Below are 64518 nucleotides of genomic sequence, written 5' to 3'. Positions count from 1 at the left end.
ATGAGAGGCAAAAAAGCAGAAAAAACATAATCTTCGTAAGCGGTTTCGGTGGTAAAGAAGATCGCAGCGACAAATAAAAGGAGAAGGAAAATTTAGACTTACGCAAGTAATAAAGAGGGGAATCGAGGAAGCTTTTAGAAGACGATTTCAATCAAAGCAACAAAAGGGGAAAAGTGAAAAAACAGAGGAAAATGATTGGATCACAGAGAGAGAAGAGAGAATGAAGTTATTCACATCTGCAGAGATTTTGAGGATTCATAAAGAGACCTTTAATCATTCAACCGAACAAGAAAATTAGGGAAAATTGCTGGAAAATGAGAGATCTAAGCAATGAGAGAGTAAATTCTCTGTAGATTTACTAGCAGTCTGAGCAGTGAAGAAGAACAGAGATTAAGTGCGAGTGTGAGAGGTAGTAGTTTTTGTTTTATTTTTTAATATATATATTGCTTTTAAAAAGTTAAATGAATATTAATTATTAATTGTAATTTCGATATTTCACTTAAATAAATCACTTTTTTAAAAGCTTTAAATACAAAATATTATTATTTTTTTGATACACATGAAAAAAACAGAAAACTAATATCTTAAATCCCCGCTCCATTCTTATTTGCTTTTAATGGTTCCTGCAAATCAGTTGAAGGCATCTGCAATATAGACAATTCATATCTTATCGTAAAGTCAGGTTTACCAATTCATCACACATTTTTTCTTTCGCGTTAAATATGTCGTACTTCTACCACAGTACCACCCATCCTTCTTTAAGGATGCTTATGCCTGCGTTGCAGACATGATTTTTATGAATAAGTCTCTTAACAGGGATTTTCTACATACAATGACTCAAACTCAAGATCTTACTTAAGCGATATCAAGTTGTTTACCACTTAAATCAATTTATGTTGATCATGTTTACTTTTAATTTAGATTAATGGTAACAAGTTTATTTTATCAAATTTTGTCAGTTTATTTTTTTCAATTTAAATAAAGAGTTACGATAGTTAAAATAATAATTGTCGATCGACGCTCTTTTATAAGATAAAGGGAAAAAAGATAATATAAAAAAATTGTTTTGGTCAGAAAAGTGTGAGGATGAGATACTTCATTCTTTAGTTGTGGTTGATAGGTATTTCTGTTGATTTTAATTAATGATGTCAAATATTAGGTCGTTATGACTACTCGTAGATTAATAGATTAAATAAATATAATTTTTAGATATTAAGTTTTTCTCTGATAGCTCACGTGAGTTTATCAAATGTCTTGTTTAGAAATTGTAATTGGCTCGGAGGCCATGATACTAATATTGTTAGATAATATTGATCCCTTGAAAACTCTGAGTAAGTAAAGAAGTCTATTCAAAGGTCTCAACTAATAGTGAATTGATTAATCTGGATCGAGTGTTGCAGTGTCAAAATTGTCCTAACTCTGTTTGTTCTATTTGCAATCGTCATGATTCAAATCTCTGACTTTGTTTATGAAATTTAGCACACCATCCCATTAGACTAACTGTAAAATTTAAATCTTTGACCTCAATTAAGGAATCTAAAACCTCATCCCATTAGACTAACTGCGAGATTCAAATCTATGACCTCGGTTAAAGAATCTAGTATCTCATCCTATTACATCAACTTATTGTTAGTATTTTTGTTTGCTCTTGAGTTTTGCTTGCTTAAATTTTTTTATTGTTTTCTCATATGATTTGTTATGTGTTTTCATAAATAATAGTGAAATTGAAATTTATTGATGGAATAACGAATAAATTTAAAATGTAGTGATTTTTCTGAATTTTCATTTTAATAATATATTAGAATATATAATATATAATTATTATTGATGAATTAATGAAATTGCCTTTTAGTAGTAGTTCTTGTTTTCATCTTATCTTTAATTATTGCGTGAGAGAGAAATTCGCGCGCAAGCTGTCGGGCTGATTGTTCCGTTGAAATGACTTTATTACCCTAAAATTATGTTGTGAGAAGGAAGGGTATAATTCCCATATCAGCCCTTCCACATGCTAAAATATGATATTTAACTCCTCAATTTTAATTGCATACTATTTGGTCTCTCCACTTCTATGATCGTAGTAATAGATTCAAATCGATAACACCGTTAGTTTCTTACATTTAAGTAATAACGTGAGTTTTTTCTTTTAATCTCGTCTTATAGTTAGGGTCAAATTAAAATTCATTTAATCATGTCTGTCAGCACGAACCAAGTGACCTCCGTAGTAAATGAATTATTGTTATTCCTTAAGGACTCGAGTTTGAGTGCCAAAGATGTCAGAGTTGTGAGTGTTCAATGTCAAAAGATTTAGAGTTATACAATAACAAATATTGCCTTATACCTATTGTAGATTAATAAAAAAAATCATATTATGTCAAATCAAGGAAAGTGGTCAAATTTTAAATTTTAATAACGAGGGGTAAAAACCACAATTAAACCTTTGAATGGATAGTTGATAAGGGAGCAGCATGGCAGTGGACCGAACGGATGGATACAACTACTAATATTTAATTTAATACACAGTTTACCCATGAAGTATTAAACTTTCCCACTTTGCCCCTTAACATTTTCCCCATTTTGTCCCTTACAATTTTTATTCGTTGCATATTTAACCTTGGACTTTAACGAACTTTAAAAAGTATTTAGGGTATTAATCTAATTCATAACCCTTGAAACCCTCGAAGTTGTTTAGAGTATTCATCGTAACTTCTAACCCTCGAAGCTCGTTAACTGTTTTGACTAAAATAATTGTGAGTCTTCTCTATAGTGAATTAAAAGATTAAGTTAAAAATGTATTAAACACAATAATTAGAATGATTTTTTCAAAATTTTATTATTTATTTCAATTAGATTAATAGATTGAGTCAAATTTTTAAGAATTTTTTCTAACAATTTTATTTAGTAAATATTTTATTATTTATTTTTTAATACATGTCACATCATGATCAAACAACGTCAGTAATATTAAATGATTTGAAAATTATTTGTGTTGATAAACGCACAAAATTAATAGTTTTGCTAGTCAAAACAAATTTCGAGAGCTATAATGAATATCTTAAATAAATTTGAGGTTTAAATTGATAAAAAAATTACATGAGTGAAATTGATAAATTTAATTTATTATAGAGGTGAAAGTGACCTTAAACCACGATTTTATAATAAATATTTTTTATATCTTTCCCTAACACGTGACATTATACTTTTCATTAAAGAAAGAAAGGGTGAAAACCCATCACATGTTACTTGGTTATTGATAAAATTATAATAGGTCATTGAATTTTAAAAAAGTTACAAACATGTCATTTAATTAATCGATTTGTTATAAACATGTCATTGTATTGTTATAAATAAACAAACATTAACTTTTTAATTACAATCACATCGCTCAATTTGTTAATTGTAAAAATCAAACCATTTAATCAATTAATTGTTACAATTATGTCATTCATTTGTTACTAGAAGATTTCTTACACAATTCAAGAAAGATTGAATTGTTTGTAATAGGGGTGAATAAAACTCAACTCGACTCAAACAAATTGATTTCGAGTTATTCGAGTCGAATTATTAAATTCAACTCGAATTATCAATTCGGTTCTCGAGTTCAAGTCGAGTTGAACCGCATTCATCTTTCTTTTTTTGATAATTTCCTTAATTTTTCAATTTATCTTTTATTTTAAGTCTATTTTTTTACCAAGTTTGAACCGCATTCTCATATTTCACTATAGAATACCTTGTAACTTTGTTTTTTTTTTACTACAAATGTACTTTCTTTTTTATTTATATCTTTAACATTGCATTTTACTCAATGTGGTATTATGATTGTGATTGTTTGCAAATTTTTCCTTCCCATCGATTCCATGATTTTTTTTATACACTCATCAATATTTTACTCTTAAAATAAAGAAAAATATAATATTGTGAATATATTTTATAATGTTATATTGTATTTGATATATTAAATAACATTATAATGTGAAAAGAATATGGAATATATATATATATATATCTTATATAGTCAGAGAAAGTTGAAAAATTAGAACCAATTCTGATCATAATACTATAAATAATTATAATAAAATGAACATAGAAACTAGAATAACTCGAGTAAAATTTCTTAAACTTGACTCGACTCGAAAAGATTTCGAGTTAAGTTCGAATTGTGAGATACGACTCATCAACTCGAATAATTCGAATTTTTTTTACTTGACTCGACTCGATCGAATGCTCACCCTTAATTGTAACGGTCAAATAATTTACTCCTAATAAATTCGAGTTGTGAAATATGAGTCGAATAACTTTTTGAAATTGATTACATATTCAAAGATGGCTTTCGGAGACTTTCCACCCACTAGAACCTCCTATTAACAAAGGGTGTGATTTACCGTAAAAGATGTTAAGATTTTTTTTTAAAAATGAAAAGGAAGATGAAAAATTCAACGCTGAGGAGTAAATGTAGAAAAATTGAATAAATGAACCGTGTTAAGGTCAATATGTCCTCACGTGAATAAATCGATTGTCCAACTTCTCCTAATTAAACATATAACACTAGCTTTGCCAGTTGGCGGGAAAATATATATATATAAACAAAAATTACTGAATTTATTAAATTTAATATTATATTATTTCCATTAAAAATGTTATTTATTTATTTTTTAAAATTCAAAATTTTATCAGGTAACTGAGTAATGTTCAAACATCTTTAATTCTTTAAATAATTAATTTTTATCCCCACACTTTTTTTCAGCATTTATTTTTTGCTATTTTTGTTATAGAAAAAATCAATATAATATATATATATACTTAATTATCTGTTTTTATTTTTAATATATATATATATATATATATATAAGTAAATGTAACAATATATAATATTTTACTAAAAAATTAAAATAAATTTTAGACAAATAAGAGACGACTAAGAGGAAATGAAGGCATACGTGGCCGCATGCATCAGCCGTTTGTGTGCTGAGATTCCGCACACCGATGTCTTGGATTTCCTAAAGGCAGAGTTGTTGTTTTCACGTGTTGGCAACTCTAACCCCTCAAACAATAGGTGAAAATAGATCGGCTTTGAGCCTATACATTTTATTAATGTTTATTTATTTACTTATTTTAAATAAAGATAAAGTACCCAAATGATCTTTCATTAGGTTTTTTTTACTATTATAAGTTACAAAATAGTTCTATAACTATATAATATTATTTTTTTGAGTCATCCGACTATCAAATTATCATATTTTATCATATCACAGTTTGATAGTTAACGTTCAGCTCAGACTACCGTTTGTAGCTTTGGATATTTGAGGGATTCAACAAAACAACAATCTATAATTTAATGATCATTTTATAACTTTTAATAGTCAAAATACTTAATCAAATAGTACCCTGTAGTCGGAGAACCATTCGTCTACTTTACCATATATATATATATATATAAAAGTTAAGATTCACTTATACTATATAAATTTCTTTTAGTTTTACACTGTTTCACGATAATTGAATTAAGGTAAATTAAAAGTTGAGATTAACTCATTATTTTTTTTCCAGTGTATATCTTATTATTTTTTACTATTAATTTCAGCATTCAACTTCTCTCAATCCAATGATCCTAAAAAGATATATATATATATATGTGTTACGATCCAATTACAGTCTGTAAAACTCTTTTGGTTTTAATATTTTTAAGACAATTTTTATAACGAGGCTCGTGACGTTATTTAGTTTTATATTCCACCCATTTTGAATACAAAATTCCCCTTTTCGAGAAAAAATTGCATATCTTCATTTTATTTTCTTAATTTGTTTCATTATCAAACAGTCATGGAGTTATGTAGAAGTCGGAGAGTCGCTGCCTCTCTTTAATTTTTTTTATTATTAACAATTACATATTAGATCTTTAAAATTTAATTTATTTTAATTTTGTCCTCATATTTTTTAAGTTAATTATATTTTACTCCCCTTAAACTAAAAATCTGACTTCGTCCTTGTTATCGAAATATATCGCATTGCAAAATTTTCAAGCTAAATCAAACGGGTCATAAACTCTAACATTGAACTCATTCATGTTTAGTGTTTTTCATTAAAAAAAATCAAAATTATTTTAATGTTTGTTCATTTTCATTATAGATATTCAAATTTATATTTTAGTATTTGAACTTAGTTTACAAGTTTAATTTGGTAATTTTGTCCTTTTTTTAAATTATGTATTTGAATCTGAATTCTAAAATATTTAATTTTAATTCTAAAAATAATTAAGTTCAAGAACTAATCTAAAACAATAAATTAAATCCATGTATTAATCTGCATCTAAATCCTTAATTCATTAAAAAAAATTGTATAATAGAATCTAAATTCAAATATCTAATTAAAAACTAAATTGAAAATACAAACCAAATTTATATACCAAAATATATAGTTACCCAATTATGATTTACAAGTACTCGAACGATCCTAGAGCCAAGGCCGAAGACTTCCATTAATGCTCCAATCGTTATTTACGTTAGGTACGAGCTGAGAGCGATCCCGATCCCCTAAATTTATGGGTTAATTACTTTTAGGTCCACATTAGTTTTGAAGTAAATCAAATTAGGGTAAGTTACATCAATCATCAATGTACTTTGCTCTCTCTCCTATTTCACTCACTCTACTTTAAATTCGTTTAATTTTCTAATACATTTGATATTTTTGGTCATTCAGTCATTTTCTCACTAACGACGTTATAAATTGGATGTTATATAGATGCAAAACAACGTCGTTTTGGTCAAATTTTCATTTTTCTAAAACGGTTTAGTTTTAACGATGGTAACTTTCTAACGACAGAGTGACAAAAAAACAAATGTATTAAGTTCAATGTGAAAATTGAACGATTTTAAAGTACAGTGAGTAAAATAGGAGAGAGTAAAATTTAGTGATGGATAATGCAATTTACCCATCAAATTATATTCGAACCCCTTCAATTTTCTTATTTGATTCATTTTATATCCCTAAAAGCTTTGTAATTAGTCAAATTAAATCAAGTCCATCAATTTTTATTTAAATATTCATTAATTTCCTATAAATTAAAAAAAATAATCGAATTAAATTATTATGTATTATTTTTAAATTTATAACCATATTTATAATTAAATTTAATATTTAATCTTAATTCCATCTCAAGATAAATTGCCTTTTGTGGAACAACTTTGTTTATATATGATTTATAAAATGAAATTCAATTAAATAGAGGATAATTATATTTAATTATTAATAGAGAAAGGTCGATGGAGAGAGATTCAAGCACATGTGAGTCTGCCCTGCTAGAGCTTGTCGTTTCCCTTATACACCACATGTGACTGACCACTTCACTGCCCCCAAATGGTTCCAATTTCTATTTTATATATAAATTTTTTTTATATTTTCCAAATTCATTAAAAAATATACTTAATTAGTAATCACAATTTAATCCGAATATGACGGGTTTTATCTGATTCGACTAGATAAAACCAAATTTTAATATGAAATCAGATCGAGTGAGATATTATAACCAATGAAGTCGGATTGGATTTAATATTAAGATGAAAAATACTCGATTCAAGCCTATTCAAGATTATAACCGAAAGGTACGTTCAAGATTAAAGTCGACGGCGCTTGCCCTCGACCACCTGCTTCTTCAACCGTTGGTTTTAGTCTTCGTGAGAGTGCTGGTGGGGTCGTTGTTGGTCGAGCTATCTCGGTTCCGCGCTCTCGTGTCTCTGGTATCGTCGAAGCTTTGGCCATCTCACATGGTGTTCGTTTGGCAGTGGAGATGGCCATCTCACTTAGGATTGAAAGGGTGTATACTTCTCGAATCGGATGAGACCTCCCAAAAGATAGAAAGATATATTTTTAAAAAATTATAAATAGATATAGGTATGAGCAAAATTTCACTCGACTAAAAAAAATCGATTTTTTCTCAATTTCGAGATATCTGAGTCGAGTTATTAGAGTTATTCGAGGCAACTTGAAATTATCAATTTGGTTTTCGAGTTCGAGTCGAGTTGAATTTAAAAATTTTGAGTCACTCAAAAAATAAAAAAAATTGGTTGAATATTTTGCTAAATTTATAATTTAGTTCATAATTTCCTTATTCTTTCAATCCCTCAATCATTTTTAACACCATTTTTTTACTAAATTTGAACCACATGCTCTTAAACTATTATAGAATATATATATATATATATACTTTCAATTCTCATTTTTGATAGCAAGTTTTCTATTTTTCAATTTAATCCCTCAACTTTTCATGATTTCTTCAATTCATCATTCATTTTAAGTTTATTTTTTAATCAAATTTGAACTACATGGTCCCATACAAAATACCTCTTATTCACACCAATTACATTATTTGTAAATTCTTTTTCACATCAATTCCTTGACTCCTTATACTCTCGTAAATACTTTATTCTCAAAATACATTTTTTAGAATATAATATTGTAGATATATTAAATAAAACTATAATGTAAAAATAATATGAATATATATATATATATTATAGTTAAAAAAGCCAAAAAAGTTTGAATCAATCTTCACCATAATACTATAAATAATTATAATAAAATTTGTCTAGAAACTTTTAATAACTCGACTCGACAAATTTTCAAGTTAAGTTTGAATCATAAAATTTAAATTGACTCGACTCGATCCAATCGAATGCTCACCCTAAATAGACATTACAACAATAATTTATATCTTTATATCTATATATATATATATATATATATATATATATATATATATATATATATATATATATATATATTCAAATCAAATTGAATTGAAATTTTTCCTCAATTATCTCCCTAAAAAATCCACCTATACTTCAAACTTATTTTAAAAAAATATAATTTAACTATATAAAATCATTTCGAGTTAAAACCCATCAAATTTAACTATTTTATTAACGAGACCCCAACATATTTTAAAAAAAATTAGCTTGAGGACTCGGGTTTGAGCATCATAGATGTCAAGGGTGTAAGTGCTCAATGTCGAAAATATTAAGAGTTATCTTTGAACAAATATTGTCTTGTACTTATCATAGATTAATAAAAAAATTAGTTATTTTGAGCATCACACTATTATTATTACTACTATTTATTTATTCGTTGATTATCGCGTATATGTGCGGGATGAGATTACCGTTATGGGGAGATTGTTTTTTCCGTTGACCGTTTTGGTTCTTCTTTAAGTTTTTCTCCTCTATGTTCAATGCTTGAAGCCGTTGATGTGATCAGTTTATATACGTCGTTGCTTCACTTGTTCATGTTTTTGTTTATCAGACTATCACTAGGTGATCATTGTTATATTTCATTTATGATAGTCACAGCTGTATTTGTTCAGTCTATAATTGATAAGACGTTATTGACACGCCTTTTGATAAATGAATATATTTTGGTTACTTCAAAAAATAAAAAGTGAAGCAGGCCGGCCCAGTTAAGAAGGCTTGGACCTAAGAGAAAATATTCCTTTCTTCTACAAAAACAATAAACAGTCTCGAAATTCCCATCATCATTCATCAATCCATCCTCCAAATTTCGCATTCTCAGAGAGAAGCAAGAAAGCTAGGGTTTGGGTTGGGAGAAATGGCAATGAGGAAAGTTTACAGCGAGATCAAAGGGATCAAAGTGAAGGAAGTCCCTAACTACGTGAAGCCGATGCTGTCCATGGATTACGTGAAGAAAGCTTTTCAAAAGGGTTTGGACAATTACAATTCCAAATACATTCAAACCGATTCAATCCAGCCTCTTTACCATGTCTGCTTCGGCGGGATGATCTTCTCTTACATCGTCGCTCTCCCCAATGAGCGCCGCCATCTCGAGCACAAGGAACATGGCAATCATTGATCCCCCATCCCATCCAGGTATTTCTGATATCCCCTCCCTTTTTTTTGGATTTTTAAGGTTTATTGATCTGGGTATTATTTTAAATGGATGATTGATGTCTATGTTTCACGTTTAGTTGTTGAAATGCTGGGAATCTTAGCTATGGATCTATGGGTTGTTTAATATTGGTTTGAATTTGTTGTTCATGCAATTAGATGCCGATTTGATTGACTCTTTGCTGAGTTTTATGTTGGGTAACGCTTATTGGATCAATGATTTTGATGTTGTTGTATCATACATGAATCTGTTTTGATGTTTGACTCTAATGATGTTTAAGTGATGATGAGTTCGTGGTTTTGATTGTTTCGTTTGTGCACTTGTTTGTATTTGGGAATTCATTGGTCAGAGAAAATTATACAAAAATTATTTCATGGACCACCACGTCATCCATGGTTCCGGGAATCAAATCCACCAATTTTAAAATAGCCAAAAGGGTAAATTTTTTTCACAAAGTAGGCCTAATTTATCAATTTCGCTACTATCTTATTTTCACATCAATTTAGTCTTTTAAATTACTTAATTACATTATTTTATACCCTACCCTTAATTTAAAACTCCTAATTTATAAGCCTTAAACCATAACCCCATAGCCCTAAACTTTAAATTCTATTTTAAGTTTATAATTTAGGATTTTAAGTTAGAATAGGGAATAGAATGATGTAATTAAATAACTTTGAGGACTAAATTGATGTAAAAATACGATAGGGTTGAAAATAATAAATTGAGTTTACTACAGGGGCAAATGTGACCTTTAAGCCTTTAAAATAACTTTCAAATAACTAGTCACTCCTTATTTACACGTAAGAAAGAGGTGAATGTTATTGGTTGAGACCACGAATAATGTGATAAGTCAGGTCTATCTAATAATATTTTAAAACTTAGGGGCAAAGGACAATTCGGTTCAATTCGAAAAAATAGATTACTTTTTAAATTTTGAATTATTCTAATTGTTCAATTCAACTCTGATGTTTGGTTTACATTTCGAGTTCAAGTCGAATTTTAATACGTGAAGTTTGAATAATAAAAACAAATAAAAAATATGTGAAGTTTGGTTTCCGATTTCCTTGTTTTCTCAATTCATGATTTGATTTAAGTCTATCTATGGTCAAATTTAAACCACATTATCTTCCACCATGGTAGAATACATGAGTTCACCATTTTTGTAATTTAGTCACTCGACTTTGTATTTTTTCTAATTTGGTCATTGGATTGTTTGCCTTTTGCAGGTCAAAGGGTTGGGGGTTTATGGCTTACTTAATGCATTGGGTTGTAATTTCTGAACACTTTTGGGGCAGGAAGATACTGTCTTTTATGAAATGTCTTTGCAGCATTATGCTGATAAAACAATACATTTGATTTTTCTTATGGTGATGTGTTGCTGATTTCTATTGATTAAATAAAATGATTATTGCTTGATAGTTTGACTATATCTTTTAAATTATTATTAAATAATATTTTATAGTTAGTAAAGGAATGAGATGCTACATAATTTAAACAATAACAAAAATTTAAATTATAACATTCTGAATATATCAAAACTATATAAATAAATTTTGGGTAAAGTATGCAAACGATCTCTTGATTATAAGGGATACTTTGTTGAACAAAATGATTATCAGATTATAAGATATTGTTTTGTTGAATTTTCAATTATTAAAAGTTACAAAATAGTCATTTGACTATTGATATGTTTTAATTTATCTCTAATCATATGTTTAATATATTTTTTTTTTTGTTAAAAATAATTGAGGGAATATTTGTGTACTTTACCCATAAATTTTTATAATATTTAATTCTAATTAATCGAATCATTGATCAATAAATTAAAAAGTAAATTGTGCATTTAGTACTTAAACTAACAAGTTTTGATCTATTTTAGTATCTAAACACTTAAAGTTTAATTTTTATTTCATTTGAGTGTTATGTTCAAAATTTAATGTTAAGTTTTGTTTTTTTTTTGAAATTTAGGTATTAAAATGAATCAAATTTGGAAGTTTAGGTATTAAAATAGATTAAAATTGATAGTTTAGGTACTAAATGCGTTAAAGTTTTAATGGCATGGTATTAAAATGAAACAAAAACTAAACATTAAGAATGATTTTGAAAAAAATTTAAATGTTTAGGTACTAAAAGGGATCAAAATTGATAATTTAGGTACTAAATGCATAATTTATCCTAAATTAAATATCCTTTAAGGGTAAATTACATAATCATTATTGAACTTATTCGTTCTCCTATTTTACACACTGTACTTTAAATTCATTTAATTTTCTTGCTTAACTTTTTTTTAAAGAAACACTAAACTTAATACATTTGTTTTTTTTATCACTCTTCCGTTAAATAGTTAACTACATTAAAACAATAGGAAAAAAATTACCAAAATGATGTCATTTTGCATATATATATAACATCTAGTCCTAACAAACTTGACCCTAACCCAATTATCCGAACTAATTTACCCGACCCAATACCCGATATTAACCCGAGCATGATAATCAAATTTGATCCGATATCCGAATATACCTCATCCAAAATTTAGTGAAACGAAATTAACTCAAGCCAAAATCATCATGAAGCGAAATTAACCTGAACCGAAATTAACCCGAATCGAAAGAAACCCGACCCGAAAGGAACCCGAATCGAATCTAACCCGACCCAAAAGCAACCCAAACAAATTGAAATTGATAAAAGTTATTAAACGATAAAAGATATTTTCAATATTGAATTAATTTAAATAAAATTGATAATTTATTAAAATATTATATTTATAATAAAATAATAGTAAGTTTAAGAGGAATATAAAAGTAAGAATATAATCGTAAGATTGAAAACAATAATAAATAAAATTTACTTATCTTACTTGTTATAAAAATATTAGATTTATAATAAAAATAATAGAAAACAAAGAAAATAATATTAGATTTATAATAAAAATAATAGAAAACAAATAAAATAATATTAGATTTATAATAAAAATAATATAAAGTTTCCTTATGTTACGACGAAAACTTAACAAATAAAGTTATGTATTAATTTTAAAATTTAATAAAAATATAAAATTTATAATTGAAAATAAATTTTTTAATAAAAGTTTATTTCTTTATCAAATAGTTCTCGTTATAAATTTTTCATACGAGATCAATATAAAATTTTGATAACAAATTCTAATACATATTATAGGATCGTATTTGCGTCAAATTATCGATTTATCATCTCTAAATGATGCTTTAATTCAAAATATTGAACAATTAATAATTAAAATTAAACCTAAATGATAAAATTAACAAATAAGAAGATATATTTTTACAACTATATATCAATTATTCCATATATACTTGATTTTGATTAAACTAGTAACCGATCCAATATTGACCCGACCCAAAATCTAACCGATCTGATATTAACCCGATCCAAAATCAACCGATTTGATATTGATCTGAACCGAAAAACAATCGGTCCAATAATCACCCGACCCAAAAATTGACCGACCTTATATTTGACCCGATTTGATTCACCGTATACTCGAACTAGATTCGATCTAATCTGAACAAAATTAAATCGAATTTAATATGGACTCGAAATTACCCGACCCAAAATAGATCCGAATGACCCGTTTGCCACTTATAATAACAGTTCATTTATAACGCCGTTAGTGAAAAGCGGTTGAGCAACTAAAAAGGCGTTAGTGAAAAACGGTTGAGCAACTAAAAATCTAATGTATTAAATTCATTGAAAAAATTGAACGGACTTAAGATATAATTTAGTGAAATAAGAGAGATTTAAGTTAAGTGATGATTAGTGTAATTTACCTATCTTTTAATTAAATAAAAGAAAAAGGTCATATCCGATTCATGGACCGAATAGAAGCATAGGTAAGAATTTTGGAAATTCCAGTTGATGATCTGCCCTGGAACATATTCACCAAGAGCAATGTAATGATCCTTTCAATTGCTCAGCTTTGCGATTTCCAGCTTGATTGTCTTTTTCACCTTGGACCCATCATCATCATCATCATCGGGCTAAACCCTAAATCTGTCGTCCTCATTCTTCGGTTATGATGGGACAAAACGTCGTCGGCTTAAACCTTGTTCGGAAAACCGTCGCCGGCAGCATCGCTAATGCTGAAATTGAAGGAGGAGATCAGCCGCCAGTGGTGGGCTATCGTATCGTAGTGGCAAAGTAATCTCCATTAGATCATCTAAGAGTTGAACCTTATATCACCGGTAATAGGCATCATCAGAGACACGCTTAGCTGCTTTTAAAACAGCTTCCATAACTTAAATACGACATGCAGATACAAGAAGATTTGCACCACTGATTAAACTACTAGTGCTACCCACCAACATAATACATTAATATTTAGGGTAAAGTATACCAATAGTATTTCCCAATTATAAGACGATGTTTTGATGGATCCCTCAATTATTAATGTTATAAAATAATCATTCGATTATAAGTATTAATATGTTAAGTTTCTCGACTATCTAAATTTATAAAATAGTCGTCCACCTATTCATTAAGTTTCAAACTCATATTTTTCTGTTGAAAAAAATTAACTGTAGTTTGAACCGAACGTTAACCTATTGGTTGTTATATGATAAAATCTGGTTTGAGAATCTCAAACAACTATTATATACTAGTCATTATGTTAACGTTTAACTCAGACGACAATTAAAATTTTAACAGAAAATGTCGAGTTTAAAACATAATAAATAGTTAATAACTATTATGTAACTTTTAATAGTTGAGAAACACAACAAAACAACATTTTATAATCAAATGATATTTTTTTATATGCTTTTGTGAAACACATACTATCATTATAAATTATTTTTAATAAAATTCATTTTTTTATGTTTTTATTATAAATTAGATTAATATATTTTATATATTATGATATTAAAATTATTGAATATGATTTGAATATATTTTTAATCTATATCATACTATAATGAATATTTATCTTTTCAAAATCACATTCTACAATAATACCAAACACTTCAATATTAAACTAATTTTTTAAAGAAATATTTTCAACACTTTTTCGCCTCACTTTTCAAAAACACTCATAAATAAGAATGGGCATGTGGGTTGGAACGAGTTTTTGGTCCACCCAATTTGAAAATTATACATCCTCCACTCGACCCGAGAAATATACACCTTTCACCTAACTCGAACCCGACCTATCTTTTTGAGATAAAATTCAAATCAACCCACCCGAAAAAATATATTTATTAAAAATATTACTTTTATTAAATAAAAATAAAGATTTAATTGAGAAATAATATATAGATTAATATTATTACAATTATCCATAATATGTAAGGTAAAAAAAAATTCTAGGTCGGATCAAACAATTTTTGCCTTAAACCCAAACTCAACCCTATTTTTCAAAAAAATCCAACTCAATCAAGTTGGATCAAAACCCCTCAAATTCGGAGCCCAATCCCATCCCTACTCATAAACCCAACCCTCAATTTAACATTATTTGATGACTCCCAATTTTATTTCATGTGTAATGCCACTTTCCATAGCATAATAATATTCAACATATTATATATTTATCCAAAGTTTAACATAATTATCTATTTGTATCATACTATATAATTATATTTTAAAACAAACAAATTAGAAGTTACAAAAACAGTTTAAAATAATTACTAGTATACCGTTAATAGAATTATTGTAATTTTACAATTATTATCTAATAAAATGCTAAATGTAAAAAAATAATGTTTCTCATCTTACTTTTGCATACAATACGCAAAGCAGCGAATTAGATTCGCTTTTGAAGTTATATTTTTATCAACATTTTACTTCGCAAATTTGTAGTAGAAATTTAATTAAACTTAGGAAAATAATTTCATAATATCGTGTTTTACTAATTAATTGTCACTTTACTATTCTTTAGATCGGTATTAACTTAAATTTCAAGAGAATCTCTTATACGACTATTTTTTTTTTGCACAAATAGTACTTTGAATCTCTCGATTATTAGAAACTACAAAGTGACCTTTCGACTACAGAATGTTACTTTATTAAATCCATTGACTATCAAAAGTTACAAAATGATCACCTGATTATTCATTATGTTCCAAACACGTCATTTTCCGTTACTGACGTTACTCTAAACTGAACGTTAACTTGTTGACTATGATATGATAAAATATGATCTTAGAATCTCGAACGACTATCACATTTCAATCATCATATTAACGTTCAGCTTAGAAAACCGATTTTTTTTAATGAAAAAAGACAAGTTTAGAACTTAATAAATAGTCAAGTGACCATTTTGTAACATTTGATAGTCAAGAGACTCAACAAAATAACACTATATAGTCGGAGAACCATTTTATAACTTTTAATAGTCAAAGAACTTAATAAACCAGAGACCATTTATGTACTTTACCCTTATTTTTTTTATTAGATTAATATTACGAGTAAACCCTAAACCACACAACCCGAATATAAAATTTAATTTTAAAACATTTTATATGAAAAAATGGTAATATTTTAAAAACTTTATTTTATATTAATCTTGATAAACAAATATAAATTACGTTAAACATCCCAATTGTGATTGGTTAAGACGATACCAAACCCAAAATTTATAAAATTAACTTTTGTTTCATTATGAACAATTTGGTAAAATATTTTATAAATTTTTTGTATTAGTATTATTTCAAAACCTTGAAAGTGTATTTATTTATGGCTTCTAAGTGAACAAACCCAAGTTCAAAGATGGTCAGAGCTAAATAAATGTGAGGAACATATTATGTAATTGTCATTAAAATAATATAAAAATTATGTAATAAGAATTATGTATTTTGCGTTATTATTATATATAATCAATGAATTAATCTAAAATTTGCTTAAATTATGGCATTATTATTAAAGTAAAGTACACCAGAAGTCCACTGAAATAACTCAAATGATTAGTTTGATCATCGAACTTTTGAAATTATAAAATAATCATTAAATTTATCAAATCATTACAAAATAATCACCACATGACATTATAATAAATGTAAAAAAATCAATAATTTTTTGAGTAAATTATGCATTTAGTACCCAAACTATCAATTTTGATCCGTTTTAGTACTTAAACTTTCAATTTTTCAAAACCATACCTAAAGTTTATTTTTTTTTTCATTTTAGTGCCCCATTCAAAATTTAAATTAACTTGTGAAAAAATTGAAAGTTTAAGTACTAAAACGGACCAAAATTGATAGTTTAGATACAAAAAACATCAAGTTTTTAATGGCTTGGTACTAAAATAAAACAACAACTAAAGTTTAGGTATGATTTTTAAAAATTTGAATGTTTATGTACTAAAACTGACCAAAACTTTTATCCTAAATTTTATAATCATTTTAAAATTTTTAGTTCAATGACAAAAACGATCGTTTGAGTATAGTTTAAGGACTTCTGGTCTACACTACCCTTATTATTATAAGATAATTAAAGTTAGAATTAGGCAAAAAGATTAAATATTTAATGTTTTAAGCTTGGATGTAAAACATTATATCAAATGTTTTGAACAAAGCATTAGTGTGAACCGATAATTTTACATATATATATATATATATATATATATATATATATTAAGTTTTCTGAAACTTAACCTGAGTCTAATAATACCCAACAGAGAAACACTCAGACAAATTCATACCAACAAAGAGACTGCCAAGTGTAATAAGGTAAAACGATGATTCTCTTAAAGCCTAAAAGTAGAGTAGCCACTTACACTAGAAGGTCCTCCGTATCCGCCATACGGTTGTTGAGACGAAAGGGAAGATGTGTTGCCCAACTGCGAAAATGAGGACCTATACCCCGTGTCTCTGTAGCCACTGCTGCTTGTGATCGGATCTTTGTGATTGCTCATGAATTCCTGCATTAAACAAAGAATCGACAATCTCAACATGTAAATAACATCCATTTCCGTAACTCGAACTTGAGTGTCATACACGAGTATGTAATGCATCTGAAAAGTTCTTAGATCATATATCCAAACCCATGTCCGGATATGCTAATGAAGCGTTGGAGCAATATAGAAATCCAAAGTGATCAAACCCATGGAGGAGAATACAAAGCAAGCATAGTTCCGTAATTTATATAAGCGAAAAATAATATTCATACGAGTGAAATTTCAAACACCAGAAAACTATAATTAAATTATAAGTAATTTCTTACTTGAATCAGTTGTTGAGCCAACTGAACCTGTATTGAGGTGCCTTTAATTTCGACGGTTATTTCATCAGATAGGCCACCACTTTCTTGCACAGTTATGACGGCTCCACTAGTGCGCCGAATGTATGCAATATTAACTCCTCCAATCCCAATGATGTCCTCAGCATAAGAAAAAGGAATTTGCATGGTTTGAGCAATCTGATTCCAGAAATGCAATAAGAGAAATGATCATACAAAAACCGATTATATACATATATATAAATATGCATATATTGTATGAAGAATGTGTTGCATATGTCAAGTCTAGGCAATCATAACAAAGTTTCTCTTCAAAAGCCTAATTTAAACTAAAAAGCATCATTGCAAAATGTCCAGGCTGAATTAAATGTATGCAATATGAGCATTGTAATAAAGAGATAATTTGCCAAATTCAAGCTCTTTGACCCAAGTAGCAGTGATGTAAACCAAGTAGGGCATCTAAAATCTAGCTCAAAATAATTTTCTTCTCACCTTTTCAAATTAACTAACAATTAACATAGAAATAATACCAAGGAAAATCACCATTGGGTTATATTTATTTGACATCTTACGTAAAGGTTGTCTTTATATATATATATATAAATACTTCACCGGATTTGGAATATTGAGTACTAGATTTTCCTCTCATTGGTCCTCTTCATTTCTCTCCCTTTTACTCCTATTTCTGTTCTGTCCTCTAATTTTCAATCTCATCTCCATATACCCCTTTCTCTTCCTTGTTCGGCATCATAATCTCTAATCACTCTAGCCCATTTGTGAAAAGAAATAAAAAACGAGTAATAATAATTCAGGTACAAACAAAAGCAAACCTGAGTAACTATAGGAACAGCAGACCGATGAAGCCCTGAACTAGAATGCACCATCGAAAGTGCAGGATCCTGCCCAAAGAAAGAAATTCCAGAAGATGGGATTCGTGACTCGAACTGTTTTTCATGTTCAAGGAACAGAGACTCTCTCCTAATAGGAAGATCAATTCCGATTCCACTTTGAGAAGCAGTAAGCAGAGATAACTTTTCAGGCCTTGACTCTGCTTGAAGGTCTTGAGTGCCTACTGAATTATGCTGCAAACATTGATGGCACCACTTAACATGAAACAGTTGCAGGGTACAAAACAGTTTGATAGAAAATTAGAAATCGAACTTACTGTCTTTTCAAAGAGAGGAAGAACAGTTTGATCAACTAAAAATTTCCTCAGGTGGCTTACAACAGCTTCAAGAGCTTTGAGAACCTTCAGGGCTTCCCCCTGCAACTCTGCAATCCTCTCATCTGCTGCCACATAAGATGCAGTTTCCTCTGCAGAAACAGTGACAGTTCACCATAAAGACATAATCCCAAAACCTATGATTTATAGGGCACTTCTAGAACAGAAAAGAAGATACAAAAGCTTGGGTTTATTGTACAATTTGTATAATTATGATTGCCTAAAATAATCAACGGACATTGATTGTATAATTATGATTGTCCATGAAGATTAATCTGTTAAAGGTCTCGTGGTGTCCCCCACCCTCGGGTTTCTTCAAAATTAATGTGGATGGGGTTGTGACAAGTGATTGGAATAGCAGTGGAATTGGTGGTATATTGAGAAATGAAGAGAGCAAGATTCTGGGTTCTTTTTCAGAACCTACGGGTCCAGGTCCTCCTATACTAGCTGAATTGAAGGCCATTCAAACTGGTTTAGCTTTGTTTGTGGAATCAGAACGGTGTGGTAAGGGTCGGTTAATCATAGAGACGGATTCGGAAATTGCAGTCAATTGGATTAAGACTCCCGAAGTATGTCCTACTGTGTTCTCACAGCTGGTTAAGGAATTTGTCAGTGTTGTATTGGTATATAGTGTTATTATAAGATCTGTAAAAAGGGTTGTAAATTGGGAGGCTGACGGTTTGGCTAAGTCCGGTATAGGGTAATTGTTTAGTAATTTTTTTGTTTGGATGGTGTGTTTGTGGGGTGGGTTGAGATTATGTAGGTGGGTGGTGTTTTGTAACAGTCTGTTGATGTATGAGGTGTAGTTTCTTTATGGAATAAAATTTTTAGGCACTCTTTTCCTCCTTCCAATGTCTGCTGAGGTACTTATGTACAACGACGGGTATGAAGGGGTTTTTTAATGAGGCCTAGTTTCTTATAAAAAAAATCAAGAATTAAGAAGCATACAATTTCTATCTTTTACCCTTGTAATGAACAGAGCCATGAAGAATTTAGCCACAACTTTATTTGATTTGAGGTTCATTTCATGCGTAGCATAGGAAAGGATAGAATTACACAATCACAAAATTATCCTATATGAATAGAGTTGTACAACCCTATGGAAGAGGTTGAAGGAATGCATAATCCCACAAGAATAGTTGCAGAAAATAGGATGAGAGCATTAAAGTTTCAAGATAAAGACGCTTCATTAATCAATTCAAAGTCCTATGCAACAATTGAAACCTAAATGCATAGACGAGCAAGAAGGGAACTCAACCTCTCATGAATTAAACAAATACTTCGAAATGTAGGAAACAATACCTCCTGACAATACCCTCACAGATGCACCAGTGCTCTCTTGTAATGACTTGATTAAGGAGCCTTGCTTTCCAATCAAACTGATTGCTTGAGTAGATGCTACCAGCAACCGGATCGAACAAAATGTAGCTCCAACTGCTTTAGCATCGGTATCATTGTCAGGAAATCCAGAGACACGTTTGAAAACTCTTATAGCAGCATCCATTGCAGGGGAAAGAGGTGCCTCTGGTTCTTCCTTTCCAGATATTAGCACCTACGATAAAAGCCAAAAAATTCATTGAACCAATAAAGGGTAACGAGAAAACTGTAATTTAACTCAATATCTTGTTATTGCGTTACACAAACATATCTACTAACAGCAATTTGCATATGTTCCATTTTTATCCATCAAAATCACAGGAGACAAAGTCTTTGCCGTTAGCTCAAAAGCCAAAACCTTGCCTAATATACAACAGTTGTATTTCTCTAGACAGTAAAAGTTACAAAAGAGTATCTAAATTTATAGAAATCTCACAATGGGAGCTCACCTTTTACTTTCAAAGCATTTTTCGGTTGAAAATAAATCTCTTGAAACAGAAGGTGCAAGATTTACATCGATATGGATTAATTAGAGTTCGGAGTTGTCTTATTTTACCCTTTACTCTTTCTTTCTTCCTTTCTTTCTTCTAAAGCATATATCAACTAACGAGAGCAAATCCCAGACCGAAAGAATTCACAGCCACAAAATTTATTAACAAGAAAAAGAAATATTTCCAGTTTAAGTTCCAAAGGTAAAAAATGAGAGAAGACAAGAGAGTTACAATGCGATCGGGCGTCCCAACAGCGCCATCAAGGACGCGGATACGGGCGCGGGTTTCCTCGCACATCTTCTTGATTAGCTCACCTTTCCGGCCAATTATGCTGCCGACTTTCGTAACCGGAACGATGAGCCGAAACACGCAGTGACCGGGCCATCCGGGCCACTTCTCAGCTGCTGGATTGTTGGCCGTGGTTTCTGATGGGTCGGATTCTGTAGCCGTCGTTGTCTGGGTCATTCCCGAACCGTTCTCCGACGCGTCGGCGATTTCCATGGCGGGAGTTACTCGCAAGAGAGCTGGTCAGCGCTTCGAATGGTTTCTGTTTCGACTCGCTTCGGGAGAAAATGAAAGCCGCTGATTAAATCAAACGAATACCGTGGATCAAATAGGTGGCGTTTATATGGATCGGATGGGACGGAGATAGTAACGGGTCGGGTTGAATTTTCGGCCACCCGAATTTGATTTAAAAGTTCAGGTCTTTTACTTGATTGGAGATTATAAGAGTTCTATTTGATCTAAAATACGATAAGATATTTTAAGTTAAAGTTTGTATTTGACCTGATTTATATATAATTTATTTTATTATATAAAATAATAATTTAATTAAAATAAAAAATGAAGTATTATTTATAACTATCTTAAAAATATATAAATATAATTATAATATTACGTTAGATTAAGTCAAAATTTATTAGCTCGATATGAAATGCTCATCCCTAGATAGGCATGGGATAGACCAGCTCATATTTTTTTATTTACATAAATGTTAAAAGTTACAAAATGATCATTCAACTATTCATATGTTTCAAATCTATCATTTTTCTATTAAAAATTTAATGGTCGACTTAGTTGAACATAAACATGTTGTCTAGGTTATGATAAATTTTGATCATAAAATTATTTGAATTGTATTTTATTGATCTACTATCCGTTTACATTATGTTATCGATACAGTTCTTGAAAATTATTTCATCGAACCAGTATTTGAAAGTAATAATGATGTTAGTAAACATCATTAAAATATAATTTTATCACATCTGAATCAATATATTAAATTCCAACTCAAACAATAACCATTTTTTAACGAAAAGTAATTAGTTTATAACATATGAATAGTCGATAGATCATTTTATAAATTTTAATAGTCAATAGACTTAACAAAACATCATCCTATAATGAGAGGACTATCTTATAACTTTTAATAATTAAAGGACTTAACAAAATTATATATTTCAATCGGGATCATTTGTATATTTTATCTTATATTTTAATATTTATCACTCAATTTTACTCGAGTTTTAATTTTTTTATAAGATTCGAATTTTGATTTAACTATTTAGAATTGGTACTCGACGTGACGTATAGACATACTACATTAGTTGTCATTAATAAAGATATCTAAATGTTTCAGTGATCATTAGTGTAATTTACGCTATATATAAATAGCGACGACCAGTGCACAGTGGTGTGTTCGTAGTTCATAAACGACAGCAAAACAAGGAAAGCAAAGATTCGATGCGATCTCCACCGACCAAATCAAATCCCGAATGGACAATTCTTCCATTACTAGAAAAACCCGTTTTGGATTAACCACCATTTTCTTCATCGTGTTGTTCTTCTTCAGCATTCTCCTTTTCACCAAACGCACTCTCGATCCCTCCGTTTCCGTTTACCAGCAATCCTTTGCAGTCACCACCGTTCCCGGCCCACCACCGCCTGAGCCACGGAACTTATCGACCCACCATGAGCTTCTTCTTTCAATTTCCCAAGCTGATAAGCTTGAACCTTCTTCGAATACCACCAGCATCGACGATTCACTCTCTGCTCCAGAGAAGCCGAACCCACCCGCAGATGACGGATCTAATCCAGAGAAGCCGAACCCGCCCGTAGATGACGGAGCTTCTTCAGAGAAGACGAACCCGCCCGCAGATGACGGAGCTGCTACAGAGAAGCCGAACCCACCCGCAGATGACGGAGCTACTTCAGAGAAGCCGAACCCGCCCGCAGATGACGGAGCTGCTACAGAGAAGACGAACCCGCCCGCAGATGACGGAGCTGCTCCAGAGAAGCCGAACCATCCGCCGAGTAGCCTAGTTGTTGACAATGGTGAAGAGAAGAAGAGGGAAACATGTGATCTTTACACTGGAACCTGGGTGAAAGATGAAGAGTACCCGGTTTACAAACCGAGTTCTTGTCCTTTCATTGATGACGCTTTTGATTGCCATGGTAATGGAAGGAAAGATACCGATTACTTGAAATGGCGTTGGAAGCCTGATGACTGCGATCTACCAAGGTATACGCTCTCTTCATTTCCGAATGCATGATTTTAACTTAGGCGGACAAACATATAAAATTTTAGGTGGCGAAAATATATAATCGCTAGAAAATATAAATAGAACATTTGAATTATATGAGAATTTTAAATTTTTAAGGTGCGACTGCCTCGTCAGCCTCCCTAGACATGCTAGTGAAATGGTTAATTGTTGCTTTTTGAGGACTTCAAATATGCTAAATGATAAGTATTGCAAATCTGAACACCAAATCTATTGGATATCACATCTTAAGAATGGTTGTATGATTCAAATGAGCTAATAGTACAATACTCATGCTAAATGAATGACTTGATTTACCTAGACTTGTTGATCTAGTGTCATTGAAAATTTAGTATATTAATTAATTACTACTTCTCATGTTTTTCATAGTTTTTTGCTGAAATTAACCTATGTAGAAAACTTTTCTTAAAATGCCATGCATTCAGTTGTATGCATAAATGATAAAAGTACTAGAATTATCATTGGTTGATACCGGCTCGTAGAGTTTGTAATTTGTAATACTCTCTTTTACACCACTTCAGTGATAATGGTACTTCAAGGATGAGTAACTATAGTTATCACAAGCACTAAGTTAGAACGTCATGCTTCACGAACTGTTTGCTTTATCCTAAACCCACCGAGGCCAACACTTCTTTGATGCTCAAAATTATTGCAAAAGGATTTCGGGAAAACATGAAATGCCCATGTTGGAATCTTACACATATTAGAGTCCCCATCTCGAGTCCCTGTAACTTATCAAGTGGAATTTCCTTGCTACCCTGCTTACGGAATAGGTGTAAATTTAACTTTAGGAAGTTTTAGGAGAAAGTGATCCGTCCAGCTATATTGATATAAGAGTGTGGAGAAGGACCATACTCCTGGCAGCATGCTCCACCAGTTGATGCATTTAAAATTTCCCCAGAATGACAGATATTGTTTACATGTTGGGGTTTAGACTGTCTACAGTTGTAAGTTTGTATCATGTAAGATCAGAAAAGAGAGCGTCTTTGGTTATTTTGGGCTCTAGAGATTCTGGTAGTCACAAGAAAACAAAGGAAGAATCACTTGCAGAAAAAACAAAGGGAATGGCTTTCTTTTAAGTCCCTTCCATTTATTGTTCGTGTTGAATCGTAGAATTGATGAGAATTTGAGTATTTTAAAGCTCTAAATCACTTGTTAATAGATGACAATTTGAGTTATTGAAGCTTGGACCTAAAGAAGAGGTGTATCTTTTCTCATTCCGTGCATTTATCGTTGGTAATATTAACCTTGGACTTTCTATCATTTTTCAAATTCAAAGCACTCTCCTAGTGTTCATTCAAGAACCTAAGAATGTAATTAATACTTTCATCGTTCGGATTTTAAAAACTTGTAGTTTATCTTTGAAGCTATAAATATTGTGTATTGATGATATCCTATTTCAATGAATTTCCATTGTCTGTTTTGACTGTGTTTCCCTTTCACTTAACTCTAATGCTGATTAATGTCTGTTTCTGCTCTATTTAACCTTTTTCTGCATTTACTTTCTAATTGCAAGATCTTATTTATGTATCTATTTACGAATCAAACTCAGGTTTAATGCTACCGACTTCTTGGAGAGACTAAGAGGTAAAAAGGTGATGCTGGTTGGAGACTCAATGAACCGCAATCAGTTTGAGTCATTCTTATGCCTTCTCCACGAAGGCCTTACCAATAAGAGCAAAATGTACGAGGCCCGTGGCAACAAAGTATCTAAAGGAAGAGGGTACTTTTCATTCAAAATCGAGGTAACAAAATGCTTGTTATATATATTTCTTCATTACTTAAGTTGAATACATTCTTTTAAATGCTACATTTTTCCTTTATACTTTTGCCTTATATGTTCTTTTTTTTTTTTGGGGGGGGGGAACTTTTTCCCATAGGATCACTCAAAATTGTCTCATCGTCTCTTAAATCTTTCATTAGGTTTTCGTTAACTGGGCAAGTATTTTTTAAAACATCTTTTTCAGTTAACCTTTTGACCTCATCAAGCACTTCATGTATGATTTGATTCAAGAGTATAGACTTTATCCAATGCAATAATCTGCTATTGGTGGAATTCTGTAGTATACTTCTATTTGCAGTCTTGTATCTCGTTTCAAAAGCGGGCAAAAAGTTTACAGCATGAAATCTTAAGATATTTGTAATAATCAACAGAGTACTGACTACCGAGATCCTCCTCTGCATTTGATGGTCATATTATTTATTTTTATTTTGAAAAATAAACTAAAATTCAACGATAATTGGAAATGGAGCTTTCATTTCTTTATCATGTCATTGTAACTTGCAGACAAATGAAACCAGAGAAGGATTATATGAAAAACAGTGATTTTTAATTTCGAAATGATATATTTGAATTTCTGAGCAGGACTATGACTGTACAGTGGAATTTGTAAGGTCTCATTTCCTTGTACGACAAGGAGCCCGCACTCTATCGATAGATTTAATTGATAAGTCATCTCGTAAATGGAAGCGGGCTGATATTCTCATTTTCAATACCGGCCACTGGTGGGTTCATGGAAAGACCGCCCGAGGGTACTTTACCAATCTTACTTTCATTATTCTTCTTGTTTTTACATATTTCAGTCGTTGAATTTGCTTTCAGTTGAATTTTTTACCAGCATGGATTCTTGCCACCATGATGATCAAGTTCAATTCAGTGTTTTAAATGTTTTCTTATATTGTTTTTCCCAATGTTAGTCGGACTCGGGTGCGAGTGTTGAACATGGTTATGTTCAATTTTTTAAAAGTTTTTTCTTTCCGCTTTTCCATTTGTATCAAGCAAAGCCTTATGGAGAAATGAAGAACATGATCAATTGGTGCAGGGTGAATTACTACAGAGAAGTTGGTTATCTGTATCCTAAATTTGATGCTATTGAAGCTTATCGAAGAGCTTTGAAGACCTGGGGAAAATGGATCGATGACAATATTAAACCCGCAAAACAGTTGGTCTTCTTTCGCGGATACTCTTCTGCTCATTTCAGGTATAGCTGAAACCCAATTTATTTCCATTAAACTTGTTTCATTCTCATTTCATTAGTGATTAAAAAGCTAGACCAGATCGATGAGTCAGACCAATTAAACTGGGAACTAACCGACCATCTAACCCGGTATGGTATACTGGTAATATGTGCTATACAAGCATATGTTACATATACACATACACATATTTATATGCATATAGGATTAACTTCTGATCCATGAAATAGAGGTGGAGATTGGGACTCAGGTGGAACTTGTAACGGGGAAACTGAACCGATTTTGAAGGGAGGGGCCTTCATCGAAACCTATCCTCCGAAAATGAAAATAGTGGAAGAAGTGATTCGCAATATGAAGGTTCCTGTGGTACTCTTGAACATAACGAGGTTGACTAACTTCCGCAAGGATGGCCATCCGTCGATCTACCGCAAGGGCGCAACGGAAGGGAAAAAGGTTTCCAGAAGGCATCAAGATTGTAGCCATTGGTGTCTTCCCGGGGTTCCCGATGCCTGGAACGAGCTCATCTATGCCACTCTGTTCTTCAACGAACGATTTTCGAGAGGTAAAAAACATCTTTCAATGTATAGATTTGAACTTTTCCTTTGGCAAAACAGATAGATTAATTTCTTACTGTCAACAGGATAACTTGAAACTATTCTGGGAAGGACAATTCTAATGCTTCATAGCTGGGAACAATACCTGATTCCAGAAGTGGATTCGGTGGGTAATACCGGAACTTTTCTCGTTCCGATAACCCAGTAATCGGAACCGGCAAAACCCACCCATGCATGCTTGTCGAGAATTTTACGATTTTTAGAGTACAACCACAGAGTTCCGAATCGAGTTGAATCGGAACCTTATTCAGGGGGTCAAGCTCTCTTAGGGTCTTTTATCCGTAAGACTTGAATTCAAAACGTTGTTTATTACCACTTATAAAATGCAATTAATATTTAATAAAATATCGTATACAAATTTAATATGGTTAAATTACGCATTTAGCACCTAAACAATCAATTTTGATTTGTTTTAGTACTTAAACTTTCAATTTTTAAAAAATTATATTTAAAGTTTAGTTTTTGTTTCATTTTAGTATCATTGTTCAAAATTTAACGTTAATTTTTTAAAAAAAATTAAAAGTTTAGGTACTAAATATATTAAAATTGATAGTTTAGGTACTAAAAGCTTTAAGTTTCTAAGGGTGGATATTAAAATAAAACAAAAATCAAACATTAGGTATGATTTTGAAAGAATTAAAAGTTTAAGTATTAAAATAGATCAAAATTGATATTTCAAATATTAAATGCGTAACTTATCCTTTTAATATTTATCTTTTTTTTAACTATGTTAAAGAAACAGTCCTGCACGAAACTTTAGTTGTTAAATGAATTATCGTTGATTCTAAATATTACATATTTGAATACAAACGATTGTAACTGGATTATTGACCGTATTTAAAAAAATATTATGTTGTAATTCACTCTATGGTTTATTCTTTATTTTATGAATATATAATTTATTATTGTTAAAATAATAATATTAATATGTCCTTTGTCTCCTTTTGGTAGATATAATTAATATTTATTCCTTGATTAGATTCGCTTCTTGATTGGGTTTCGAGATAATATGCTTTGCTGATTTTCTAGTTGTTTCATTGTTTTTTCTAACCTTTTTACTTTGAATAAAGCATTTGGTTTCGAGATAATTATGATGCTCGATAGTTGTAAAATTTTCAATTAAATTTAAAATCGAATCAAATCTGAAATTATCCTTTTAGGACTTAAGTTTATTCAACATTATTTTTTATCGTAATTCCAACGATAGATCGGAGGAGTGGCAACGGCGAGGAATACAACTACTTGGATTTTGATTGGAATTGACGGCGGTGTGATTGTGAATGTCGAGATCAGTTAGAATTGACAAAGAACAACGGCAACGGCTTAAAGTCCGACGAATTTTTGAACTCTTCCCCGTGGCAAATGGTGGTAGATCACGGTGAAATGTTGACGGGGTTTCGATCGGGACAAGATAACGTTTTCGGTGATGAGGGTAGTGACGGGCACAAGTGATGGTGGCTGGGATTGGGGAGGGGTTGTTCGAACGATTTCGTCATAGCTTTACGACGAATGATAGTAGGTCTAGGTGGTTGGTGGTCGGTACTTGATCGAGGATCGAAATTGATGCTGATTGAAGGTGGATGACCAGCAGCTATGGAAGGTAAAAAGGAAAAGGGAAAAGAGGGAGAGGGAGATGGTAGAGACTTTTTTTTTTTAAGTTTTTTTAAAATAATATATTTATTTTTTTTAAAAATGAAAAAAATATTTGAAAAATTATATATGATACACATGTTAGATAAAGATTAAATTTAACAGTCGTTACAGTCTATGCACCTAAATATGTTTAAACGAAAACGTTAAATACCTAATTTTAATAAAAAAAATAAACACTAAAATATTTTTTAAAATATAATTTAAACACTTATTTTTATATTAAACCTTATAACGATTATATGAGAAATGTTACACTCTTTTCCACTTGAACTATACATATATTTATTAAAAGCCCGTGATTAAGCCAAGTAATTATATTATATTCGCCGGGTCACTTCATATTGAAAAGCCCGTGAAATAAAAATAGGGCAAAGTACATTTTATATCATTAATTAATGTTCATAGGATTATTATTAAATTTTTAAAAATTATAAATAAAATTTTAAACAATTATAAAATTATCATTAAATTTATTGAATTTTTACAAAATAGTCATTAAATTTATCATATAAAATATTAATTTAATTTATTATATTTCTTACAATTTATTATAATATCACAATTACTATTTTGTATTCATTCGATAAATTTAATGATATTATTGTGACTTTTGAATGTGTAATGACCCAAACGATTATCCGTGCATTGTTCAATAACATCTAATGTACTTTACTCTTAAAAATAAAAATAAATTTGACTAAACTATATGTAATTGCAAGGTTATTATCACAGCAATAAATGTGATAATCAAAATCATACATCCAAAAATTAGGAATGGATGCAAAATTTATGTAATAGGTGTAAATATTTTAGTTATATTAAAAATTTATGAGATACATAATTAATTTATTAATCTAGTGATTAGGTTGTAAATGAGTCGAGACAGTTCCTAAACAATTCAAGATCGACTCGATCAAAATTCGATAAATTCTGTACATCTTAGGGTTTTGTGGAACGAATTTTTCGTTATTCTACTGCGTTTGTTGTCGTATTGTTTCTTGAATTTCATCTCTTGTTTTGCTTTGCGTTTTGAATTCGGTTTTCATTTTTTCCAAGATTTTGAAAGAAGTGGCGCAAATAAGTTCGTCTTTCGCCGAAGCTTTTGCAGCAATGCAGGTAATGTTCTCAGCTAACTTACTTTAAAATCAAATTGAAAGCTTTGAATGGATCGCATAGGCTATCGTGTTTGAAATCAATTCGCTTTTATGTATTGGCAAGAAACGTTGCTGGAGTTTCGTGCTGGTAAAATGTCGTTGGAAGGAAAAAGAGTTGTACCAGATACGCGTAAAGGACTCATTCGCATAGCCCGGGTATTATTAATCAAAGCAATTTCAATTATACGTATTTTTTTATCTTTTAGGTTATACTAGATTTGCGGTGTGTTTGGATAATGGAATTTTTGTTCTTTAGAAACTGTTGTGAGCTGACCGATTTTCTGTTGCAGGGTGAGGAGGGACTGGTTCATTTTCAGTGGCTTGATCGGACTCAAAATGTTATTGAAGATGTATCCCACTTTAGTTTGATTTGTTGCTTCACTTAATTTTTTTTTCATATTTACATTGAAGCTTGCAGGTGTTATCGCAATAGTTTTTCTGTTGTGACATTTGTTTTATGCTGCATCTGATCTGGTAGTCCAAGAATCTGTTTTGCGCGCCCGTGTGCGTGTCTATGCAAGTGCATGCATTTCATTCTAAAATGCACTTGGGAGGGGTTCTTATAGTTTAATATTAGTTCAGCATGCATGCACATTACACATTGGATGTATAATATTAACGTTAACTATTATTCACATTAGTTTTGCCTTCTCATCTTTGTTAATATCCGAAATGGTTTGCTCTGTTGCCATCTTTGCTATTGTAGTCAGGAGCACTGTTGTTATTGTAGTACACATTGTTTTTTATATTTTCGTATGGCTAACTGGTATTGTTAAGGATTGATTTTTTATTGTTGTTGAACAAACTTAAAAAGAAGATTGTTACTTTTTAGTAATTAATTTACTGCTTTTATAAACAGAACTAAGTACAAAAAAGGAAACAATCCTTAAAAATCAGTAACTTCCTAAGAATTAGAGACTAAGATTAGATCCTACTATACAAGGTAACTCCTAGGACTAAGGTAAGTATTTTGTCCTTAATCTTAGGAATTCTAACACTCTCCCTCAAGCTGGAGTATAGCTATTTATCAAACCCAGCTTGCCAATGAGCTCCTCGAATATGTTTCTGCTCAAGCTTTTATTTAGCAAGTTTGCAACTTGTTGTCTGCTAGGTGGGTAGGTGGTGTACACTTCTCCTGAGTTAATTCTTTCCTTGATGAAGTGGCGATCTATTTCTACATGTTTGGTGCGATCGAGAATAAGTCCGCAGTTCTGGAGCTTGTTCTTGCTGTCTCTTTGGATTGGGCTGTTGTTGCTCATTGATCGTGCTTATTTCTTGTTGCTTAGGGGAACCAGTGTCTAAATCTGGAACTACATTGACACCCTGATTTGTAGGCTTGTTGGTGATAGTGGTGGTAGGATCAGTAGGTATAACGAGGAGGGTGTTAAGGGTCCCATCTTCATTGAGAGTCTCCCCCTGAAGATGAGTTGCTGCAAAATATGGTTCATTCTAAAAAAAGGTGACATCTCGAGAGATAAACATTCGACGTAAGGTAGGTGAATAACACATATAGCCTTTTTGTGTTGGAGAATAGCCAATGAAAGCACAAGTGTGGGCTCGAGGATCAAGTTTGGACTGACTTGGTTGGTGATTGTGGACAAATGCTTTGCAACCGAAGATTTTGTTTGGAAGATTGGGAACACGAAATAAGGGAAAAGCCTTTTAAAGGATAGTTATAGGTGTTTTGAAGTTTATAACCTTTGATGGTAGTCGATTTATGAGATAGCAGGCTGTGAGGACAACTTCTCCCCACAAGTATTTTGGGACACCCATGGTGAACATTAGTGCTCGAGCCACAACAAGGAGATGACTATTTTTCCTCTCGGTGATCCCGTTTTGTTGAGGGGTGCCAGGACAAGAACTTTGGTGTATGATGCCTTGGTTAACAAGATAAGGACTTGGGACAAAATTAAAATATTCTCTCCCGTTGTCAGTGCGGAGAGTATGTATGGTAGAGTTAAATTGGGTTCGAATCATTGAATGAAATTTTTGGAAAACTTGAGGTGTTTCTGATTTTTCTTTGAGAAGGTAGACCCAACATACCCTAGTGTGGTCATCAATGAAAGTTATGAACCACCTAGCTCCTATAATAGTTTTACTCGGATGGCTCCCCATAAGTCACTATGAATTAAAGAGAATGGTTGGGACTGGTTATAGGGTTTTAATAGGTATGGTACACAGGTGTGGTTGGACAATTGACATATTTCACACTTCAAGGAATTAATACTTTTATTTCGAAATAACAGTGGTAGGTGTTTCTTCAAGTACAAGAAGTTTGGATGTCCTAGTCTACGGTGCCATAACATGATTGTGTCCTCTTTCGAATTAGATAGAGCCAACCCTTCTTGTCCACTGTCTTTATTCCAAACATAGAGACCATCAACTTTAGCAGTGCCAATCATCATCCTCGATTTCTGTTCCTGTACCACACAACCAGTTGCAGAAAATTCAACAAGAACACTTCCATCCTTGGTTAGTTTACTGATTGAAAATAAATTGCAGGACAGGTTTGCGACGTGTAGGACTTTATCAAGAGAAAAATTCTTTGTTAATTGTATTTTTCCAACTCCAGCCACAGGTGAGTAAGAGTCATCAACAATGCAGATTCGGGACTAATTATGACAGGGTGTGTAGGTGTGAAACATGGTGGAGTTACCTGTTATATGTTCGGAGGCACCCGAATCGAGCATCCAAGAAGATTGGTTGTTAGGTTCAAAAGCAATGTTGAGGGCAATACCTTGAGTGGCTAGGGATCCATGAGCAGTAGAAGTACTAAGTATCTTATGGAGGGTCTCAAGTTGAGTTTTGGTTAGGCGAACATCGAGAGCTTCATCTGCAGGAATGGAGGTGTTAGAGTACACTAGTGCAGCCTTATTATCCTTCTGATTTTTTCCAGGATAACCATGGAGTTTGAAGCATTTTTCCTTGGTCCTACACGGTTGCAGTTGCTACAGTAAGGCTTGGTTGAGCCCGAACCATTTCCAGCACAGGGCCTTTGTGGTTGTGGACCTTTGGAGATAAGGGCTGAGTTTTCAGTGGGACGGTAACCAGTAGTTGTCACAGGTTTAGGTTCCTTTGAATCTCCCATCATGACAAGTCGACGTTTATCTTCTCTTCTAACTTCTACAAATGCTTTACCAATGGTTGGCAGGGGGGGTTTTGCCCAAAATTCGACCATGAACCTCATTTAGCTCTCGGTTCAGTCCTGCTAGAAACTCATAGAAACGATCGTTGTTGAGGTGAGTCATAAACTTTGTAACACCCCCAACCCGTATCCGACCCGGATACGAGTCCGAAGTGTCACATTGACTTTTCAAACCTTGACTCTTAAGAAAAATCCCGGGAAATTTAAAACTTTATTTAAAACAAAATACAGACTTTATCAGAGTGCTCGTACTTAATGACTTATTACATGCCAACACTTTATACATAACCAAAAACATACTTTGTCAAATATTTCTGATCTGATCTTTTGGTAAGGAAACTGACCTGTCTTGCTCCGCATCACTCCTTACTCTTCTCGAAACCTACGTGTGAAACAATCACACGCTAAGTCGAAGACTTAGTGAGGCATAACAACTTATAATGCACTTTAAAATCTATATTGATACATGCATGTTTTGTTCTATCATGTTACAGCAAGTTCATGCATTTTTCATATCGTATAAAATCAGATCAGATTAATTGCAGTAAATACATGCATACACATAATTCATCATTAACAGTTTATCATATAATCACATACTATTTCAATCAAACACTATACACACACAACATCATATCATTTCTATAGCATTTATCATACCAATAACTTATATTTGTTTATATCTCTGGATTAGCCCATGTACATATGTGAGAACTATCGATATGTGAGTCTATAGAGGTTGTGCACTATGCTGTCACCACAGCTCGTATAAATGCACCGAAGTGCCCGTAGAATTGCACCGAAGTGCCCGTAGAATTGCACCGTAGTGCCCGTAGAATTGCACCGTAGTGCCCGTAGAATGATGTCCATAAGGACCACGTAGAATTCCTTAAGAATCATATACATATACTATGGATCAAGTATGTGTCTTTCAAGACTTCACACAGGTTCCAAAGGATATACATATGTCCTAAAGAACCGAATAAACCCTCGACTCTTGGCATGCCAACTATACCCCTAGCTCTCATGACACATAACATGGGCGTTATCATTTATTTCATTTCAAATATACACATAAACTTGTAATTCACTTTCACATATCACGTATCACATAGCTTCTTTTCATATGATCACATAGTCACGTAGTTCACTTACCCGTAGATCATTTCCATATAATTCACATGTCACATATGTCATGTTTTCATATAATTTCTATCATTTCTCACCCAATCACCTTTATTCATATAAACATACTTATCATGTCTTGTTCACATAAGATCATATACTTCATATAATATATCGAAACACCTAGAACACTTTCCCGTAGCTTATAGTCATAAGTTTTGTCTCGTAACATATACTTGTTTTCACATATATATATTTCCTATCAATTCTTATACCATCACATAATTCCTTTAACATACATAACATATCATGTAACATTATAATAGAAATACTTATAAGTCATATCACTTAAAGCACATATATTTATAGTCACATTGCTTATATCTTAATCGTATGCCTTCTCTTAAATATATATATTCCCATGTTCAGGTAATTCACCATTTCATCACATAATTGGGTATTCATATAACTCATTTCATTTCATTTCATATCTATCTATATATATATATCCTCAAGATTATCCTAATATAAATCATATAGCACTCTTATATTTCGTATTCATCTAGGGCAGACTTATAAACATATTTCACTTCTATTATTTCTATATATAATCTAATCTGTTACTTAATTCAATTTCATATAGCTCTTATAATCTTCTCCTATAACTTCACAAATTTCCATCATTCAACCCATGTATTATAGTTTTATTTAAACCTATGAATCTTTCCCATCTAGCTTATCTTATACGTTCATCTTATCATTTATGTTCAAATCCCCTAGTTGGTGTACTATTTTCACTTCCTCCTATAGATCAATATTATCCATTTTATTTCACTTATCATATAAAAATATAATTATATTTTACTATGATCACATAGTTTATATCTCATACTTTGCTTTCTCATATTCACCTATATCATGTCATATGGCTTATATCTTTCTCATGCAGTCACATAGTTCAGTTTCACATATGTATATATATATATACCTTATTTAGCACATACTTCTCATAACATTACATTCAAAAGCATGTCAACACATATATTCATGCCTACATACAATTCATGTCATTCATATACGTATAATCATATATTCATGCATTCTAACATAGGAAATAGACTTGTCGCAAGTCTTGTTTCCATTTAGCACCATCAACTAACTAATATGCACTCACCTGGCCTCACTAGCCAATTCCAATCTCTTATCTTTCCCTTGATCGATCTTACTTGCCAAACGTTCCGGAATTTCTTTATGCGTAGAATCTACATAAATGTACATTTCGAGACCATCATTAGATACCTACACCTTGTAATTGGATACTAGCAACTTAAACTAACTAATTAAACCCATATTCCCAATTTTCCTTTAGGGGGAATCGGTTCCCCCCCCATGGGGGTATCGGTTCCCCTATGACATACTGGAAATTCTTGTTCGTTTGAAGGGGTATCGGTTCCCCTTGAATGGGTACCGATTCCCCTTGCCCAGAAATCATATTTTGAGTTCGAAAATCCTTCATTTTCAGTTCAACACATCATACTTCATTCCCTTTAATATTCCTAACTTTCATACACATACTTAAACTCATTTTTACTCCATAATCCCTTCTTTAAACTCAAAATTCTATCTTCCATATAAGATTCAAAAATCATACTAAATTTCCAATGTGTTCTAATTCCAATTCTAACACTTCCTACCTCTTAATTAGCTTCTTGACAAGTCAAAAATCTGATTTAAACATCAAAAACTCATCCATATCAAAATTTCATCTAAAAACTCATTTTCCAAATCATTCTCTAAATCACTTATCTTGTTGCTTTAATGTCATATAAGCTTTCCTTTAGCTTATATAACATTCAAGCTTTCATTTCCAATCTTAACAATCAAAGAAACTACCAAGTTCAGTTTCTTACCTATAATTGCAAGCCCACGTTTGGAGGAGGAAGAGAAGAAAGTAAGGAAGAATGAAGAAGAAATGGGAGGTTCTGGAACCTAAAATCACACGTGATTCTCATATATCCCCTTAAAAAAAATTATAAAAAATCTTTCTGGTCAAATGACCATAATACCCTTAATTTCCTTTAATAATTACCAAATAACCTTCAATATATATATTCAAATAATCATTGAATTCTTCATTCTTCTACTTTAGTCACCAAATTCTGAAACTTTACAATTTGGTCACTAACCCGGTATCGCGGATGTTACAAATCTCCCCTCCTTAAAAAAAAATTCGTCCTCGAATTTTTCACTGAACAACTTAGTAAGAACATATCTTCTAATGTTTTTATGTTGCTTCCTTTACTTAATCTTTCTTTCTCTTAGTTCTTCAACTACCTTTTTCCTTTATACATCCTTATCATGTTACTTATCATATAACCAATAGCATCAGTTCTTATCACTCAAAATCCTTAATCAATCAAATTCTTTATCAATCTTTAATTACCTTATAACCATACCAAACTTGTATTTCGTCATCATTTGACCAAAACACAACTTTAAATCTTTTTCAATGTGTCTATATCAAAAATTGTCCTCTGTACTTCCATAGTCATCGTATCTGATCCTTTAAATCAATCCCTTCCATTTCTTTACTCCTTATTCCTTATACATAAATCATATGTTTCCTTTCATATTCACATACTCTTGTCTTATCACTTATACTCATCTTTATGTACCAATCTTCATTGCATCCTCATTACTTTAATAACCCTTTTCTTATACATAACTTCATTCTTTATCATTCTTATACTTGTATTTTTCTTCCTGAAGATTCCATGCAAATACTTATCTCAGTTTCTACATCATAGCTATCTGCTCAAAATATACAATCATATTCAAATTCACATCATAATCAATTAACTCAACTTTACCTTTTTCCTTCCATCTTATTATTCTATCACTTTTACTCTAACCGCTAGTCAATAATATATGTTCAATCTAGGGTACAAACCCTAATCCACCAAACACATACATCCTGTCAAATCGAAATTATCTTAAAAAAATTCACTTACTCAACTTATCAATTTCACCTCTATTCTCTTATATTCCGAAATTTCTTTTATTCAAACTCAACATTCTGACTTCCTGTGTCCTATAATTTGATCATCGATATACACATTCTCAAACTCTTCTTATCAATCCTCAGCTTTACTTAAATATACAAATTCTTACTTCCTTTTCCTTTACTATACCTCATTATTATGATCCAAATATGCAACTGTATCCAGATCCATTGCAAATCTGGTTATCATATCCAGACAATATTTTATAATCTTATAATTCCAGTACATTTTTATCACATACTCTAGTTAGCCAAGGCTAACTCTTTCCATCTTAACCGCAAACCCTTATCATAAACATACTCTTGTTTATGCGCAATATTATCACTTCGTTCCAAACTCATAAGCTCTGACATATACATCTTATACGCTCGTCACTGATGCACTTATCCTTGAGTTCTTCTATACGTAATCATCACGTCATTAGATCTTTTTAACATTCTTATGGTGTTAAATGTAACACCCGTTCACCATATTCTATCATTATTCAGATATGATTTCAGCTTTCTGAAATCAACTTTTGATCTTACTAGGCATTTCCTGAGGTGTCCGCTCTTCATCCTGCCTGGCCAGGGCAAGTGAATGGCTATCACCATCAGGAATATCACCTTTCACTTACTTCGAAATTATCACGATCGGATTTCTACTGTATTAAACTATTCTTATTTTATTAGCAAGACAACGTATTCCTTACACTATCAGATCAGAAATTTTTCAATCTATGTTGGCATGTACACCTTTTATGACCTTTTGGACTTCGGTTTATGCCGAGAATCGGCTAAACCATAGCTCTGATACCATTAAATGTAACACCCCCAACCCGTATCCGACCCGGATACGAGTCCGAAGTGTCACATTGACTTTTCAAACCTTGACTCTTAAGAAAAATCCCGGGAAATTTAAAACTTTATTTAAAACAAAATACAGACTTTATCAGAGTGCTCGTACTTAATGACTTATTACATGCCAACACTTTATACATAACCAAAACATACTTTGTCAAATATTTCTGATCTGATCTTTTGGTAAGGAAACTGACCTGTCTTGCTCCGCATCACTCCTTACTCTTCTCGAAACCTACGTGTGAAACAATCACACGCTAAGTCGAAGACTTAGTGAGGCATAACAACTTATAATGCACTTTAAAATCTATATTGATACATGCATGTTTTGTTCTATCATGTTACAGCAAGTTCATGCATTTTTCATATCGTATAAAATCAGATCAGATTAATTGCAGTAAATACATGCATACACATAATTCATCATTAACAGTTTATCATATAATCACATACTATTTCAATCAAACACTATACACACACAACATCATATCATTTCTATAGCATTTATCATACCAATAACTTATATTTGTTTATATCTCTGGATTAGCCCATGTACATATGTGAGAACTATCGATATGTGAGTCTATAGAGGTTGTGCACTATGCTGTCACCACAGCTCGTATAAATGCACCGAAGTGCCCGTAGAATTGCACCGAAGTGCCCGTAGAATTGCACCGTAGTGCCCGTAGAATTGCACCGTAGTGCCCGTAGAATGATGTCCATAAGGACCACGTAGAATTCCTTAAGAATCATATACATATACTATGGATCAAGTATGTGTCTTTCAAGACTTCACACAGGTTCCAAAGGATATACATATGTCCTAAAGAACCGAATAAACCCTCGACTCTTGGCATGCCAACTATACCCCTAGCTCTCATGACACATAACATGGGCGTTATCATTTATTTCATTTCAAATATACACATAAACTTGTAATTCACTTTCACATATCACGTATCACATAGCTTCTTTTCATATGATCACATAGTCACGTAGTTCACTTACCCGTAGATCATTTCCATATAATTCACATGTCACATATGTCATGTTTTCATATAATTTCTATCATTTCTCACCCAATCACCTTTATTCATATAAACATACTTATCATGTCTTGTTCACATAAGATCATATACTTCATATAATATATCGAAACACCTAGAACACTTTCCCGTAGCTTATAGTCATAAGTTTTGTCTCGTAACATATACTTGTTTTCACATATATATTTCCTATCAATTCTTATACCATCACATAATTCCTTTAACATACATAACATATCATGTAACATTATAATAGAAATACTTATAAGTCATATCACTTAAAGCACATATTTATAGTCACATTGCTTATATCTTAATCGTATGCCTTCTCTTAATATATATATTCCCATGTTCAGGTAATTCACCATTTCATCACATAATTGGGTATTCATATAACTCATTTCATTTCATTTCATATCTATCTATATATATATCCTCAAGATTATCCTAATATAAATCATATAGCACTCTTATATTTCGTATTCATCTAGGGCAGACTTATAAACATATTTCACTTCTATTATTTCTATATATAATCTAATCTGTTACTTAATTCAATTTCATATAGCTCTTATAATCTTCTCCTATAACTTCACAAATTTCCATCATTCAACCCATGTATTATAGTTTTATTTAAACCTATGAATCTTTCCCATCTAGCTTATCTTATACGTTCATCTTATCATTTATGTTCAAATCCCTAGTTGGTGTACTATTTTCACTTCCTCCTATAGATCAATATTATCCATTTTATTTCACTTATCATATAAAAATATAATTATATTTTACTATGATCACATAGTTTATATCTCATACTTTGCTTTCTCATATTCACCTATATCATGTCATATGGCTTATATCTTTCTCATGCAGTCACATAGTTCAGTTTCACATATGTATATATATATATATACCTTATTTAGCACATACTTCTCATAACATTACATTCAAAAGCATGTCAACACATATATTCATGCCTACATACAATTCATGTCATTCATATACGTATAATCATATATTCATGCATTCTAACATAGGAAATAGACTTGTCGCAAGTCTTGTTTCCATTTAGCACCATCAACTAACTAATATGCACTCACCTGGCCTCACTAGCCAATTCCAATCTCTTATCTTTCCCTTGATCGATCTTACTTGCCAAACGTTCCGGAATTTCTTTATGCGTAGAATCTACATAAATGTACATTTCGAGACCATCATTAGATACCTACACCTTGTAATTGGATACTAGCAACTTAAACTAACTAATTAAACCCATATTCCCAATTTTCCTTTAGGGGGAATCGGTTCCCCCCCATGGGGGTATCGGTTCCCCTATGACATACTGGAAATTCTTGTTCGTTTGAAGGGGTATCGGTTCCCCTTGAATGGGTACCGATTCCCCTTGCCCAGAAATCATATTTGAGTTCGAAAATCCTTCATTTTCAGTTCAACACATCATACTTCATTCCCTTTAATATTCCTAACTTTCATACACATACTTAAACTCATTTTTACTCCATAATCCCTTCTTTAAACTCAAAATTCTATCTTCCATATAAGATTCAAAAATCATACTAAATTTCCAATGTGTTCTAATTCCAATTCTAACACTTCCTACCTCTTAATTAGCTTCTTGACAAGTCAAAAATCTGATTTAAACATCAAAAACTCATCCATATCAAAATTTCATCTAAAAACTCATTTTCCAAATCATTCTCTAAATCACTTATCTTGTTGCTTTAATGTCATATAAGCTTTCCTTTAGCTTATATAACATTCAAGCTTTCATTTCCAATCTTAACAATCAAAGAAACTACCAAGTTCAGTTTCTTACCTATAATTGCAAGCCCACGTTTGGAGGAGGAAGAGAAGAAAGTAAGGAAGAATGAAGAAGAAATGGGAGGTTCTGGAACCTAAAATCACACGTGATTCTCATATATCCCCTTAAAAAAAATTATAAAAAATCTTTCTGGTCAAATGACCATAATACCCTTAATTTCCTTTAATAATTACCAAATAACCTTCAATATATATATTCAAATAATCATTGAATTCTTCATTCTTCTACTTTAGTCACCAAATTCTGAAACTTTACAATTTGGTCACTAACCCGGTATCGCGGATGTTACAAACTTGGTGTGTTTCACGTCTTCTCCCCAGTCTGCCTCATAGTACATGTATAGTTTCTGCCACAAAAATTTCATATTATTGTAGTAGTGAGTTACTTCAAGTGTTCCTTGTCGGATGTCCTTCAACATCAATTTGATCTCAAATACTTGGGAGGCATTTCCAAGATCCGAGTAGTTTTCTTTGATTGCATCCCACATATCTTTTGCAGTTTTGAAGAAGAGGTAGGTGCGACTAATATGAACTTCTTTTGAATTAATTAACCAAGCCATTACAATCGAGTCGTTGAGTTCCCAAGTGCCATAAATTGGGTCTGTTGTGGCTGGTCGTGGGATGTCTCCATTGATATATCCTAGTTTGCCATGACCACGAATCACCATAATGACTAATTTAGACCACTGCAGGAAATTTTTCCCATCTAGTCGATGGTTAGTGATTATAAGAGAGGAATTAAGGTTCCCTTGAGGGGTTCCTTGATTGATATTTGGAATCATTTGTGAGGTTTTAGTCTCAGATAAAGTTTCGACAGTATCACCCATGGGAAGGAATAAAATAAGAGGCATGAGAGATTAAAGAGGAGGAACGTTTGGGACGAGAGATTAGAGATGACAAGATCAAAAAATTATTAAAGCTCTGATATCATGAACAAACTTAAAAAGAAGATTGTTACCTTTTATTAATTAATTTACAGCATGTATAAGGAGAACTAAGTACAAATAAGGAAACAATCCCTAAAAATCAGTAACTTCCTAAGAATTAGAGACTAAGATTAGATGCTACTATACAAGGTAACTCCTAGGACTAAGGTAAGTATTCTGTCCTTAATCTTAGGTACTCTAACAGTTGTCCTCTAATAGCTTATCACAGTTAATATTCAAACATGTGATTAACCTTCCATATGCCTACTTAACCCTGGTATTATTGCGTGATTCATAAAGATGTTAATATAATGTATCTTTTAATTTCTTTTATTGTGGCTGCTCTTTTTTTACCTTGACATGACATATTATAGGATCAGATTATTTTTCCTGATGAGGCTGTTTTTGAGAAGGTATAAAATTTTCTTTTGCACCATTTAAATCTACATAAACGGTTAATTGTCAAATTGGAATCTGTTAGCTCCTTTAAATAATGTTGAATATTATTTTACTTGCTTAACTCAGGTTAATCAAGCATCAGGCAGGGTTTACTTATTAAAGTTCAATACCGATGACCGGAAGTTCTTTTTCTGGATGCAGGTTAGGTTTGTTGATATGCTTCTTGTTTAGCTATGTGTCTGCTATTTATTGATAAGTTGGTTTTATTCTTATTCTCTCAGGAGCCAAAAGCTGAAGATGACTCACAATTATGTATCGCAGTCAATAATTTCATCAATCAGCCGTTAGGTATAAAGAAATTTATGTGTGTGTGTATTGGTTATTACAGCTCCGATGTAATTAACCACATCATCAAACATGGCTTTCTTGATCAAAGTCTACTTCTTGTTTCCCTTAATTCTCACCCTTGGCTCCTAACTTTATCTTTTGTAATATTTTTCATTATATGAAATTGGAAACCCCTGCATGCATAGGTATCAGGTCTTGCTTTCTACTTAATTTTTTATCTCTTCCTTCATCTTCAGATTTCAGACTATTTCCCCACCTGTGAAAATTGCTCTTTTAGTGGACTAGGATTTCATATATTGCTCAATGTAGGTGGGAAAGGGTGCGGTTTCCATAAACCGATTTTTTAATTATTATATTCAACAGAACTTGGTGTAGAAGAGCCTGATGCTTCTGAAGCTTTGCTAGTGTCTGAAGACATGGTTGAAGATGATATTTCATCAAGGTAAAGATATTGTTGTAAAGATACCCTCTATGCAAAAAGATTATTAATAAAATTGTTTTTGCAAACTAAAAATTGAAAAGCTAAATGTTATGAACTTTGTTTTCAGATGTCTTGTGGTCTAGCCTACCTTATTCCTTGTCAATTACTCAACAAAATGGTTTTGAAATGGTTATGAATCTAATTTAAAAAAGTATTAACAAGACAAGGTTTGTCACATTGAAGAATCTACTTTTATGATTTGTGGTTGGATTAGTTCTAGGGGAATTAGAGCTTTTATTGTCTGTAAATATCTTAAGAGGACTTAGATTTTAGAATCAATTTTAAGATCGAACATATCGGTGTTGTTTTTATTGAAATACCCGTGGGTTCCTTTATTCATAGATCTTGGTTGGCTTAGGCTGAAGGAACATTTGAAGTTTGAGCTCTAATATAGCATGCCACGATAGCCAGATTTTATTAAAAATTTAGTGACATAACTAGATCTAGGATGGCCGTGTGTGATTCAATGTTGAACCAATGGGTAATGTTTTCATTATTAAGTTAGGTATTTCACACTGTGTTATTCCATCTAGACTTCCTGGAGTTAAATTTTAAGCATGCAACAACCTCGGTATACATATTCTCAAGAGCATATGTTGGGTAGTTTGCTGTCATTGTATGTACCTCCTTGAAAGAAAATTGAAGGAACATTTACAATCTAATCTGATATAATGTGTTTCCTTTAAGTGATCTTATTCAGAAGATTTCTTGATTGGTTATCATATTGTCCCATTTTTTTGTTCAAGATTCATACGATTTTTGTATCCTAATTTTTCAGAGCTGGGAACTTGTCTGTTCCAAACTTAGGGGCCGAAGCAATTAGTGATGTAACATCTTCATTAGGGCCAGTTAAATTGCAGGACTTGAAAAGAATATTGAGCAGTATCGGGCCAGCAGGTATGCAGTTCATTAGTTGCAGAATGCTTGTTACTGTTGCATTAGGCATTAGATCATTTTGAGCTCTAACATGGTTGTTTTGTGGTTGTTTCTGTTGCAGTAGCTGGTGATCCAGATGGAGGTGATTTTCTTTTCTTCATCATATTTAATAGTATCTTGTCCTATTAGTGTCAAAGCTGTTGAGCTTATAGTTCTCGTAGCTTCTGGGCTGTTTACTTCCTGTGGATGTTTGAAGTAACTTTTGCTTGCACCTTTTTTGTTTTGGGGAGAGGGATGGGGTTGGTATATGTCAGTAGAAACTGGTTTTGCTTCCTCATCCCAAGTTGATTAAGACTTTAAATCTTGTGTATTTCCTTGGTGAAGTGTTTTTCGTATTCATATTATCAGTGTAAGGCTAGTGATTATGCTTTTGATCCAAGACTTTAGCCTGCTAATGTAACACTTCTTTAAGAGAGTAGTCTGATATGCAGTCCTTGAAATGTCAATTTCTGCTTGAAGTTGGCCCCAAAGTATGTCGTATCTAACTTTTTGCTTGTACTGAAGATTTTTTATAAGTCCATTATTTCTCAACAGCTGTCCACTATTCCCATTTGATACCACATTAGAAAGAAGGTAGTTTGAGGCATAACTAGATAATTTTTTGCCTTTTCTTCGACACTACACCTCTCCACCTTTTTTGTCCTACCAGGCTTGGGGTTGGATGATATTTTGAAGCCAGATTTGCTACTGCCATTGATTGAGTCATTGTCATTGGAAGAGCAATTAGCTTCATATTTACCTGAGGTATAGAATAGCTGTGCATTGCTCCAGTTTTCTTCCTTTAGTTTATGTTCTTGGAATATGAAGTTATTGATGTTTCAGGGTCAGTGGAGACCAGAGGATCTTTTAGAGTTGCTGCAGAGCTCTCCTTTCCGTCAACAAGTAGATTCATTTACATATGTGAGGAATAAGAACCCACCCTTTTATTTGTGTGTAATTTCACATGATACTATTCAGATTTCATTAAGTTTCTTTCTCTCTGTTATAGGTACTTCGAACTGGACAGATAGATTTGTCTCAGTTCGGTATCGATCCTAGTAAATGTGAGTAGTATGCAGTTCCAATACTATATACCTTTGCTAGTAAATTTATGCAGTGGATAATGCGATGGTGCTTCATGGTTAACTTATTTATAACCACCTATTCCTTTTTCTTGCAGACAAGTTCACCGTTTTATCTTTCCTCGAGGCACTTGAAGATTCCGTCTCCAAGTCCAGAGAAACACAACAAGATGACAAAGATGTAAGACCTCAATCATGTAACCATAACGACCCCATGGATGAGAGCAAGTGATGGGGGTAACTTCATCCGTCACCATTCCCCTCACCTTTGTCGTTTTATCATAGGAGAGGAGAAATGTTGATCCCGGTTTTAATTTATTATTCTTGGTTGAGAGTGTTCCGAGCAAAAAGCTGAAAAAAAGGCAATGAAGAATAGAAATAAGGCTTTTATTGTGGTTCAAATTTTAAGTTATTGTATAATACAACCCAAAAAGAGAGATTATGCTGAAGATTAAGTGGATCATTTGCTGGTTTTTTGAGGACCAATTTTAGTGAACATACACATAAAGCAGTGAATTGGTAAAACACGTAAAGGTTTAGTGTATGTTGGTCTATTGGAATTCATACTGCATTTTTGTGTGTTTTATTGCTATGGTTATAAATAAGATGACCCTATTCCCATATGTAACGGGATAAGAGGGAGGTAGGGTAGTAGGCTGCTCCCAACGCCAGGTTTAGAGCAGCTTCCGTGGAAGACCTCCGTTATGAATTGCCCTTAGTGGGACTCGATCCCACGACCGTGTCGGGTTAATTTTGGATAGGAGCAATGAAGGTTGGTACGGTTATGGGTTTATGATTTTGACAATTGGACGGGCATGTTTGAAATGAGCGAGTCGGGGGGGCATGTTTGAAATGAGCGAATTGGGGGTTGCTTCGGACTTCGGTTGGCAATAAACGTTGACAACTATGTATATTACTTGGTGGGAATTACATCCCTTTCTCATCTAATTGTTGATCCACATATTTTTCATCTTTGTGATGGCCTCACTTACAAAGTCAATTCTGCCTCTTGAGGAGCACTGCCCAATCTGTAAAGTCTAGCGACGGAGTTATGACCCCTTGGAAACGCAACGGATACCGTCTCTTGGCTCTTCCGAGACTAACTCATCTAGCTCTAACCATTAGGGTGAGGTTGCCCATACCTTTGACTAATTGATCACCAACACTCGAACAAATAAGTATAAATAGCCGATCTCTTGGGTTGAACATTGGTACTTACCTTGCTTAATTTCCTCCCTATCTCCTCTCTTATCTTCGATGACACCCTCTAGTCTTTTCTTTGCCTTCAGAAGAATTATGGTTACTCAAACCACCTCGACTCTAATGGACATCAATTATTTGGCCAATCCCTGCAGAAACCACATAGACCAACTGAGTCCAGCTAGCTAGGGCCAAGACCTACCATCATCACCAGGTCTTGATATTTAAACTAAAACTATTTCCAAAGCCTCAGTGTCTTACTCCCTGACCGCATCCCACACCACCCCCGTTAACCATCATTTTGGTATGCATCTACTTCTGCTGTCATTAAACCTATATGCAATTGCTATACACAGAACCTCATCAATTGACTAACCAAATTCAATATCATATCGAATGTGGAAGACAACTAAACCATGGTTGATTTGACTTTCGAAATTCTACGTTTTCTTTCATTAACTCATCAAAAGGGAGATGAAGTGGACTAAAAGAACTTTGTTCACCTGGAATTGTACATATTACATTTACATTCAAGAAATGCATGCGTGGGGTTAAAATGTGGATAAGTAGCAAAGGTCAATTTGATCTTAAAACTGAATGAATTTTCAAACAATATGCTTCTTGCAAATTTGATAATACAAAGAAAAACTTCCAAATATCATGTCTACTCATTTCAATACCAACAAAAAACCTTCCTGTAGTTCTCACAATTAATACCAAAAGAATCAGAGCAAGCACCAAATCAGTCCTAAAGGTTAAATAAAATTCAATTCCGACAATTCGCCTACTGTTTCTGATGTGAATTTGAAGACCTCTGTTGAGTTCTCCTATGGACATTACCAGAAGCATTTGCTTCAAGTGGAACTTTGGGATTAGTCCTACCATGCTTCTTTTTCATTTTTTTTTCACCTACACCATCGCGCAAATGAGCTTTCAAGTCCACATTCCTTCTCTTACTTCTTGTTGTTCTTCCATTACTAACAGCCACAGCTTCACGAGAAGCTTGCCTGCCGCCCTCGAATCGATCCTCTTCATCATTGTTATCACCAGGCTCAGTTTCTGAACCAGAAAAAGCATTTGAAATTCCATTTTTCTCCTCTTCACTATCATCAGCAGCAGCTTCCTTTCTGGGTGCATTGCTAGATGCTTTCTTTTCGCGACTGCTTCCAGACGACACAGAAAGGTCCTTATCATGGTCTTTAACAGTGCGCATAAGATGAAGATATCGATTCCGGATATTCATCAATGGATTACTCTCAATCAACAGTCCCCTTTTATATGCCTCTTTCAAAACAACTGTATAAGTTCCAATCTTACTAGACAAGTAAAAAATGAATGGATGCTGAAGCAAAACTCTCTTGAACCTCGACCTTATGCCCAAATACTCCCCAAGACACAGCACATCATCCCTCTCGGCCTTTTTCGAGACAAAAAGATTCATAATTTCATGCAAAACAGCAGCTGACCACTTATCGGATTCATCAGTTTTAGGTGAAAGAAGAAGAGCATTCTCATATGGTGAAACGTAAGGCAATTTCTGCCAATCGTCCCACCATTTTTTCACCTTCTTATCCATCTCGAATCCGGGCGAAAACTTCACTGGAAATGCTAAAGGCATCCCCATTGAATACCCATAACCTCCTTCCATGGCCTTCTTTTCAAGAACCGAAACAGCCAACTCCTTACTCCAGCAAACCAACTCTAATTGACCAGATTCATCCGCCCCCACAACCCGAAAATAATCGGGGAATTCCGGGACGAGGGTTTTCAAGTAATTTTGAGGAAGACCCAGATCCCATTTCAGTTTATTGAGGATGCTGATGGGGATTTTGTTCATTCTCGATATCATCAGCAGTTTCAAAAGCCTGTCAGCTACTAATTGCCTGTAGGAAACACTCTCGTAAACCAAATGCTCGTCGACATCGACGTCGAGCACTTCTTGTGTAAGCTTGATATGGGGGTGGGTCGCGATTCCGCCGGGGAGGAATTCGTGGAATACCGAAGGGTACTTGCGGATGAATTCGATGGGGCGATAAGGGATTTTGAGTAAATCTTTGTGCTGAGAGATTATGGAGATGGGAAGGGACTTTGATGGCTCCGATTTTATGAGGTTTTTGACGTTTAGGAGTGGGTGAAGATTCTTTTCTCGCTCCACTGCATGGTCTAGGCCGCGGTCTCGGACGAATTTGATGGCGGTGGAGGCGGCGGAACCGTCCACGAAGGTCCTGCAGCCGTGGTGGCTCCTTTGTATAACGTGGTTTGGGAACTTCATCGGCGGTGATTTGCATAAAGGTAGGGTGAGCAAGAGTTTTGTATGGGTTTTACTCTTTTGAAGTCAAAAAAAAAACAAGGCGACACATAACCATGCTCAGTTTAATGTTAGGATAAACTACATCATTTGTCATTCAACTGTTTTATCACTTCTATTTTGATAATTAAAATGTAAAACATTTTAATTTACTCACTCAACTTTAAATATTAAACTACATCATTCGTCACTCGATTGTTTTTATTTTATTAATTTTTAAATTATCATGTAAACATCAATTGTCATTACACTCAAGTTTCATAAAACTTCTATGAAACATGCAAATTGGTCAAAATAATTAATAACAACTATAACAAGAGTAACAATTATCGTCCCATAATAGTTATTCCCCCAATTCCATTAAATCTGTCATTTATTAATTTTTTAAAAGTTAAAATTTTTAAACTTTTATCATATTATTTTAAATTTTTTAAATGGTTAAATTTTATAAATTATATATTTAAAATTTATTTGATTAAATATTTTCAAAATATTTTTATTTAATTTTTCATCAATAATATTTTTTAAATAATAGCGTGTCAAAGTTAAAAAAAGTTAACTAAAAAAATCAACAAGAAATAAATTTTATAGGACGGAGAGAGTATAGTTTAGACAATTTCTCTCAACAATACTCTCACTAACGCCTCTTTTAAAATAATGATTTTCATTACAACCCCAAATAAACCGGTCTTTACTATAATAACGACAATTCATTAATCTATTGAACAAATTTTAAAAATTATTAAGTTCTTAAGTTTTAGTAAACATGAGGCTCTAAAATAAAAATGACACAAATAATAACCATTTGATTTGAGTTATTGTAGCTTTTGGTTTGATCTTCATAAAATTTTGCCTTGAAGTTTGAAAAGGAAGAGAAGCTTTCACTCGATATATGTGCCGACACGAATGGTGACCAATGAGTATAGTGGCGTACGACGACATTAGTATCAACATTAGATCTATAGAGTTAAGAGATATTTTCTGATTAAATGGACATTGAATTCGCTTTCAGAATGGTGAGAAACATTTGATGTGATATTTTAAGAGCAATTGGACTCCAATGACGGTGGTTAGAACAACAACCAATATAATGATCGAAATTTAGGGGTGTTGAGGTTAAAGAAAGAACAAAGAAGAAAAAAGAATAAAAAAGAAAGAAATAAATAAATAGAGAAAGCGAAGAAAAAATAGAGGGAAAATAGCTTTGATTTTTTTTATAAGAATCTAAAACTACTTCGTTTTGGTGTTGGTTGTCACGTTATAACGGTGTTATTTATTTAACGATAAAGTGACGAAAACAAAAGTAATTCAAAAGTTGAGTGAGTAAATTAAAAATTTAGAAATTTGAATGATCAAAATAGGAGTGAGAAGTTAGTTGAGTAATGAATAGTGTAGTTTACCCTTATGTTAATATATAGTTGGATGATTAAATAAGTACTTTACCCTTTTAACTATTAGGATAAACTACAAGTTTAGTACCTAGACATCACTTTTTCTATTTTTGGTCACCCAAATTTTCTTTTAAATCATATATACAATATTTAGTTTTTGTTTTATTTTGGTAATACATTAAATAATGGCGATTCTGATGTATCCACATAAGATAATGCAAGATTATCATTGAAAAAAGTTAAAATATTATGTCAGTAATTTTATTAATTTTTTAATAATAGATGACCAAAATAAAATAAAAACATAATATTAAATATTTTAAAAAAAAGTTAAGTAACGAAACAGAACAAAAGTGATAGTTGTGGTACTAAACGAGTAGTTTACCCTTATTATTAATTTATAAGCAAATAATCAAACCGAAGAGGGATCCGAACCCGGCGTCATATTGCCCGTCTCTGCATTTGACATGTCCTTCAATTTTCGTTTTTCTTTTTGATGAAATTCTCCATTTGTTGTCAAACTCGTCAGGGTGAACAAAAAGGAAATCAGAGTGTGGCCTGCGGCTCATATCTGAGGGTAAAGATCCTCGGGAAATGGAGATGGCTCGAATTAGATCTCTGCTCCTTGTATCAACGATGTTACTGGTAATTTTCGCAAGGATTTGCTCCGTTCTTTTTCATGATATTATTACTGTTTTTTGTGTATTGATTTGGGTGACGGAAATGGATCAGTTGGTAGCTAATTGCACTGTTGAAAGTCGTAAGAGTGGCAAGTCTTCACCGTCTTCGGTTTTCTCTTTGTTCAATCTTAAGGAAAAAAGTAGGTTTTGGAGTGAGGACGTTATACGTGGAGGTACCCATTCCCCCCCCTTAAAATTTACTCTCTAGATTTTGTTTTATGGGCTTCTGTTTGTTCATTTCTTAAAACTCTGCTCATTTTCTTCTTCTCAGATTTTGATGATTTAGACGTAAGCAGCCCTTCTAAAATGGGTGTTTATAACTACACCAAGGCAGGTACTAAACAAATTGTGTGTTAATTTGGTTATGAATTTGCTCTAACATTTCAATTTTAAGAATTGCATTTCGGTTCACTATCTCTCTCTCATAATTTTCAGCTAATATTGCGAATTACCTGAACCTTATGGAAGTGGATTCTCTGTACCTTCCCGTTCCTGTAAATTTCATTTTCATGGGATTTGATGGAAAGGGGAACCAAGGTATTTAAAACTTTATTGTATTTCCTCGCCTACTATTTTTTGTTTTGTTTTTAAAATTTCATTTTAGTAATACTTGAATTCTTATAGGTTATTTCCTTGATCACTTTTTTTGTTTGTTTATAAATAGAGTTCAATCTAAAAGCAGAAGAGCTTGAGCGATGGTTCACCAAAATAGATCACATCTTTGCACATACACGAGTTCCTCAAATTGGAGAAATCATCACTGGATTTGACAGAGTTATCATAGATAAAAAGCAACATCAGCATCTTCCAATAATAAGTCATATAAATTACAAGTAATACATTGTTTCTGTTTGTGAGCTTTAATATTAATATGTTGATGATCTATATACATGCTGTCGTGATTTATTCTATAGATACTCTTAAATTAAGATTTTGATATCAATGTAATGGAATTTCTCTGCAGTTTCTCTGTCCATGCCATTCGAATGAATGAACATGTGACTTCTGTCTTTGAGCGTGCCATCAATGTTCTAGCCCGCAAAGATGATGTATCAAATGTCAGGTGAAGCCAGTCATGACCCAAATTCTCTTTTATTGTTTTTGGAGATTGAGGAAATAAAATTATAGATTGTTGCCTTCTTGATGCATATATAAACTTATAGGAGGACTTATCGATGGAAGTCACTTGTTTTGTTACACCATTTGGACCAAATCTAGTACTGTTCTACAATGTGTGGCATATTCATGTTTAGATCCTCTTCTGTTTAACATGTTTTTGAAGATGCTTCAGATCTTGATTGGAAGAAAATGTTCAATGATTGAAAATTTTGATAAAAACTTTCTACAAGTAAATGTTCTACCTCGGTAGTCTCCTCGTGCATACCGTTCTCTATTAGACTGTTGAATGAATCTTCAAGTTCTTATTTGGTTGTTGTTGTTGCTGTTGCTTTTTGCCGCTTTGTTTTAATCTCACGTCTTTAGCTTTATTCAGTAATAATATGGTTCATTCTTGACAGGAATGACACTGATTCTCTTTGGCAAGTAGATGCAGACATGATGGATGTTCTTTTCGCTAGCCTTGTTGAATACCTTCAGCTTGAAGATGCATATAACATCTTCATTTTGAATCCTCGCCGTGATTCAAGAATAGCTAAATATGGCTACCGGTGCGTTTTTTAGTAAGAAGATTTCTTTTAATATTATTCTTTTTCCTTTATGGTTTTAGGACAAGCAAAACCAAAGTTGTAAGACCATCTGCACGAACTATTGCTCCAAACTTCTGCCTTTTTAGTTCTAGCTATTTCTCTTAACATTTCATGGTTCTCACCTTGTAAGTGATGCAAATTTCTGTTAATTTTAACTTCCAACATAACTAGTGTTGTCCTACCTTGTAGGTTTTTTTATATTGCAGCAGGCTATATAATATAGAGTGGAAAGTATTTTTCTTAATCTAGATTTCTGAACTAAGACATCTGTTTAACATATAATTATTGATGACCTGGAAAATCAATTTTAGTTGTGAAGGATGGTCCAATTGCTCAAAAGCAATCCTTTGGTTTATTACTAGAATTGTTTGATGCTTGTTTTGCCTAAAATTCATGTTGTGGAATTTATGATTCTTTAAATTTGTTTCCTCATCCACTCTTGCTGCGCAATGGGTGCATGTCTTTTGGAATGATTTATTTATTCATCAAATTATTCAGCTTTTTTAATTGTTTTCTGTTTCTTTCTTGAAGTCTTAATTTAAAAAATATAAATTGGCAGGAGAGGTTTATCCGAGTCAGAAATAACTCTACTCAAAGAGGTACGAATGTGTTTCTTTGTTGCTATACATTTTACTGTTGCTATTCTCTTTGTTTATTAAGTATTGGTTTCAGGAATGTTTCAAAAAAATTATCAGTTTTCAGTTTTATTTTAGAATATAAAATATATTTCTGTAAGTGTTAAATGCTAATTCCTTTTCTGGCTTGGTAAATTTGTGGCAGAATACTTGGTGCCCTGATACCGTTTTCCCCTGTACATTCATATTTGAAATCCTGCTTTACTTAAACTCTTGTTTTTCAGGATAAGGGTCTGCAAACTAAAATTCTTCAGTCACGGAGTGTTCCAGCAAGTGTTCTTGGTATTGACTTGACTGTTTCTTTTAGCTGTTGGGATTCTTGCTAGTTTTTTCCTGTTTATTTTCTAGAATTAATATATTTGATTGATGAATAATTGCAGCTCTTGATAACATGAAGAAACCCTTGTATGGAAAGCATCCAATGGCAAAGTTTTCATGGACAGTTACAGACGAAACTGATACGGTGTGCCCCTTTCCCTAATGAAATGTATTTGTGCGGTTAATTTTACTTTTATACGTTTATCTGAGCACATGGATTGCGAACTTGCTCTACGAGTCCCTGCACTGTAACTACTTGTTCTTCCCTGATTCTTTTTATTGTGTTATTGTGGATATCATTTTTTTGATAAGAATAGGGGGCCTCATTAAAAACCTCCCTCATCGTTGGCTCTTGTGAAGAGGCAACTAGCAAAGGAGGAAAAGAGTACCCCTATATATTAATAAACCAAACTTACATAAGATTACAGATGACATAATACCACCCGAAATAAACAATTTTTTTGCTACTACAATGATGCAATTATCCAATCACAACACAGTATCATGTAGGGTTCCACATTATTATCTTCACTGGACCTACACAATTCTGGATTGTGATTGGGTAATTGTAAAATAGTAATTGTAGGTGATATGCTCTCCTGGTCATGACCATAACTTGATCTTCGATCCTTAGACTTTAACTTGGTAATCTCAGCTATTTCCTGTAAACTTGTAGTACCGGATTCTTAGTGTTGATAGCTGAATATATACAGTGAAAAGTATGCTAGAAATTTAAATTCATATTTTCTGTTTGTTAAGAGTAAATCATTGTATGTGTTATGTTGTCTTGTTGCTCACAAAGAAACTACTTGGAGCCTCAGTTATTTCTATTATTTTTATTTACTTTATTTACTTTAAATTTGGTTGATAAACTTTTAGGAGGAATGGCACAATATTTGCTTAGATGCACTGATGGATGTCGAGAAATTGTATCAAGGAAAGAATACTACTGAAATAATTCAGAACAAAGTTCTACAGGTACTTGGCTTTGTTTTTCGCATCTATTCTGTTTTATGCATTATAAAGATGAGTTAGAATTTGACAAATCTGTGTAATTTGTATAACACTTACCTTTTGTTAATATATTTATGATACCTCAAGTTATTAAATGGGAAGAATGAAGATACAAAGCTTCTTCTTCAAAGGGACTTAAAGTTGGGGGACTTCAGTGACTACCATGAAGAATGTCTAACAGATACATGGATTGGAAAGGACAGGTTTCAAATTCAAATATCATGTCTTCCCCCTCTCTTTCTCTCTTTCATTTTTGCTGCGGTACACAGAGAAACACAAACAAAGGAGGCTCATATTTGTGTTTATATTTTAATTATAACTGTATCAGATGGGCTTTCATTGATTTATCTGCTGGACCTTTTTCCTGGGGACCTGCTGTTGGTGGAGAAGGTGTTAGAACTGAATTAAGTTTGCCTAATGTGGGAAAGACTATAGGTGCTGTCGAAGGTGATATTATCATGCTCGGTTATTATCACTTGTTAGTAAATTATTTGACATCTTTGGTGGTTATTTTGTTGCTAGTAACTTAGTATGGTTATTTTTAATATTGGATTTTCTCTTGTCAATGTTGATATATTTGTTTATTATGGCTACAGAAATTTAGTCAATTTTTTTGTTCTTATTATGCTTGATATTTTTGTGATTTTTTTTTGATAGAAATTACAGGCCTCATTAAAAACCCCCTTCTTGATTAAAGGAATTCTTGGGAAAGTTCCTTAATCATTGGAGGGAGGAAAAGAGTGCCTTAGGATTTTATTGATCAGGGACTCATTACATAAAATACAACCAAGACACACTGACAAAGCCATAAAAATTACATAATATTTAAACAAAACTCCCTAACCGACCAAACCTTCCTTAAACAATAACAAAACTTTCCCAGCCCCTTCAGCCTTAATAGACCAAGAACCTGCTAGAAAACCTCTATGACACTTAATAATATTCATCCAATCCCCTGTTTAGCTAGAGAATCAGCCTCACAATTACAACTCCTCGGGATATGTCTAATAATGATTTCCCTCTCCAAGATTATGGAAGCAATTTTTTTGAACCAACGAACTAAGAAAACGAGGAGATGAAGTCGGCAACAAAATCCAATCCACCACTGACTTACAATCACTTTCTATAATTAACCTTCCTTCCAATGCCCAATCCGTCGAAAGGAAGAAATCAATGCCTTTCTCAATGGCTTTCAGCTCAGCGAGTGGGGGGGGACCTGGACCAACAGCGTGCGAGAAAGACCCTAGAATTTTACTATCCGAGTCTCTTAAAATGCCCCCAATACCCCCCAGCAGCCCATCCCCACTAACTGCCCCATCAACATTAACTTTAAAAAAATGAAGTGGAGGAGGACTCCATCCCTGCACCTTCATCCTTTTATGGTCACTACTCTGATGCTTATCTGCAAGTGTAGGATCCCCTACAAGAGAGTCAACCTGAATGGAAACATTCGGATACTTGGCTAGGAACCATTTAACCAATCTGAATCTGCATATGAAGAAAAGAGTATCTCTGTCCAGTTTCCAATCTTCAAAAACCACCGAGTTTCTAGCCTTCCATAATGACCATAGAACTACCCCCGGAATAAGGCTCCATATAATTGACTTAGGCCTTAAGTCCGACCAAGAACACAGCAAAGAGACTGGATCTTTAGGCAACACAGACGAGACTCCCCATAACCTCCAGAACTTGCTCCATACGTCCCATGCAACCAAACACGATATGAACAAATGCTGAACTGTTTCCTCCTGTTTAGCACAAAAAGGATAAAAGACCTCCTCTAAAAGAACTCCTCTTCTAATCAACTCCGTTCTAACTGCAAATCTTTGATGAGCAACCTGCCAAAGAAAGGTTTCGACCCTAGGAGGAGCCAAACCTGACCAAACAAACCTTTTCCACATGAAATTACCCCCTGAGTTGGAAGAAAGGGTCAACCTGCAAGCTTTAGCAGTGAACAATCCATCTCCCTTCCCCGACCATACCAGAAAATCTTCCACCGAATCCGAGAGACCGACATTCTCCAATAATGACATCAAGAGAATCCAGTGATCCAACTCCCAATCGCAGAGATTCCTCCTCGTCTGAATGTTCCAAATCCATTTGTTCCTCATTAGACTGCCAAACTCTGAAACTTTACCCCACTTATTATTAGAAAGAGCGTAAATCCTTGGAAATTGATTCTTTAAGGAATCCTCGTTTAGCCACACATCATGCCAGAAATCAATCGACTTTCCATTGCCAATTTGAATCTTCGAGTGAGATCTCAAACCATATCCAATTTCGTCCTCTGCCAAAAAATTCTTTGTAATACCCTTCCATATCCAAGAATCCGATGGAGAGACTGCCTTGCTGAGTTCTAAGGACTGGATGCTCACATTATGTCTGCTGCAAATCATGTTCTTCCAAAGTGAGTCTTTTTCATTTGCGAACTTCCACACCCATTTACCTAGCAGCACTCTATTGGCGAAATTCAAATCCAAGATTCCCAAACCACCTTCCTCTAAAGGTTGACAGACCCTTTTCCAATTCACCCAGTGAATTCGGCCCTTTAAAGGACCCTCCCCTACAAAAAGTTTGCCATAATAGAGTTAAGCTTCCTATAAACCTTACTCGGCATCCTGAAAATAGAGAGGAAAAAAATTGGTAGAGATGATAAAACAGATTTAATCAGCACTAATCTGCCTGCCATAGATAATGTAGAAGCTTTCCATCCGGATAACTTCTTTCTAAAACTTTGCATAACTGGCTCCCACAAAGCCTCGGAGTTTCTTTTTGCTCCTAATGGTAGACCTAAATATACTGTTGGCAGTACTCCAACGGCACAACCAGTCTCTTTCGCCCATTCATTTAATGTCTCAACCTCCACATTAATCCCATACAAATTACTCTTCGACAAATTCAGATGAAGTCCAGTCATTATGCTGAAAATCCTCAGGACTCTCTTAATATTCTGAATGTAAGTAGATGATTCTCGGCAAAACAGAATCAGGTCATCAGCAAACTGTAGGTGAGTTAAACTAAGGGCATCCGAACTTCCAAAAGCAAAACCCTGAAAAAGTCCCACATCCGCCGCTTTTAATAACATGCGATTTAACAGTTCCCCCACTATATTGAACAATAGAGGAGACAAACTACATCCTTGTCTCAGCCCTTTACCCATCGAGAACTCCTCTGTAGGAGATCCATTCACTAGTACCGATATTGTCGCCGTTGAGAGGCAACATTTTCCATGAAACCCATCTGTCCCCAAAGCCCATGACTCTCAATAATCTGAAAATAATGGCCATTCAACCGAGTCATACGCCCTCTGAAAATCAGCTTTGAAAACCACCCCTTTCAGCCCTTTCTTCCTCCAGCAGTCTATACCTTCGTTTGCAATAAAAGCACAATCAAGAAGTTGTCTCCCCGGAATAAATGCGAACTGTGAAGGGTTTACAATATCTTGAATCACTGAAACTAGTCTTCTAGCTAAGACTTTGGAGATGATTTTGTAGAGACTGCCAACTAGACTTATAGGTATATAGTCCTCAATGCATTCGGATTGTTTCTCTTTGGAATCAGAGAAATGAACGCGTGATTGACACCATGGTCCCATTTTCTCCCATAATAGAAATCCTCCACAAACTTCATAAGTTGTCCCTTCAAAGTTGGCCAGAACTTCTTGTAAAAACCCATTGTAAAGCCGTCTGGACCTGGGGCTTTCGAACTGTCCGAAGAGAAAATAGCCTCCCTTACTTCCTCCTCTGAAAACATAGTCTCCAAACTAATCCTCTGTTCTCCTCTCAATTTATCAAAATTTAGATTTAAGTTCTCCACCTCTAAAAAATCTTTGGAATTAAAAGCTTTCTTAAAGAACTGAGAAACATGGACTTTAATCAACTCTGGATCTGTTATCACCTCACCATCCACTTTCAATGCCGAAATAGTGTTCAATCTGTTTCTGTTTACAGCACATATTTGAAAGAACCTAGTGTTTCTGTCACCATCTTTGATCCATTTCTGCCTCGACAGTTGACATCATATCCTTTCCTCAATTCTGTGCATTTTCCAAAGCTCTTTCCTGGATGAAAGAAGCTGTTCCCAGTCCAAACTGGATAGCCCACCACTTTGCGCCTTAATTTCCAAGTCATTTATTTTGCGCTCCAACCTCGTAATATCTTCAGATATCCCCTGTTTATTTCTGGTTGGCCAATCCTTAATACGCTTTTTAGTACTTCGTAATAAACCGAACATTTCTCTTCCCCCTCTATCATCGTTCCGATCTGACATTGCATTTTGAACCATATCTACGAAGCCTTCTTCCTCCAACATATAATTAAAAAAACGAAAGGGTTTAGGTCCCCAGTTCTTCCCATCTTCAACCAATAGAATCGGGTTATGATCAGAAAGGGATCTAGGTAGCAACTTCTGAACCGACTTGGGGAAGCATCTTAAGAAGCTAGTACTTAATAAGAAACGATCAAGCCTTACCCAAGTGGCACTTTCTCTATTACTACCCCAAGTGAACGAGCCACCTACCATTGGTAAGTCTAGTAGGTTTGACTGTTGGAGGAAATTCCTTAGTAGACCCATTGAATGCCAATTTTGTGATGCACCTATCTTCTCCTCTTGTTCGAGATATGCATTAAAATCTCCACCAATGCAGAGTGGCAGATCAACCTTGAGAACATAACCCAACAATTGCGTGAAAAACTCCTTATCTTCTTCAGCAGAAGGACCGTACACATTGATAAAAACACACTCCACCTTAGACACCTTGAACTTCCCTATTAACACCTGAAATCTACTGTGATTAAACATCTCATTTACCTCATAAGCATCTTCATTCCACAGACACATCAGTCCACCCGCAGACCCCTCCGTTGGTTGAAAACTTAATCCCTTCAACAGCTTACCTCCTAACCTTCGATTAAGTCCCTTCTGCCTTTTACTCAGTTTTGTCTCCTGTAAAAACAAAACAATCGGTTTGACCTTATTAACAAGTCTCGACACCCCTCTAATCTTTTCCTTTCTTCCTAAGCCCTAACATTCCACGAAATAATATTACACTCCATCATAAACACTTCAATCCCAAACCTTCGAGAAACTGAAACTGGCTTACAGACCAGCTTCATCCATCCCCCCTACACCTTCCTCCATCTTTCTAATTTTATCCATAAAAGCCTCCCTCCCTTTCTTGAAAGAAATGCCTAATCTCTGACATACTTCCCAAGTACTCAATGCTTCCTCAAGAACATTAGAGAAAGAACTAGAGTAGACTGTAGAAACTTCTGCATTGGCTAGAGCTTCTGAGATTAGTCCTCTTCTCTTCTTTCTGTATAATCTCCTATTCCTTGAAATAATAAACGGATCTACCACCCCCCTAATTGGAGGCAGACTGCTATTAATGTGCCCCGGGGAAGTATTCTGATCTAGGGCAGAGCCGATTGAATCCTTTTCCTGACCCCTATCCCCTGAAGCTGAAGAACATTGTTTGAAATTATGAAGAACCATCCTGTTCTGAATGTGTCTGTGACTCACCTCTTAACAAAGCCAAACTATTCTTGTTTTCGACCTTCTGTACACCCTATCAAAACGTCCACAACCCCTCAAACTTGTAGAGGTCTTACTGGTTGACAGGCCTTTCGAAACCTGATATCCCAATCTCCATCTCTTGCAACTCTTCACCATCGGATTACTAATAGCCTTCTTAGATTTGCTACCTTTTTTACCCCTATCCAAAACCTCACATTCCTTGCTATTATCAATCACCTCCTCCACCCTGATACTGCTGTTTTCCTCATAAGAATCAGATAGTATTTGGTCCTGAAAATTCTTTTCATTATCCACAGGACAACACTGGGCTGAAGGAACAAACCCATACTGCTCAGGCCCAACCTCCTCAGATCTACCCATTATAGAAGTAGTCCCATAATCTTTGACTCCTTTCTCTTGTCCCGAGGTACCATCTTCCACGCTGAACACCCTTTTTCTCTCAGCAGCAGGAAACTCTGACACAATCTGCTTGCTTTTCGTCTCACCTAGTACTGTCCCCTCAACACAGTGGTCAGCTCCTATAATATTATTGACTTCCATGTTAAAATTCAAATTGCCATCAATCCTCGTGCCAGCCCCATGAGCTGCACCTGACATCAACTGGAAATTCAACTGTCCTTGCAGATCTTCTCCATCTGACCCTTTGATCCCTTCCGATCGAGTTTCTGCCCCCGGGATGACTCGACCTCCCACAGAACCACCATCTTCTACCCCACCATCAACAACCCCATCATCTAGCTCAGGAAAGAACTCATCACAACCTTCCACTTTAATCTTAATAATAAAGGATCTACCATAAGTATTAATGATTTCCTGGGACGGTATATCAAACGGGCTTTCCACTCTTAACAACATACGCGCCACCCTACAGTCCACTCTTTGAGCTGTTTGATCCTGGATTTTTACTAGCTTGCCCCATCTTGCAGCCAAACTAGAAAAAAATGGCACTGACCAGCAATTTAGAGGGACACCCATCAAGGACACAGCACAGTAAGATAAAGGAAACCCTTTGTCTCCAAGACAGGCTCCAGCCTTTCAAACCAGAAGGACAATGCCTCCCATTTGTCTTCCACCGCTGCGATTTTCTCTTCCTCCGACTGAAAAACGATCAGACATGCATTTTTCGCATATCCCCATCTTACCACCTTGACATTAAAACCCTCAGTCCTTAAACCTCTCTGCACAAGCTCCACTTCAAACATCTGTTTGCATATGCCAGTTAGAGATGATCTTAACCAAGTTCTTTCTTCCGATGGGATATGCACTTCCAACGACTTCTTAACCTCCATCGAACCTCCCCCGCTATTCCTCTGTTGACCCTCCGAAACAACCCTTCCCACTACCGAATCCTTATAAGATCTTCCATCATGAAATTTGCTAAGCAACTCCCTCCTTCTTGCCTCAACTTGGCCTATTGATCTCTTTCCGCGCGACTCCACTTCTCTGACCGCTGCAGACCCCACACCGGTATCTCGCTCTCGACTCGTCGGATATCTTCTCTTCTGGTATTTTGCAATCGACACCGATATTTTCCGACCATCTACCACAACGTTATTCATCCTATCCTTTGCATTGAACAGATCCTCCTTGCTAGCAAAATGCACAAAAGCGAATGTATAGTCCTTATACTTTGGCCTCCTATTAACGAACGGAATGAACACTTTGGTCACCTTGCCAAAGTAACTAAAACGCTCCCATAAAACACTTCTATGAACTCTCCTACTAAGATAGTCTATGAAAGCTACCCATGCTCCATCTCCAGACAGTACTCCCTCTCTGCCTGAAGGATCAGAACCAAGCGCCACGTTCACTCTCTCACTAACTTTCTCACTCATAATACTGGCTTCAAAATTATATTTTTGTGATGATTGGCTTATTTAATTGTGATCTGTAAAATATTTATAAACTCGTGTCAAATGTCTCTAGATTTTACAATATTGCTCTTTTCATCTCATATTGCTTTTGCTTTTATTATTGTTGTTGTCCCCCCAGCCCTAGCTGAATTTAATTTTGTTCTTATTGTGATATGTAGAAATTTCTGAAGCTGAAGCTGAAGATCGCTTGCAAGATGCAATTCAGGAAAAGTTTTCTGTATTTGGTGATGTATGTTTGCTTATACATTGGCAATTGAAGCAATGATGCTATGCATTTAAAGCTTCTCTTTCTACTAGGTTTATGCAGTTTCCTGCTTTAATTGGCTCTGCATTTGATATTGTAGAAGGATCATCAGGCAATTGATATTCTTCTAGCAGAGATTGATATCTATGAGCTTTTTGCTTTCAAGCATTGCAAAGGAAGGAAAGTCAAGCTCGCTCTATGTGATGGTATGATTCATGTTATTTCTATTTTGCATTTCTAATTTTCTATTTCTAGTTCCACTTCTTGGGAAAGCTGCCAAGAGATTCATAGTGTATTTTGCTTGGACGGGGGACATTATCCTATGATTTCCTTATATTTGGAGGGCCATACCTCCTACTAGTGTCCAGTTTGAGGTGTTGAATATGTATCTGGCGGAGATGGTTTGAGGAACATGAAGAGTCAAAACAACAGAGGTTATTAGTATGGTTGGTTAGTGTTAAGGTTTGTTACATTGAAGATTTATTGTTGACTCATGTTTTTGCAATGGAATCTTTGCTTTTGAGTCACTTGTTTTTCTGTTACAGAGGAACAATGTATAATCTGAAGGGTGGAATCGTTCTTTGAGATTTCAACTGCCTCAATGTTTCTCACATATTTGTTTAATCAACTAGGTTGTCTGTTTATTTGTCGGTCTGGGAACATCTAATATAATTGTTTTATTGATAATCAGTATCTTTTTAATTTTAATATTGTTTTTGTGTGAGATATGAAGTGCTTAGCAATTTTATGTTCTGCAAGTTCCTAATGAAAAATATGGGGTAAGTTTCTCCACTTATAAGATTTATTATTTCAGAGCTTGACGAGAGAATGCGGGATTTGAAAGATGAGCTTCAGTCATTTGAAAATGAAGAGCATGATGAAAGCCACCGTAGGAAGGCTGTAGATGCTTTAAAACGGATGGAGAACTGGAATTTGTTTAGTGATACTGTTGAGGTATCTTTATTTCCTTGAAAGATATCGGGATAACATTTTCTTCAGTACTTGTAGGGATCATCTATAGCAATCACATTGCTATTCAAACTATATTTGTCTTGAAATCAAACTTTTGCAGGAATTCCAGAACTACACTGTTGCTCGGGATGCTTTTCTTGGACATCTTGGTGCGACTCTATGGGGATCTGTGAGACACATTATATCCCCTTCAGTTGCTGATGGCGCTTTCCATTATTATGAGAAGATATCGTATCAATTGTTTTTCATTACAAAGGAGGTATGATATATGGGGAAAGTTCCCAAGGATCATTTGATAAAATACTAAATTTCTTCTTTTTTTCATGGCGACAGAAAGTTAAAGATATTAAAAGGTTGCCATTGGACCTAAAGGCTCTCCAGGATGGACTTTCATCTTTGTTGATACCTTCACAGAAGGTTATGTTCAGTCAGCATGTGTATGCATTCTGAACTATTCTTTATTTTTTAAAATTTTGCTCTCTCTCTCTCTCTCTCCCTCTTCCTTATCTTAAAAAGTTAGACCTATGTTGTCTTTTTGTTATATGTGTGATCCATGGTTTCTTTCTTTGTATGACATGGAAGATATAAATGGAAGTAAATTTAAAATTAAATAAGATTAATTCTGTATTCTTGGAAGTTGACATTAATAAATTAATAAATATTATTTTTAGTCCTAATTGTTCTATAAGGATTTTACATTAATTTGATTAGGTAAACTTTAAACTACAAATGTACGAACTATCTGAAATTTCTAGCAAGTTGTAACATGGAAAAAGTTTACTTGAAACTCGATAAACACACAAAAAATAACTGTCAATGCTAACTTGAAGAAACATAATTATCAGAGTTAAGCTTATAGGAAGCCCAGGTAAATCTACCAGTTTCAGACCACCCACATTCTTCCTAATACAAATTGTGAACAGCGTGTGCTTGAATCATGAGTGAGACTGGTAGAGAGAGAAATAGAGAGCTTGAGACAGTTCGTTCTTCTTCCAATAAGGAATGGACTGTTTTCATAGATAATCTTAGTAAGAGAGTTTCTAGAAGAGAGGTTAAGAGATCTTTGATATGTACGGTCGTGTTATAAGGATTTTTATCCCAAGTTTTATGGTGAAACCAAATTATAAGTTATCGACTTTTGCCTTTGTGCAATATGCGAAGGAGGAAGGTTGTAGAAGAGCGATTCAGAATGTCAATGGCACATTGATAGATGGGAGAAGAGTCTCAGTGGGGGTTGCAAAGTATAGGAAGGATAGGAGAAGAGCAACTGATGACAAAGTCTAC

At 33.5% G+C, this 64518-nt stretch overlaps 6 protein-coding genes across 8 annotated transcripts; 4 read left to right on the top strand and 2 right to left on the bottom strand.

The window, feature by feature from the left end:
- Positions 1-9511: 9511 nt before the first annotated feature.
- LOC120209198 lies at positions 9512-11259 on the top strand. Its single transcript, XM_039208264.1, has 2 exons — positions 9512-9872; positions 11121-11259. The coding sequence occupies exon 1, from the start codon at positions 9595-9597 to the stop codon at positions 9853-9855; it is 261 nt and encodes an 86-aa protein (XP_039064195.1). The 5' UTR covers positions 9512-9594; the 3' UTR covers positions 9856-9872; positions 11121-11259.
- A 2735-nt stretch (positions 11260-13994) lies between these two features.
- On the bottom strand, positions 13995-21799 carry LOC120209203 (RNA-binding KH domain-containing protein PEPPER-like). Of its 2 annotated transcripts, XM_039208271.1 has the most exons (7): positions 21424-21799; positions 20627-20876; positions 19268-19416; positions 18933-19184; positions 18088-18282; positions 17642-17785; positions 13995-14015 (listed from the first exon to the last, which is right to left on the bottom strand). In XM_039208271.1, the coding sequence occupies exons 1-7, from the start codon at positions 21691-21693 to the stop codon at positions 14010-14012; spliced, it is 1266 nt and encodes a 421-aa protein (XP_039064202.1). In that variant the 5' UTR covers positions 21694-21799; the 3' UTR covers positions 13995-14009. The 2 variants fall into 2 exon arrangements, with proteins under 2 accessions (XP_039064202.1, XP_039064201.1); XM_039208270.1 differs by lacking the exon at positions 13995-14015 and having other exon boundaries at positions 17536-17785; positions 21424-21798.
- Positions 21800-22898: 1099 nt separating this feature from the next.
- LOC120209202 (protein trichome birefringence-like 5) lies at positions 22899-27688 on the top strand. Its single transcript, XM_039208269.1, has 6 exons — positions 22899-23713; positions 25306-25498; positions 26119-26285; positions 26576-26734; positions 26960-27291; positions 27370-27688. The coding sequence occupies exons 1-6, from the start codon at positions 22968-22970 to the stop codon at positions 27372-27374; spliced, it is 1602 nt and encodes a 533-aa protein (XP_039064200.1). The 5' UTR covers positions 22899-22967; the 3' UTR covers positions 27375-27688.
- Positions 27689-30036: 2348 nt separating this feature from the next.
- LOC120209201 (26S proteasome regulatory subunit RPN13-like) lies at positions 30037-45721 on the top strand. The gene is made up of 13 exons (XM_039208268.1): positions 30037-30112; positions 30214-30306; positions 30441-30500; positions 42507-42545; positions 42658-42732; positions 42813-42879; positions 43243-43321; positions 44139-44257; positions 44358-44378; positions 44946-45040; positions 45119-45196; positions 45285-45339; positions 45456-45721. The coding sequence occupies exons 1-13, from the start codon at positions 30107-30109 to the stop codon at positions 45587-45589; spliced, it is 921 nt and encodes a 306-aa protein (XP_039064199.1). The 5' UTR covers positions 30037-30106; the 3' UTR covers positions 45590-45721.
- A 1512-nt stretch (positions 45722-47233) lies between these two features.
- Positions 47234-48891, bottom strand: LOC120209200 (protein WHAT'S THIS FACTOR 9, mitochondrial-like). The gene has a single exon (XM_039208267.1). It carries the CDS (start codon positions 48827-48829, stop codon positions 47342-47344), a length of 1488 nt encoding a protein of 495 aa, XP_039064198.1. The 5' UTR covers positions 48830-48891; the 3' UTR covers positions 47234-47341.
- A 1856-nt stretch (positions 48892-50747) lies between these two features.
- On the top strand, positions 50748-63711 carry LOC120209199. Of its 2 annotated transcripts, none has more exons than XM_039208266.1 (18): positions 50748-50901; positions 50989-51109; positions 51208-51270; positions 51372-51473; positions 51601-51769; positions 51901-51992; positions 52447-52603; positions 53202-53241; positions 53502-53559; positions 53658-53740; positions 54475-54573; positions 54697-54812; positions 54938-55056; positions 62177-62247; positions 62363-62468; positions 63077-63216; positions 63335-63493; positions 63568-63711. In XM_039208266.1, exons 1-18 carry the CDS (start codon positions 50851-50853, stop codon positions 63682-63684), a joined length of 1863 nt encoding a protein of 620 aa, XP_039064197.1. In that variant the 5' UTR covers positions 50748-50850; the 3' UTR covers positions 63685-63711. The 2 variants fall into 2 exon arrangements, with proteins under 2 accessions (XP_039064197.1, XP_039064196.1); XM_039208265.1 differs by having other exon boundaries at positions 51901-51999; positions 52454-52603.
- Positions 63712-64518: the final 807 nt, after the last annotated feature.

This window comes from Hibiscus syriacus, unplaced genomic scaffold, assembly GCF_006381635.1.
Source record: "Hibiscus syriacus cultivar Baekdansim isolate YM2019G1 unplaced genomic scaffold, ASM638163v2 tig00018259_pilon, whole genome shotgun sequence".
Lineage (NCBI taxonomy): Eukaryota > Viridiplantae > Streptophyta > Magnoliopsida > Malvales > Malvaceae > Hibiscus > Hibiscus syriacus.
This window is presented reverse-complemented; position numbering and strand designations above follow the sequence as displayed.

What these genes read in the sequence shown, in the direction of transcription:
- LOC120209202 (XM_039208269.1), top strand. Translation starts at nt 22,968, where the DNA reads ATGGACAATTCTTCCATTACTAGAAAAACCCGTTTTGGATTAACCACC. An exon ending in ACTTTTCATTCAAAATCGAG is followed by an intron (nt 25,499 to 26,118) that starts GTAACAAAATGC and finishes ATTTCTGAGCAG; the next exon opens with GACTATGACTGTACAGTGGA. An exon ending in CATGGAAAGACCGCCCGAGG is followed by an intron (nt 26,286 to 26,575) that starts GTACTTTACCAA and finishes CAATTGGTGCAG; the next exon opens with GGTGAATTACTACAGAGAAG.
- LOC120209199 (XM_039208266.1), top strand. Translation starts at nt 50,851, where the DNA reads ATGGAGATGGCTCGAATTAGATCTCTGCTCCTTGTATCAACGATGTTA. An exon ending in TTGTATCAACGATGTTACTG is followed by an intron (nt 50,902 to 50,988) that starts GTAATTTTCGCA and finishes GAAATGGATCAG; the next exon opens with TTGGTAGCTAATTGCACTGT. An exon ending in CCGCAAAGATGATGTATCAA is followed by an intron (nt 51,993 to 52,446) that starts ATGTCAGGTGAA and finishes TATGGTTCATTC; the next exon opens with TTGACAGGAATGACACTGAT.
- LOC120209198 (XM_039208264.1), top strand. Translation starts at nt 9,595, where the DNA reads ATGGCAATGAGGAAAGTTTACAGCGAGATCAAAGGGATCAAAGTGAAG.
- LOC120209200 (XM_039208267.1), bottom strand. Translation starts at nt 48,829, where the DNA reads ATGAAGTTCCCAAACCACGTTATACAAAGGAGCCACCACGGCTGCAGG.
- LOC120209201 (XM_039208268.1), top strand. An exon ending in GAAGATGATATTTCATCAAG is followed by an intron (nt 43,322 to 44,138) that starts GTAAAGATATTG and finishes CTAATTTTTCAG; the next exon opens with AGCTGGGAACTTGTCTGTTC. An exon ending in AAGTAGATTCATTTACATAT is followed by an intron (nt 45,197 to 45,284) that starts GTGAGGAATAAG and finishes TCTCTGTTATAG; the next exon opens with GTACTTCGAACTGGACAGAT.
- LOC120209203 (XM_039208270.1), bottom strand. Translation starts at nt 21,693, where the DNA reads ATGGAAATCGCCGACGCGTCGGAGAACGGTTCGGGAATGACCCAGACA. An exon ending in TGTGAGGGTATTGTCAGGAG is followed by an intron (nt 19,417 to 20,626) that starts GTATTGTTTCCT and finishes CTGTTTCTGCAG; the next exon opens with AGGAAACTGCATCTTATGTG. An exon ending in TGGCTCAACAACTGATTCAA is followed by an intron (nt 17,786 to 18,087) that starts GTAAGAAATTAC and finishes TGTTTAATGCAG; the next exon opens with GAATTCATGAGCAATCACAA.